Genomic DNA, 72089 nt, shown 5'->3' on the forward strand with positions numbered 1-72089 from the left:
CCCGACCGATCCCACCCCTAATTCAGATACAAAATTTGTAATTTTAGAAAAAAAAAATGGTTCTCAAACACCAAACGAACCGGCCCTAAGGCTGAAATTTGGCTAAATAGAAAGTCAAAAAACCTATGTTCACAAACTGACAAAATATGAGATAAATTGATGGAAATAATGCAAAAGTGTAATAAAAAAAATCATAAGGGTAATGGGTATGAAATATACAATTGAAGGGGGAAATGCAATTAAAGCCACGAAAATATATATAAACAGTTGCTGTCTAAATTAGCATCACCTCGTCCACGGAGACTTATTATTGTTCCGCTTTCCATCTCAATGTGTAAATTTCCTCCATATATATAATATATCCATCCTCCCAGATCCCAATTTTCTGCGATAAATATTGAAAAGTTATTCTACCATAACCTCCATTAATATTGATCCATGGAATTTTAGTTTTGAAACCGTACGTGATCTTCCCATCAAATTTATCTCCAACGTCGAGCATTTGAACCCGACATGCTAGAGCGGTTCCTTAGCCAACGCCGAGCTCGGCAGCTCAATCGGATTTTGCGCAACTGTAAGGTCACGTTCATGTGTCTGTTTCTTACCGTGATGGTCCTACGCGCAAGTCTTGGTGCGGGGAAATTCGGGACGCCGGAAAAAGACCTTGACAAGATCCGGGAAACCTTAACTTACGTCCCACGTGTCTTGGAAGCGGCTTCGCATGGCCGGCGGGTTAAATCCATCTCAAGTGGCAGCCATTATTATGCCAACTTTGATGCAAGGAGAATTTTCAAAGATGATGATGATGAGGATGAGTATAAACGTGATCCATCGAAACCATACGTCTTAGGTCCAAAGATTGATAATTGGGATCGAATGAGAGGGCTATGGTTGAGACGTAATCCAAATTTTCCGAATCACGTGGCCAAAAGAAAGCCAAGGGTTTTACTGGTCACCGGTTCATCTCCCAAGCCGTGCGAGAACCCGGTCGGCGATCATTACTTGCTGAAATCGGTCAAGAACAAGATTGATTACTGTAAGCTACATGGGATTGACATTTTTTACAACATGGCCTTGCTAGATGCAGAAATGGCGGGGTTTTGGGCGAAATTACCGCTGATTCGTAAACTTCTGTTATCGCATCCAGAAGTGGAGTTACTGTGGTGGATGGATAGCGATGCAATGTTCACAGATATGGTGTTTGAGTTGCCTTGGGAGAGGTACAGGGGTTATAACATCGTACTTCACGGTTGGGATCACGAGGTTTATGAAAATAACAACTGGATCGGATTGAATACTGGTAGTTTCTTGTTAAGGAACTGCCAGTGGTCTTTAGATCTTTTGGACGCGCTGGCGCCGATGGGGCCGAAAGGGAAGGTGAGAGAGGAGGCCGGAGAACTTTTAACCAGAGAGCTTAAAGATAGGCCGATTTTTGAAGCGGATGATCAGTCTGCTTTGGTGTATATATTAGCCACACAGAGGGATAAGTGGGGGGAGAAGGTTTACTTAGAGAGTACATATTTCTTGCATGGCTACTGGGGATTTTTGGTGGATAGGTACGAGGAAATGATGGACAGTTATCACCCTGGTTTCGGTGATTACCGGTGGCCGTTGGTGACACATTTCGTGGGTTGCAAGCCTTGTGGGAAGTTCGGTACTGACTATCCTGTAGAAAGGTGCTTGAAACAGATGGATCGCGCATTTAATTTCGGGGACAATCAGATCCTGCAGATGTATGGTTTTACGCATAAAACGCTTGCCAGTAGGAAAGTGAGTCGAATTCGAAACCAAACGAGTAAGCCACTTGAGACGAGGGATGATCTTGGCTTGCTTCATCCTCCATACAAATCTGTGAGATTGTCAACTTATTGAATTATATATAGCTCAAAATGCCTGTTGAGATCAAGAATTCCTTGTCTACGTTTTACACAACAATTAATTTTTTTGGCTCCTTATATATATATATATATATATAGTTCTTGGGGTTTTGCATGTGTCCCATTATACTGGTTGTAGTTACTGTTTCATTCATTCTCATCGGTTTAATTGAATGAAAAATTTGAATATTTTTGCTGACAAGTTTTCTGGTGAAAATTAGATAGATACATGGCACACTATCATGCATGGTGTAATATATTTAATCAGATCACTCTAGCTGCAGCAAAGTGCCATATTCGAATTTCCGCCTTCCAACTTCTTTGTTGCGTATGTCTTATTTTTGGGATATCACACTTTATAGATTATTAATTTCACCCCAATTATAAATTTATAACAAGAACGTATAATAAATAAGTTAATGAGAAATAATTTTTTATTTTTCTATCTTTTGTTGCTTTAATTAATAATTCTTACTCCCTCCGTCTCATATCATTAGGTAAGTATATATTTTCACACAAATTAAGAAATTTTTTGAGAATATAAATTTAGAAAGGAATTTTTCGTTTTACCTTTATTTAATGAAGATTTGAATTGAATGAAATAATTGTATAATTAATTGATGATATTAATTTAATAGGGGTAAATTGGTAAACGAATATGAGATATAACATTAAATACAAAAACTAGATTATATATTTGAGACCGATGAAAAATGAAATGTATCCTAAATGAGTGTTGATTATGGAAAGAGTTTACTGTTTGATTGGTTAATTCGACTATCTCTCGAACCAAAGTCCAATAACTCAATCCAATTGTGTGATGTCTCTGACCGAACATTTCAAATAATAAATAAAATATATTTATAAAATTCTTTTATATATGTAGTGAAACAATTTTTTAGATTTTCTAATTTTAATTTTTGGCTAAATTTTGCTTCTCGTCCTGTACTTCCAGTAAGACTTTTTAAATAAAATTTACATGTAAAAAAACTCATTATTTTTATTCACTTGTCTTATTTTTAAAATAATGATTTATCATAATTGTCAAATTAATGTGGAATGGTAGTGTATAAAATTTGTAACGAATTTTGGAAGTTCATTTTATTTATCATTTCTCCTTTTTAATTGAAAGATTTTATATTGTCAGTCATGGGATGAGTAGAAACTCCATTCTTTTATATCAATTTCTATAGTTTTATTTTTTATTTACAGGAAAATATATTAAGTACTTGTGTGAATATATATATATATATATATATATATATATATATATATATATATATTTATTGTCTGATTTATTTCAAAGAGAAAATAAGTTTTTTAGTCCATTAACTTGTCCATGTTTTGGTTTTTGGTCTATTAACTTTTTTGATGTGAGTTTTGGTACACTAACTTTTCATTTTCAGTGTTTTTTGGTCCAAATGCATACGTGTCAATTTTTGATTGGTCCAAAATGATAACGTGGACCAATCAGAAGCTGACACATATGTAGTTGGACCAAAAAAACACTGAAAATGCAAAGTTAGTGTACCAAAACCCATATTAGAAAAGTTAATGAACCAAAACCCAAAGGGATTAAAGTTACTGGACCAAAAAACTTATTTTTCCTATTTCAAAATATCTTTTTTTTGACAAATTATCTGAGTGATCCTTCCCAAATTTCATGCTAATCAGAAACTATTAAGCATGAAATTAACTTAAAAACATAAAACTAAACTTAATTGAAATATTGGAAGTAAATTTATACAGCCCAGTCGAATAAAGTACAAGTTAATCAAATAAGCTTAAACTAAATCACTATAATCTCAGCTCCCAGGCCTTGGTCACCGGCGAACACTGATCAATCTCCTAGTCAACCTACAAACTGTCCAGTCAAATGGGTGTCCATGATAAAAAAAAAAAAAAAAAAAACAGGGGCGTGAGGGCTAACATCTAATACGTAAAATATAAGTATACATGTCTATGCAATGCATGCAACATGAAACAATAATGATATGCTAAATATAGGGATCAAACTCTAGAGTATCATGCTCAGAACGAAGGCGCTACTAATACGTGCACGCTGCTCTGAAGATACAATAGGCCAGTGTCAAAAATTCTGACTCTGATCTTGGACTTTCACCATCCTGTGTAACCGCACAAACTTTCCCGTCGATACTGTCGGTGTCACACGGCACCTAGTCGTGTAAGGCTAACTAGGGTTGAGAAACCCTAGACATCTAGCTATCTACAAATGATATCATGCTCAATATTCTATGCAAATGTCGCATACAAAATTATGAAAATATAAACATACATCATATGATAATTATTAATGCAACAGATAATAATGCAGCACATAAAAATGTATATTCAGCTGGTTATCTCAACATGTACTTACATACCTCAACTCACTAGTCTAGTAGTACAATATTCAAAAGTTCAAGTCTACAAGTCAAGTGAATACCACATCAATATACTTATCTAAAAGCCTTCACTAATCAAAGATGTTGGGATCGGTTCAGAGGGTAGAGGGGGGTGAATACACTCTGAAACTTTTCTTCTTCTTCTTTAAAATGATCAAGTGAGGTTTAGTTCACTTAATCAGTTTTCTCAACTTCTAAAACGTTTTGAACAACTTTAAATAGTGCGGAAATAGTTCAGAGGTTTTAGTGATGCAAAGTTTATAATGCAATGTATGAGCAGGATGTAAGATAAATGGCAGTAAATGCTAAAGCACGATTTTATGGAAGTTCGAAGGCTTAATCCTTCTACGTCTCCCCTTCTTCCACTTAGGAAGGAATTCACTAGAAGACTTTGGTTATTACAACGTCTTGTAATACACCCACTTCAGACTTAGGACTTATCCAATGCCTAATCCGAAACTCCTAGATTTACACAGATAAGATTCTCAGTTCTTATCAGACTGGTGGAAGCTTTCAGAGCAGCTTCAAGTCTCTTCAACACTGAGTATAGTTGAGTTGAGCTTCTCAGACTGCAGAGCGGTTGAGAGGCTTGAAAACCCTAGGATGATCCTTGACGATCAGATATGTGAACTGTAGGCGAGGGTTTATTTGAGCAGCAGATGAATGATCTTGTAAGTGTGCTCAGGTATATCAGATGAGGACTTCTGATATTATTCAAGTGATTGAAATTTTTCTGAGTTGCTTGTCTCTCTTCGTTGTCTCGTATCACTTGTTGTTCACGTTGTATATCTTTTCTTTTTGAGCAATCTTCCCTTTATATAGGTCAATCATCAACGTCTTTATTTTGAACGTTCTGATGCTGCATTGAATGCACATTTAATGCTCATAAATGCATTGATGATTCTGCATGAGGATCGTACACTGCAGACAACTTCCAGGGTCCAAAACTGGAATAAACGGTCGAATGCTTTATCTGCAGTCATTCTGTGTTTTTGCCATTTTGGTACAACCTGTTGTCTTGATTTGCAGGAGTCAACAAATCTTCTGAAACGCCGCTTCTGCTTTTAATAAAAGATCCTGCAAAGAACATCTTGTCACAGGTACTTGTCTCGAGATATCTAGATAGGCAGTTGGCATTCTACCGGTAGAGATATTTGTCCTCTGCTGGTTTGAATAACCAGTCGATAAGCTTGTGACTTCAACCGGTCGAGAGATAAAGGCGGTTGACAAGCTTCCGGTAGATAGATTTATCCTCTGCTGGTTTTGATAGCCAGTCGATAGGCTTGTGACTTCAGCCGGTCGAGAGCAAAGGCGGTTGACAAGCTTCCGGTAGAAGTTGTAGTAGATTCCTGAAATACAATGGTTGGCAGCACATTCCTATACAATGAGTTGTTGTTTGTTATCACCAAAATATCGGATTCAACAATTTCCCCCTTTTTGGTGATGACAAAACTTAAGTGCTCCAAGAACAATATGAAAGCATTAAAATGAACTTCATTGAGAGAATGAATTTCATTAAGTACAATAAGCATTTTTATTACACCTACAGAAAGAAAAAAAAAATGAGATGCGGCTGCGATAAGTAAAGAGGAGATAAGTTGTTCATCTTTTGAACCAACTGGCTCCTCCTGACCTATCGCCTTCTCTTCTTCTTCTGTCGGCTTCTTCTTTTCTTCTGGACTCTTCTTCACGTCTTCTTGCCTCTGCTGCTCTACGTTGCTCTTCTTCCCCCTTTTTGGCATCACCTTGGTTGAGCCGAAGGATGACCTCAGTGAGTTGAGTGCCAAGGCAGGCTTGCATAGTGTCTATTTTTGCATCGATTTGAGCAAGTAGAGTGGCTTGCATAGTGTCCATCCGATCATTCAACTGCTTATGAAGGCGATTTTCGGATCGGATAACTTGTTCGGAGACGGTAGAGAGCGTGTTGATTTGAGTGCGATGATGATTAGTGATCTCTGTGGACAGACGAGCAAGGTCTCGAGACACGGTCTCGAAATGCCGAATCATCGTCTGGCGTGAATTATCGACCGATAAGGATGAGTTTGTTATGTCTTGAGAGAAGGACCTAACCGTTTGCATGAGCTCATGAAGCCGATTTATCAAGGTATGATCTAGAGCTGCGGCCATGGCTTCAATTAAAGAATCATCAGTCTGAAGCATTTGCCCTTCTGGGTCATTTCTTGGTGAAACCGGGCTAGACTCACGATGATGTGGTGCGGGTGAATTTGCTGGAGAGCTACCCGATGGACCTTCCAATAATGGTACAGTTGGAGATGTAATAGTTTCGACTGCAGCCAATATGGTTGGTGGAGTACCAGGATCAGCACTTGGTTCATCCATAATGAGATCTTCCATAAACTTTTCAGTAGATGGAGACGGTTGAAGTGCTGGATCAGCATCAGTCACTTGCTGTTCTGGAGATGCAGGTGATACAATAGTGCTTGATATCTCCGTTGGGGGCACTGTTGCTTCACTACTGCAAGGAGCCTCTGTCACAGAGGTGACAGGTATCTCTTGTGCAACCACTTCTAAAACATCTTGTGAATGACCGGGAGAAGTGTGAGCGGTCGTCACGGGAGAGGAGTGAGCAATCACAACTGCTTCCGGTTGAGTAACTGCTTGGACTGCGGTTGAGGAGGGGTCGACCGATGAAGATGCTGCTACACTCGATCTTAGAGCATATGATTGAAAGAGGTCAGCAGTGATGAGATCGGTCAGAATCCCATCTGAAGAAGGGAGAGCATAGACGTCTTCTTCACCCTGATCTTGAGTGAGAAAGGTTTTCATCATCACTTGTGCTTCCAGCACATAAGCTTGTAAACAGGCTGCTGAAGCTGGTGTTTTGACATTGTTGAGAGCTTGGAAGTGCTGAAGTAGTTGAGTGATTTGACGTAGACTATCCTGTAGTCCAGTCAAAATCACAAAGTCATCGGCAGCGGTAGGACTCTTGGATTTGAAATTCTTGACACGCTCATTAATTAGCAGTGATAGCAGGCTTCCTCGAAGCTTCAAGTCTATGAGATGTCTTCTTCCCAGAGCCTCCACGATGTCTTCAGTATCAGCAAATAGAAGCATCTTCTGCTCAATGACGTTTAGAGATTTCCATTTAGGAAATATTTGAGCGAGTGTCAAGTGAGTGCGGGAGTGATGCCATCTGTCAAAACGTTGTAGATGACGCTTGACAGTACGGAGCACGTGAGAGATGATCATATTGAGTTCTATCGTAGCTGCTGGTTGAGCCTTGGGTGTGTAGATCATCACACCTTTCCCTTTGTCTTTGGGATCAGCTAGAGTGACCTCAGGAGCTGATGAGGCACCTTCCCGGATTATCACACCTTTTGTAGGACGAGGAGCAGTAGAAGCAACAACGGTAGTAGTCTCGACCGTTGGCAGGGTAGGAGCAAGTCCAGAAAGAGACTTTAGCTTCTTGTGCTGCCTCTTCTTCTCGCCTGCAGGCGTGGATGACACAGCTGCTTTGGAGACCGAAGGGGATGACTTGCTGAAGGCTTGAATCAGTGGAACATTCTCACGTGATTCATCTTCAGAGTCAGATTCGATGATCAGTTGACGCTTGGCAGACTTTTTGGTATGGACTGGTTTGGCCACGACCGGAACCGTTGAAAGCGGTTGAGGGATAGCAATAACCTTTGCGGTTGAGGGCAAGGTGTCGACCGCAGTCTCTTTCTTGTTCAGGAATTTGAGAATCGTAGACTTGTTGAGCCATTTGGTGGGATGCAGAGGCTCAGTCTTGGAAAAGTCCACTCCAAGGACGCCCAAGATGTGGCAGATTTGCAAAGCAAATCCCTCGGATTGCCCTTTGCCCCTGATCATTTCACATAGAATATTGAACAGAATGTCTGACCAGTTTATGTTGATCTTGGAGGCAATACAAGCCATGTATTGAAATTTCTCCAGCGTCACCTTGTCGTAAGATCCAGCCTTGGCCAGAAGATTCTTGGCCACGATATTAGTCAGTAGCCTGAATGGAGCTTTGAGAGATGTCTTCTGGGCCGGCAGTTTGATCGGAGCATCAGTAGTTGAGAACTCCTTCAACCAATAAGAGCAGTTACCATCTGGAAGATCCGTGCATTTTGTCAAACCCCTGGAGGGCAGATCAAATGTGCTGGCGAAGAACTTCTGATTGAAGGAGTAGACCTCTGTCTTGATCAAGCATTTGATAGTCCCATGCTCGATTTGAGCGGTTGCGAAGAACTCCTTCAAAACAGGCAAATCGCAGATGGCGCTGCATTCCAGAAATTTCTTCAGTCCAGAGGCTTCAAGCATGGTGAAGACCTCAGTTATTCCTGCGTTGTTTGCCTTAACAACGGAATCAAAGTTGATGGCGAGGCAAGTCTTCTGGATCGACATGATATCTGTAGATAAGAACTCGAGCAAAGAGTAAGCAAAAGCTTGAGAGTAATTTGATGGAGCGTTTAATACAATATGAAAGTTTTTAGCAAAGGTGAAAGATTGATATACGAGTGTAAAGAAGTATATATAGGAACCTATGGGCCATAGGGTGATGTCATGAAAAGTATTTTTGAAATTCAAAAAGTTTTGAAGAGCATAATCACGGCGCCCAATTAATGTCATTTGGTTCAAAGCACCAAGCTGCTAGTACGAAGCCTGTCAGAGACTAGTTAAAGGCGGATGATATGCCAATATTAATGGCAACGTAACAGCTAATCTATTAATGTCATATTGACAATCATTCCCCCTAAACACATGCATACTAACTTAAATCTACTAAGCCAAGAATAGTTCGAAAATATGAAAACTTAGCGTCCGGTAGAGGCTTGGTGAATATGTCTGCTGCTTGCTGATCGGTAGAGATGTATTCCAGCCTGATTTCCTTCTTTAAGACATGATCTCGGATAAAGTGATGCCTGACATCAATGTGCTTTGTCCGAGAGTGCATCACTGGATTGTGAGTGATGGCTATGGCACTTGTATTGTCACAGTAGATTGGAGCTTCACTCGACCGAATCCCATAATCATTAAGCTGCTGTTGAATCCAGAGTATTTGAGCACAACAGCTGCCAGCAGCAAGGTATTCTGCTTCGGCGGTCGAGGTAGCAATTGATGTCTGCTTCTTACTTGACCACGAAATTAGTCTATCTCCAAGGAATTGACATGTGCCACTTGTACTTTTGCGATCAATTCTACAACCTGCATAATCTGCATCTGAATAGCCAATAAGATTAAGATTTGAATCTTTGGGATACCAAAGACCCACATTAGTAGTTCCTTTAATATATTTAAGTATTCGTTTGGTAGCAATGAAATGAGATTGCTTAGGTGCGGCTTGAAATCTAGCACATAAACAAACTGAATACATGATATCCGGTCGACTGGCAGTCAAATAGAGCAGTGAACCAATAAGGCCTCGATACATGGTTACCTCGACCGGAATTCCCCCTTCATCTTTATCAAGCTTAATTGATGTACTCATGGGGGTAGATACAGTTGAGCATTGTTCCATTCCAAACTTCTTTACCAATTCCTTGGCATACTTGGACTGATTGATGAATATTCCAGTTTCAAGTTGCTTTACTTGAAGTCCAAGAAAGAAGTTTAGCTCGCCCATCATGCTCATTTCAAACTTCTCCTTCATCAGTTTAGAGAACTTTGAGCACAACTTGGGTTAGTTGACCCAAATATAATGTCATCAACATAAATTTGTACTAGTAACACATGATCACCTTTTACAAATTTAAACAGGGTCTTATCGACCGTTCCAATTTGGAAATCATGTTCCAGTAAAAATTTTAGCAAAGTGTCATACCAAGCACGCGGTGCTTGTTTTAATCCATAGAGAGCTTTGTCAAGTTTATAGATATATTGAGGATGAGTAGGATTGACAAAACCTGGTGGTTGTTCAACGTACACCTCTTCTTGAAGTAGACCATTGAGGAATGCAGACTTCACATCCATTTGATAAACTTTAAAATTCTTGAAGGCTGCATAAGCAAGAAAGATGCGGATTGCTTCTAGTCTTGCAACTGGCGCGAAGGATTCCTCAAAGTCTATGCCTTCTTCTTGTCTGAATCCTTGAGCAACAAGTCGAGCTTTGTTACGCACAACAGTGCCATGTTCATCGAGCTTGTTACGAAACACCCATCTAGTTCCAATCACATTTTGATTTTTCGGTCGAGGAACTAGATGCCAAACATTGTTGCGGGTGAATTGATTCAACTCTTCTTGCATAGCTTCAATCCAGCTGGCATCTGATAGAGCTTCATCTATTTTCTTGGGCTCTACCTGAGATATGAAAGCGGCATGCAAGAATTCATTAATCATTTGACCACGTGTTTTTCGAGGAGCAGAAGGGTCACCTATGACCAACCCAGGTGGATGATCTTTGTTCCACCTAAAATAATTCCCTAAAGGGTTGTCATCAATTGGTTGATGAACGTCCTCGTTTACTGGATCATCATTGGCTGGAGGATTGTTATCAACCGGTGGATCCACTTCTGGCCTTGTTTGATCACACCCGGTAGAGGGAACTGGATCATCCTTCTTTGGAGGATATAGATCACTGTCACTCTCTTCCTGTAGATTTGTGTTTTCCAGTCTGTGACTCAGATCATTTATGCTCCCTTGAGTTTGTTCTGTACATAGAGTAGATTCATCAAAAACAACATGAATGGTTTCCTCGACCGTTAGTGATCTTTGATTGAACACTCGATAAGCTCTGCTAACGGCTGAGTAACCAATAAAAGTTTCTTCGTCTGCTTTGGCATCGAAGGCTGTCAAATGGTTTTTGCCATTGTTGTGGATAAAGCATTTGCACCCAAAAATTTTGAAATAAGAAATATCAGGTTTTGTGCCATTCCAGATCTCATATGGAGTTTTGTTAAATCGTTTATTAATCATAGATCTGTTTTGAGTATAGCAAGCTGTGTTAACTGCTTCTGCCCAAAGTCTTTGAGAAACATTTGAATCAGCAATCATAGTTCTGGCTGCTTCTTTTAAAGTACGGTTCCTTCTTTCAGCCACCCCATTTTGCTGTGGGGATCTAGCAGCTGACAACTCATGCTTGATTCCCTGATCATCTAGATAAGTCATAAGAGTGGTGTTTAAAAATTCAGTCCCTCTATCACTCCTGATTCTATCTATCACAGTAGATTGTTCATTTTGCAAGCGTTTAAAAAGCTTAATCAGGTGAGGTGCAGTTTGATCTTTTGAAGAGAGAAAGATGACCCAAGTAAATCGAGAAAAGTCATCTATAACAACAAGAGCATATCTCATTCCCCCTATGCTTCTTACTGGTATAGGACCAAATAGGTCCATGTGAAGTAAGTCTAAACATTTGGAAGAAGACATACACCCTTTATTTTTAAAAGTTGCTCTCACCTGCTTTCCTAGTTGACAAGCAGGACAAACTTTGTCTTTTATAAAATCTCCTTCGGGCAGACCAGAAACCAAATCATGCTTCCTCAGGTTAAAAATGGACTTAAAATTTAGATGATTTAATCGCTTATGCCACAACCAATGTTTATCATGATGAGCAGTAAGACAAGTAGGTGAAGAAATATGTGAGCAAGACCAGTTTACCTTGTAGGTGTTTAGGTCTCGTACACCGGTCATAAGAGTCTCACCTTTGTCATTTTTTATGAGGCAAGTGTGTTTGTGAAACTCGACCGAATGATCATTGTCACATAGTTGACTAATACTTATCAAATTATAGCATAGTTTGTCAACAAGTAACACATCTTTAATAATGATGTTACCATGGATGATCTTACCCTTACCCACGGTTTTACCTTTGGAGTTGTCTCCAAAGCTGATCTTTGGTCCTTTGCACAACACCACTTCTGTTAGAAGTTCTGGATTCCCTGTCATGTGTCGTGAGCAACCGCTATCTAAATACCAGGTAGTGTCCTTGATAGAAGTGGTTTTCTCGCCCGTTTGGACTTTTAGTACCTGCAAAGAGTGAAGAACTTTTGGTACCCATATCTAGTAGGGTCCAGGTCGGATTAGCCCTTTCGGGACCCACACCTGGAACACCCTTACAGGTTTGCCCGTGTGTGTGTCCAGAAATCTGTGCGGTCGATAGGCAGTAAATGTGTGTGCTTGTGAGGTTGCTGTGTGCTGCTTGCCTTTTTTATTTTCATCAGTTAGCCTGTACCTCTTTTGAACTGGCCTGCAATTAAAGTACTGGTAAGGCTTCTCCTTTGACCATCTTTTCTTAGAGTAGTTAGACTCATTCCATGGCCTTTTGAAATTAGATTGGTTTCCCTTTCTTCTTTCATTAGGTTTTGGTTTGATCCAAGTTCCTCTTTGATTAGAGGTCTGGGGATCCACATATCCCAGCCCTCTATGCTTAGAGCTTCGTTCGTTCGATACTTTCTGATTTTTGTCAAAGCTGCACTTATCGTGTTCATATATCGTGCTGGACCTGACAAATCTTATTTTGTTAAGATTGCCTTTGTCCAGGCTTGACTGAATACAGGATTCCATAGACTGTTCATTTGTTCCAAACCCTAGACCGGTTTTATCATGTACCGGTCTTTGGATTTCTTGAATCTTGTCAATGGTTACCGAAGATTTATTCCAAGCCTTAATGGTTTCAAGTAGTTTTTTATTCTCAATCAAGGTAGCTTGGAATACTCTTTTCAAGGTGTCGTTCTCAGTAGCCAGCAGACTTAGCTTGACCTTAAGACCATCAAGCTCTTTTTGCTGCATGCAGCTTGATTTGCTTGACTTATCTTTTAGGTCAGCTCTTTCTGCCTTTACTTCCTCGAACTCCTTGGATAATGCTTTGTATTCATTAGCCATTTCGTGTAAAGCAGTAACTAAATCACTGTGAGTAAATTCAGGTGAGCCAAAGTCAAATACCTCCTCAGCTTCTTCTTCGATGTCGGCCATAAGGCATTCCACTTTTTCATCATCGCTGTCATCTGAAGAGCTTCCGGTATTGGAGTTGTCAGAGTCAGACTCAGCCCACTTGTTTTTGCTTTCGTCTGCTACTAGAACCCTTTGGTCTCTTCTTTTTCTAAACGTCCTTTTATCCTCCTTACCCCTTCTTCTTTCGGAGAATTGCTTCTGATCATTGTTCTTAGGCTTGGTGCAGTCTGCAATGAAGTGGCCTGGCTTTCCACAGTTAAAACAAGTAGGACCATCGTTTGTATGGTCCGATTTATGATAATTTTTAAATTTAGAATTGTTTTTACGCATAAATTTACCAAATTTCTTGACAAAGAGTGTCATGGCTTCATTGCTGATTTGCTCAGCTGATCTCTTTGGAGCTTCCTCGACCGTTGGACATATCACGGTTGAGGTTAAGGCCTTGGTTGGTTGAGAAGTAGATGGTTCATCTTCTGTTCTCATGTTGAGCTCGAACTCATAGGCTTTGAGATCTGCAAAGAGATCATGCAGTTCAACCTTGCTCAAGTCTTTTGACTCTCTCATGGCCACTGTCTTGATCTCCCATTCTTTGGGCAGAGCTCTCATAACCTTCACAGCAATTTCACGGTTAGTATAAGTTTTACCTAAAGCAATAAGATCACAGATGATACTACTGAACCGTTCATCAAATTCAGCCATGGTTTCCCCTGGCTTCATTTTGGCGTTGTCATATTTTTGAATGGCCAGAGTGAGCTTGTTTTCCTTTGTCTGGTCATTCCCTTCACACAGCTGAGTGAGCTTCTCCCAAATCTCCTTTGCTGTGGAACATGACTTGATTTTGCTGAACATATTCTTGTCCAGTGTTTTGTATAGGATGTCCCGGGCCACATTGTCAAGATTGGCCTTCTTTTTGTCCTCAGTGGTCCACTCAGCTCTTGGTTTCTCAATCATTTGTCCTGCACCATCGGCTAGAGCTGGGTTGACCTTCATAATTTTGATAGGACCGTCTGTTATGACATATAGCATGTCATCATCCTGTGCTGCAAGATGTGCCTGCATGCGAATTTTCCAATCATCATACTCTTCTTTAGAGAACATAGGAATTCTGTTGAAAGAAGTCATGATTTGAAAACTTCAGATCAGCAGTTGAGAAAGGAACCCGCTCTGATACCACTTGTTGGGATCGGTTCAGAGGGTAGAGGGGGGTGAATACACTCTGAAACTTTTCTTCTTCTTCTTTAAAATGATCAAGTGAGGTTTAGTTCACTTAATCAGTTTTCTCAACTTCTAAAACGTTTTGAACAACTTTAAATAGTGCGGAAATAGTTCAGAGGTTTTAGTGATGCAAAGTTTATAATGCAATGTATGAGCAGGATGTAAGATAAATGGCAGTAAATGCTAAAGCACGATTTTATGGAAGTTCGAAGGCTTAATCCTTCTACGTCTCCCCTTCTTCCACTTAGGAAGGAATTCACTAGAAGACTTTGGTTATTACAACGTCTTGTAATACACCCACTTCAGACTTAGGACTTATCCAATGCCTAATCCGAAACTCCTAGATTTACACAGATAAGATTCTCAGTTCTTATCAGACTGGTGGAAGCTTTCAGAGCAGCTTCAAGTCTCTTCAACACTGAGTATAGTTGAGTTGAGCTTCTCAGACTGCAGAGCGGTCGAGAGGCTTGAAAACCCTAGGATGATCCTTGACGATCAGATATGTGAACTGTAGGCGAGGGTTTATTTGAGCAGCAGATGAATGATCTTGTAAGTGTGCTCAGGTATATCAGATGAGGACTTCTGATATTATTCAAGTGATTGAAATTTTTCTGAGTTGCTTGTCTCTCTTCGTTGTCTCGTATCACTTGTTGTTCACGTTGTATATCTTTTCTTTTTGAGCAATCTTCCCTTTATATAGGTCAATCATCAACGTCTTTATTTTGAACGTTCTGATGCTGCATTGAATGCACATTTAATGCTCATAAATGCATTGATGATTCTGCATGAGGATCGTACACTGCAGACAACTTCCAGGGTCCAAAACTGGAATAAACGGTCGAATGCTTTATCTGCAGTCATTCTGTGTTTTTGCCATTTTGGTACAACCTGTTGTCTTTGTTGGAAAACTGGCGAGTTCCCAGACCAATTACGATTGATACCCGGTGCAGCGGAAGTTTAAAAATTTTCATGGAACGTTTCCATGGTATGGGTATCAACCGTTCATCGATTGAATTACGTGTGTGTAAAATTTAAATAACAATTAAATAAATTTTACCTCAAATCTCGCAACGAGATTAATGGACACCAACAGAACAATTCTGCTCTTGTTGTCTCTCCCTGGAACCGATGAACGCCTTCAATCAGGTCCACGAACAGAGGTTTAATCCCTCTGATAGATTGCACTAGAAAATCTATCAGAAGTTTTCTGCGAAGAGAATACACGAATTTGATTCGTTATTCCTTACTGCGATTCAAAATCACAGACCGGAATTTTCTCGGGCAGAGGGGGAGGGTTCGGCCGATTTGTTGAGAGAGAGGCTAGGGTTCGATTTTTGCTCTGTCTCAAAAATTATGACCTGTTGTGTGTAATTTCTGTACTGAAATAACTTATTTATAATGCAGGCCACTAACACCTTAGGGCCCATTAGTCATAAGCTGGGGCCCGACAAGCAAAGCCCGCTCGTTCAGAAATTAATATAAAATTCATCGTGACTCCGATTGATGAAACGATTTCACCAATGTGCACAGAAACCATTTCTGCACGTTTTAAAGTCAAAATAAATTTTCCTGAATCCGAATTCAGTGGTTTCCAAAAATGTCCATCCCTATGTCATTTTAGGAAATCCTACTCCCTTACTCTTATTTAAGAAGTCCAACTCCTTAGTTCATTAAATTTAACTCTTTAAATTTAACTATCTCAACGGGGATTAAAACTCCATTACACTGTGTGACCCTCAATGGTTTAGGGATACAGCTAGCCGTGGGCTCACAACTCCTTGTGACTCGGAACAACACTTTCCGACTTGCCCAACGAATCATGGTAAAGCGCCTAGCAACATCGCCCCATGATTCCCTAGGTATCACTGATAGTGCCTACAAGAACCAGTAGATTTTGGTTAGCGTACAGTACGGTCCCTTCATCCAAATATCCCGATCGAATCAACAACCATTGGTATATCGAGAGTCGCTCAAGATTCGATAACTATGCAATACATCTTGAAGATCAAATTAGTGACATCGCATGTGCTACTAAGAAACCATTTCTTAAATCACATCAAGTACTCTGGCCAGAGATTTGTCACACTAATATCTCCTCAGATCGCATAGGATATCCACACTCGCAAGTATGTGGTGAATCCTTGACAACAATGCATTGACTCCTATATGTGTCGTAACTGTACCCAATCTCGACACCTGATGACCCCCTCAGAGTCGGTAAACGAGTCAAAGCACAGTACTAGCATATAGAGTCTCCATGATGTTTCAAGTCGTAAGGACTAATGGTGTACAACCAAAACCGCGGACTTTATCCACTCGATAAGTGATAACCACTTGGAAAGTCCGGATAGGGTAGTTCGACTATTCATCCTATGAATATCCATTTGCATGCTTCGAACATCTCCATGTTCCCTACCAATGAAACGTGGTACTCCGCATCGCAAATGCTAGTCTCAAACTCGAGCGATCCTTATCCTTATTATCGGACGGCTCAATCGACTAGGAACGGTTTTAGAATATACAGTGACTATAAGATGTATTTCATGATAGACATCTCCATGTTCTACCACATCTTACATACACTATAGTATATTCAAGGTCTTTATCAAAACAACAATAGTATATAACAATATGAAGTAATATAAAGTCATTGCCATAAAAGTGTAAATAATATTAAACAAAAGATTGTTTATACAAAGAGTCAACAAAGCCCATAGCCACACAGTTGGCTCACTGGGCACCCACTCTTACAATCTCCCACTTGCCCTATAGCCAACTAGTCATACTACGTAGACCCATTGCTTCGCGATGTTTGTCAAACAATGGTCCTGGCAAAGGCTTAGTAAGTGGATCAGCGATATTGTCTGCAGAGGCCACTCGTTCGACACTGATGTCTCCTCTTTCCACAATCTCCCGGATTATGTGGTATTTCCTCAGTACGTGTTTGGATCTTTGATGAGACCTTGGTTCCTTTGCTTGAGCAACGGCACCCGTGTTGTCGCAGTACACCGGGACTGGACCAACAAATTCAGGAATGACGCCCAACTCTTGGACGAAATTCCTCATCCAAACGGCCTCTTTAGCAGCAGCTGATGCTGCAATGTATTCAGCCTCAGTGGTGGAATCCGTTGTGGTGTCCTGCTTGGAACTCTTCCAAGAGACAGCACCACCATTGAGCATGAACACAAATCCAGAGGTTGACTTCGAGTCATCCACATCACTTTGGAAGCTAGAGTCGGTATAGCCTTCCAGTTTGAGTTCTCGTCCTCCATAAACCATGAACATATTCTTAGTCCTTCGCAAGTACTTAAGAATGTCCTTCACGGCTTTCCAATGCATTTGACCAGGATTAGACTGATATCTGCTCGTGACACTCAGAGCAAATGCTACATCCGGTCTGGTAGATATCATCCCATACATGATACTACCTATAGCTGACGCATATGGTACATGTGTCATATTCTCTATCTCTGCATCAGTCTTGGGACACATAGACTTGGATAGAGAAACTCCATGACACATGGGTAGATGTCCTCTCTTGGACCCATCCATTGAAAACCGTTTCAATATGGTATCGATGTAGGTTGATTGAGTGAGTCCTATCATTCTCTTAGACCTATCTCTATAGATCTGTATCCCAAGAATGTAGGATGCCTCTCCCAAATCCTTCATCGAAAATCTACCTGATAACCATATCTTTGTTGACTGCAACATCCCTACATCATTCCCAATGAGTAGGATGTCATCAACATAAAGTACTAAGAATGTCACCGCATCCTTAACTACTTTCTTGTACACGCAAGGTTCCTCCGGGTTCTTGATGAAACCAAAATCTTTTATTGTTTCATCAAATTTCTGGTTCCAACTTCTTGATGCTTGTTTTAGACCATAAATTGATCTCTGAAGCTTGCATACCTTATGCTCGCTTCCCATGGATGTGAACCCCTCAGGCTGCTTCATATAGATTTCTTCCTTAATGTCTCCATTAAGAAAAGCAGTCTTCACATCCATCTGCCATATCTCATAGTCATACCATGCAGCTATGGCAATTAGGATTCTTATGGACTTGAACATTGCGACTGGTGAAAAAGTTTCATCATAGTCAACTCCTTGCCTTTGAGTATAACCTTTCGCCACCAATCGCGCCTTGTAAGTCAATATCTTACCATCAGGCCCAAGCTTTCTTTTGTAGATCCATTTACACCCTATTGGAACAATTCCATCGGGAGGATCCACTAAAGACCAGACTTGGTTAGTATGCATCGAATCCAATTCTGACTTCATAGCTTCAAGCCATAAATTCGAATCCGCATCAGAAATTGCTTCCTTGAAGCTTCTTGGATCACATCCAATGTCGGGTTCATCTTGACCCTCTTCAAGAAGAAGACCATATCGAACTGGAGGTCTAGAAGTCCTCTTGGATCTTCTAGGTGCAGGCGTGTCCAGCAATGGTTCCTGAGGTGTGGGATCGTTATTTTGTATTTCGGGTTCTTCTCGAACTTCTTCGAGTTCCATCATCTCGCCTTTCTTATCCAATAAGAACTCCTTCTCCAAGAAGGTGGCATTCCGTGAAACAAACACCTTTGTTTCAGCAGGATAATAGAAATAATATCCGATTGAATTCTTCGGATACCCCACAAAATAACACAAGCTGGATCGACTATCCAACTTATCTCCCACTGTCCGCTTCACGTAAGCAGGACATCCCCAAATCCTCAAGTATGAATACTTAGGAGCTTTGCCATTCCATAACTCGTATGGTGTTTTGTCCACTGCTTTAGTGTGGACGTTATTCAACAACAATACCGCCGTTTCAAGCGCATAGCCCCAAAACGAAGGTGGAAGCTCAGTGAAGCTCATCATGGATCGAACCATGTCCAACAAAGTTCGATTACGACGCTCCGATACACCATTAAGCTGTGGTGTCATAGGAGGAGTCCACTGAGAGAGAATCCCATTCTCTTTTAGATAGTCCAAAAACTCGGTACTCAAGTATTCTCCACCTCGATCCGATCGAAGTGCTTTAATACTTTTACCTAGCTTGTTTTCTACTTCAGCCTTGAATTCTTTGAACTTTTCAAATGCTTCAGACTTATATTTCATTAAATATAAATACCCATACCTAGAATAATCATCAGTAAAGGTAATGAAGTAGGTGTGGCCATGTTGAGTCCCTACTCTAAATGGACCACAAACATCTGTATGGATCAAATCCAACAGATTTTGACTACGTTCAGGCTTCCCCTTAAAAGGAGATTTAGTCATTTTCCCTTTTAGGCAGGATTCACAAGTAGGTAGAGAGTTAATATCAGACATATCAAACATGCCCTCTCCCACTAGCTTGTTCATCCTCCTAGAGGAAATATGACCTAGTCTAGCGTGCCAAAGGTTTGCCGGGTTTTGACTATCGATTTTCCTTTTGTTTGTTGTCGCCGGTTTGTCAATACAATTTACTGGAACGTCTTTTAGTTTTAAATTGTATAGATCGTTTTCAAGTTGTCCATTTCCAATTAAACATTCATTCTTGTAAATATTGCAAATCCCATTCACAAAATTACAAGAATAACCATCTCTATCAAGCATAGAAATAGAAATAATGTTTTTAATTAAATCTGGCACAAATAAAACATCTCTCAACAATAATTTAAAACCATTCTGCAAAATCAAACAAACATCTCCAATGGCCGTAGCTTCAACTCTGGAACCATTCCCGAGCCTCAGCTGGGTCTCACCCATTCTAAGCCTGCGACTTCTTGTCATCACCTGCAAATCATTGCAAATGTGAGATCCACATCCGGTATCCAATACCCAAGAAGTTGTATTAAGTGACATGTTTATTTCGATATAGAACATACCCTTTGCAGTTCCCAACTGCTCAAGATACTCCTTGCAGTTGCGCTTCCAATGACCCGGCTTCTTGCAGTAATGGCAAACATCCTTGGATTTTCCATCGTTTGAAGCCTTTGTCTTTTGCTTCTTCTCGGGTTCCACTTTCTTGGGTGGGGCAGAACGTTTCTTGCCCTTCATACTTGGCCCCTTCTTAGCAGAAGATGAGGAGCCCACCAAGAAAGCTGGCTTATCCTTCTTAAGTGTGGATTCATATGTAACGAGCATATTGACCATCTCTTCAAGGGTGGCCTCTATCTTGTTCATATTAAAATTTATCACGAATCCATCAAATGAAGAAGGAAGAGATAGAAGCAGCAAGTCCACATTGAGTTCATGCTCCAACACCAAATCAAGGGTCGCTAACTTCTGTATGAGCCAAATCACTCGTACCCCATGATCACGGACCGAAGTCCCTTCACGCATGCGGCACGTCATCAACTCCTTAACAGTAGAGAACCTTTCAGCCCTCGACTGAGCCCCAAAAAGTTTCTTGAGTTGCGTGTGAATGTCAGCAGCATTCACCGTGTCCTCAAATCGCCTCTGGAGTTCATCAGACATCGAGGCTTGCATATAGCATTTGGTCTTGATGTCATGGTCACACCATGCATCAAGTTTGGCCAATTCCTCCGGACTTATGTCAGCTGGTGCTTCCTTCGGAGGTGCTTTCTCTAACACGTAGAGCATTTTCTCCGAAGTTAAGACAATCTTCAACTTCCGGAACCATTCCGTATAGTTGGCGCCAGTCAGCTTGTTTTGTTCGAGGATCGAGAATAAAGGATTTCGCGAATTCATTGTATGAAATACTGAAAAGGAAAAACAGACATATATCAATGATTGTTTAACAATTTACTAAGACATAAAATAGGCGAATTTAATTTTATGAATCTCACTCCCACTATTTTAACGATTTCACCACCCTCTAGTGAAAACGGGAAACTTTTTCCTTAGTGAGAACATGGAGTCCAATTGACAAACTTATGGTCCCGAATAATATCAGCCAACCATAATTCTCAAAAGGTAGAGCCCAATTGCTTCCAAAGCAACCCCCATGTATTTACCTCATGTCCAATAAGGGCCCAATAATATGACGCCGTTTAAAGTGACATGTCAAGATGACCCATCAATATTAAGTTGTGATGGACGGTCGCCATGTGGATCCCCCAATAATATGAGCCGATCCCATGGGAGTTCCACCCAACTTACAACATTTGTCGATCCAATGTACAGCTTTCCGACGGACGGGCCCCCCCAATAATATGAGCCGGACCGTATCCGCGGGTAGCATCACATACATTGACCGTTGATGGAAGGTAGGAACATTTAAACAATATTTAAATTTCCTTTATTTATCTTGATATAAATTTTAAATCATATTTAAAATGAGGGATTTTATTTATAAAAATATTTGTCTCATCATATTTAATTTATTGCATGCATTGCCGGATTCACGCAATTTATGTCTAAACATGCATACAATCATAATATCACATATTATATAGGATGATCGATTCCATTTCTAATTGACCCGTGGTTGCCAATCACGGGTCTTAGTCCAATCCTAGGTAATATGCAGTATGCAAATGCAATCCTATTACATATGCTTCCAATTTACATTTCTTCAGTCTTCATTGTCTGCTGGGCCCACCATCTTCAAATCTTGATCTCCCACTAAATCTAATGTATTTACAATAAATAACAATGACAAGTAGGGGATAAATTTTTAGGGGGTGGGAACGGGCTATAAACCAAGCCCACTTTTATTACATATGACATTCATATCGGGCCATAAACCAGGCCCATTAATAAAACCAACAACAATAAAGACAAAATGTAAATTCCTAACATACACCTACAAAATTGGTCATGGCAATCGATCATCCTTATCCAATAACATTTAATTCAAAATTAATTTATTGGATAACATGCTGTGGCAATTCAAATTTAAACAAGATAAAATCATATTTTATATATAAAATCACATTTCACATATAAAATCATATTTTATCTCCATATCAAATAAAATCATATTTTATCTATAAAATCCAATTTTACAAATAAAATCATATTTTATCTAATATATCATAAGATCATATCTTATCATCAATTGTACCAAAATAATTGATTTCAAAATTCAATTTACGGATAAAATATTAAAATTTTCCAAAAATTCAAATTTATCCAAAATCAATTTTAAAATTTACGGACTCGAACAATTCGATCCGAAATCTCGTGAACCAATCAAAAACAATTTTTGACCGGACCAAAAATAAAATTTTAACATATTAAAATTAATTTTTAATAAAATATTAATTTTTCCCGCGGGCCACCCGGCTGCCCCCTTAGGGCAGCAACGCTTGCTGCCAGGGCGGCGCCTGGCGCCGCCGCTGGGCGGCGCTGTGCGCCGCCCTGGGCGGCGCCGAGCGCTGCCCTGCGCAGCGCCCAGCGCTGCGCTGGGCAGCGCACAGCGCTGCCCAAGGCAGCGCCGTGCGCCGCCCTGGGCGGCGCCGTGCGCCCCCTTTGGGCGGCGCCGTGCGCCGCCCCTGGGGGCAGCGACCATCGCTGCCCCTTCCGGGCAGCGATCCAATCGCTGCCCGGGTTTCGCCCCCGAAAAAAAAATTTTTTTTTTTTTATTAAAAATATTTATTTTGTTTCAAAAACCGAGACTCAAAAATTTTGTACAATTGATTAATTCAATCGATTGATCTGAGCAACCTGTGCTCTGATACCACTGTTCGAAAACTGGCGAGTTCCCAGACCAATTACGATTGATACTCGGTGCAGCGGAAGTTTAAAAATTTTCATGGAACGTTTCCATGGTATGGGTATCAACCGTTCATCGATTGAATTACGTGTGTGTAAAATTTAAATAACAATTAAATAAATTTTACCTCAAATCTCGCAACGAGATTAATGGACACCAACAGAACAATTCTGCTCTTGTTGTCTCTCCCTGGAACCGATGAACGCCTTCAATCAGGTCCACGAACAGAGGTTTAATCCCTCTGATAGATTGCACTAGAAAATCTATCAGAAGTTTTCTGCGAAGAGAATACACGAATTTGATTCGTTATTCCTTACTGCGATTCAAAATCACAGACCGGAATTTTCTCGGGCAGAGGGGGAGGGTTCGGCCGATTTGTTGAGAGAGAGGCTAGGGTTCGATTTTTGCTCTGTCTCAAAAATTATGACCTGTTGTGTGTAATTTCTGTACTGAAATAACTTATTTATAATGCAGGCCACTAACACCTTAGGGCCCATTAGTCATAAGCTGGGGCCCGACAAGCAAAGCCCGCTCGTTCAGAAATTAATATAAAATTCATCGTGACTCCGATTGATGAAACGATTTCACCAATGTGCACAGAAACCATTTCTGCACGTTTTAAAGTCAAAATAAATTTTCCTGAATCCGAATTCAGTGGTTTCCAAAAATGTCCATCCCTATGTCATTTTAGGAAATCCTACTCCCTTACTCTTATTTAAGAAGTCCAACTCCTTAGTTCATTAAATTTAACTCTTTAAATTTAACTATCTCAACGGGGATTAAAACTCCATTACACTGTGTGACCCTCAATGGTTCAGGGATACAGCTAGCCGTGGGCTCACAACTCCTTGTGACTCGGAACAACACTTTCCGACTTGCCCAACGAATCATGGTAAAGCGCCTAGCAACATCGCCCCATGATTCCCTAGGTATCACTGATAGTGCCTACAAGAACCAGTAGATTTTGGTTAGCGTACAGTACGGTCCCTTCATCCAAATATCCCGATCGAATCAACAACCATTGGTATATCGAGAGTCGCTCAAGATTCGATAACTATGCAATACATCTTGAAGATCAAATTAGTGACATCGCATGTGCTACTAAGAAACCATTTCTTAAATCACATCAAGTACTCTGGCCAGAGATTTGTCACACTAATATCTCCTCAGATCGCATAGGATATCCACACTCGCAAGTATGTGGTGAATCCTTGACAACAATGCATTGACTCCTATATGTGTCGTAACTGTACCCAATCTCGACACCTGATGACCCCCTCAGAGTCGGTAAACGAGTCAAAGCACAGTACTAGCATATAGAGTCTCCATGATGTTTCAAGTCGTAAGGACTAATGGTGTACAACCAAAACCGCGGACTTTATCCACTCGATAAGTGATAACCACTTGGAAAGTCCGGATAGGGTAGTTCGACTATTCATCCTATGAATATCCATTTGCATGCTTCGAACATCTCCATGTTCCCTACCAATGAAACGTGGTACTCCGCATCGCAAATGCTAGTCTCAAACTCGAGCGATCCTTATCCTTATTATCGGACGGCTCAATCGACTAGGAACGGTTTTAGAATATACAGTGACTATAAGATGTATTTCATGATAGACATCTCCATGTTCTACCACATCTTACATACACTATAGTATATTCAAGGTCTTTATCAAAACAACAATAGTATATAACAATATGAAGTAATATAAAGTCATTGCCATAAAAGTGTAAATAATATTAAACAAAAGATTGTTTATACAAAGAGTCAACAAAGCCCATAGCCACACAGTTGGCTCACTGGGCACCCACTCTTACAGTCTTGATTTGCAGGAGTCAACAAATCTTCTGAAACGCCGGTTCTGCTTTTAATAAAAGATCCTGCAAAGAACATCTTGTCACAGGTACTTGTCTCGAGATATCTAGATAGGCAGTTGGCATTCTACCGGTAGAGATATTTGTCCTCTGCTGGTTTGAATAACCAGTCGATAAGCTTGTGACTTCAACCGGTCGAGAGATAAAGGCGGTTGACAAGCTTCCGGTAGATAGATTTATCCTCTGCTGGTTTTGATAGCCAGTCGATAGGCTTGTGACTTCAGCCGGTCGAGAGCAAAGGCGGTTGACAAGCTTCCGGTAGAAGTTGTAGTAGATTCCTGAAATACAATGGTTGGCAGCACATTCCTATACAATGAGTTGTTGTTTGTTATCACCAAAATATCGGATTCAACAAAAGACTACTGCTAATAAATACTAACAATCCAAGTTTATACATGCGTCCGTCGCTAGCCATTTTCTGTCGAAGGCTACAACTCCCGCACAACTTACCCACAAACCTACTAGCACCACGCTAATGTCGGACCCTCCTCAATAATATGGCTAGAACCATTCAATATAAAAATTGGACTTATCACACCTAAAACACGCACCTAGTGAGAAATCCAAGCCATATTTATAGACCACGATCGGACTATCCGCTCCCAGTTCTGATCCTCTGAACTACTGTATGCATCGACATGTTGACAACGTCTTGACACCTAAGTGAACGGCCGTGTTCGGATGGTCCGAACTTGATCGGTATATCCGACCCCCCACGTATTCGTGCATTTTTGACACCTCATAATCTGCGTAGCCTAATTTTACTTCTGATGTTCCGACCTACGTTTTGACGATACGATCTTGTTTGGTACTTCCGAAGTCAATTCGGTGGATCCGAACCTTTCAGAGGTTTCAAACTCAAATCCTTTGATTTGAAAGTTTTTAATTACTTGATTTACTTGACTAGTGACCATTTAATATTTTTAATTTCTTTAATCATATAAAATGGTACTTGGGTCACTAAATTATCCCCTATCAAGAGATTTTGGGCTAATTGCATTCACACCCCCTGTAAAAAGTCTAAAAGGCATAAAACACCCTGTGTAAAATTAATAGCATGTTAGACCCTATGTTTTAAAAAAATTAGCATAAAAACCCCTATGAGAGGGTATAAATGTGCCCGAATTTGTATAACATAGGGGTGAAATGTGCTACATTTTAAAAAACTGAGGGATGCATTAGCCTATTAATATTTCTTAGGGGGTTTTATATCTTTTAGACTTTTCACAGGAGATGTGAATGCAATTAGCCCAGAGATTTCATCCTCAAAATGAGTACTAGGATAAACAATTTAAATGATACTCACGCAATCCAAGAGTCAAAATAGTTGAACTCTAACTAGCTAATCTCAAACTGTGAAATCATTAAACAGAATTAACCAATCAAACAGTAAACTCTTTCCATCATCAACACTCATTTAGGATACATTTAATTTTTCATCGGTCTCAAATATAGTCTAGTTTTTGTAGTTAATGTTATATCTCATATTCGTTTACCAATTTATCCCTATTAAATTAATATCATCAATTAATTATAAATTTATTTTATTCAATTCAATTCAAATCTTCATTAAATAAAGCTAAAATGAAAAATTCCTTTCTAAATTGATATTCTCAAAAAAATTCTTAATTTGTGTGAAAATATATACTTACCTAATGATATGAGACGGAGGGAGTAAGACTTATTAATTAAAGCAACAAAAGATAGAAAATTTAAAAATTATTTCTCATTAACTTATTTATTATACGTTCTTATTATAAATTTATAATTGGGGTGAAATTAATAATCTATAAAGTGTGATATCCCAAAATTAAGACATACGCAACAAAGAAGTTGGAATGCGGAAATTCGAATATGGAACTTTGCTGCAGCTAGAGTGATCTTATTAAAATATATTACACCGTGCATGATAGTGTGCCATGTATCTATCTAATTTTCACCAGAAAACTTGAATTTTCAAATTTTTCATTCAATTAAACCGATGAGAATGAATGAAACAGTAACTACAACCAATATAATGGGACACATGCAAAACCCCAAGAACTATATATATATATATATATATATATATATATATGATCAAAGGAGCCAAAAAAATTAATTGTTGTGTAAAACGTAGACAAGGAATTCTTGATCTCAACAGGAATTTTGAGCTATATATAATTCAATAAGTTGACAATCTCACAGATTTTTATGGAGGATGAAGCAAGCCAAGATCATCCCTCGTCTCAAGTGGCTTACTCGTCTGGTTTCGAATTCGGCTCACTTTCTTACTGGCAAGCGTGTTATGCGTAAAACCATAAATCTGCAGGATCTGATTGTCCCCGAAATTAAATGCGCGATCCATCTGTTTCAAGCACCTTTCGATAGGATAGTTAGTACCGAACATCCCACAAGGCTTGCAACCCACAAAATGCGTCACCAACGGCCACCGTTAATCGCCGAAACCAGGGTGATAACTGTCCATCATTTCCTCGTACCTATCCACCAAAAATCCCCAGTAGCCATGCAAGAAATATGTACTCTCCAAGTAAACCTTGTCCCCCCACTTATCCCTCTGTGTGGCTAATATATACACCATAGCAGACTGATCATCCGCTTCGAAAATCGGCCTATCTTTACGATCTCTGGTAAAAGTTCTCCGGCCTCCTCTCTCACCATCCCTTTTGGCCCCATCGGCGCCAGCGCGTCCAGAAGATCTAAAAACCACTGGCAGTTCCTTAACAAGAAACTACAAGTATTCAATCCGATCCAGTTGTTATTTTCATAAACCTCGTGATCCCAACCGTGAAGTACGATGTTATAACCCCTGTACCTCTCCCAAGGCAACTCAAACACCATATCTGTGAACATTGCATCACTATCCATCCACCACAGTAACTCCACTTCCGGATGCGAAAACAGAAGTTTACGAATCAGCGGTAGTTTCGCCCAAAACCCCGCCATTTCTGCATCTAGCAAGGCCATGTTGTAAAAAATGTCAATCCCATGTAGCTTACAGTAATCAATCTTGTTCTTGATCGATTTCAGCAAGTAATGATCGCCGACCGGGTTCTCGCCCGGCTTGGGAGATGAACCGGTGACCAGTAAAACCCTGGGCTTTCTTCTGGCCACGTGATTCGGAAAATTCAGATTACGTCTCAACCATAGCCCTCTCATTCGATCCCAATTATCAATCTTTGGACCTAAGACGTATGGTTTCGATGGATCATGTTTATAATCATCGTCATCATCATCATCTTTGAAAATTCTCCTTGCATCAAAGTTGGCATAATAATTGCTGCCACTTGAGATGGATTTAACCCGCCGGCCATGCGAAGCCGCTTCCAAGACACGTGGGATGTAAGTTAAGGTTTCCCGGATCTTGTCAAGGTCTTTTTCCGGCGTCCCGAATTTCCCCGCACCAAGACTTGCGCGCAGGACCATCACGGTAAGAAACAGACACAGGAACGTGACCTTACAGTTGCACAAAATCTGATTGAGCTGCCGAGCTCGGCGTTGGCTAAGGAACCGCTCTAGCATGTTCAAATGCTTGACGTTGGAGATAAATTTGATGGGAAGATCACGTACGGTTTCAAAACTAAAATTCCATGGATCAATATTAATGGAAGTTATGGTAGAATAACTTTTCAAGATTTATCGCAGAAAAATGGGATCTGGGAGGATGGATATATTATACATATGGAGGAAATTTACACATTGAGATGGAAAGCGGAACTGTAATAAGTCTTCGTGGACGAGGTGATGCTAATTCAGACAGCAACTGTTTATATACATTTTCGTGGCTTTAATTGCATTTCCCCCTTCAATTGTATATTTCATACCCATTACCCCTATGATTTTTTTATTACACTTTTGCATTATTTCCATAAATTTATCTCATCTTTTGTCAGTTTGTGAAAATATGTTTTTTGACTCTCTATTTAGCCAAATTTCAGCCTTATGGCCGGTTCGTTTGAGGTTTGAAAACCGTTTTTTTTTTTGGGAAAAAAATGATGTTTTTGAAATATGTATGGTTTGTTTACAAAATTTGATTAAAGAAAGCATTTGAATTTTTTTTCAGAAGATAGAATTTCCAGCTTTTGAATTTTGATTTTGGTTCAATTTAATAAAAAATATTTTTTAACGTTTATCCAAATACTAAAATAGCTTATGTTTCTGAAAAAATAAATAGCTTATGTTTTTTGATAAGAATACTTAAAAAATCTAAACTTATTTAAACATACGTTTTTTTTTCTAAAATTACAAATTTTGTATCTGAATTACGGGTGGAATCGGTCGGGACTTATTCCGTGACCCTCCTACTTAATTCCATTCCCAAACTTAATTCAGAGGTTTTTTCTATCGATCTCATACCCAACATATTTCGAAACCTGAATATTCGAGATCCCATTGGGTAGGGACATGATATTTGACATATTTTATGTTTTGTTCAAAAAACCAAAAAAAAATATTTTATATTATTTTTTTAAAAAAATACTAATTAAAAACTTGTATTTCAAAAGAAGAAAAGAAATCTTCAACTTAAAGTATATTATAGTGACCCTACCAAATACTAACTTAAATTTTTTAGGTGTGCAATAAACTAAATAAAAATAAATCAAAGAAATAAAGCAGTAGAAAATTAAATCAGATGAACAACACAAACCGATGGAATACAACCAGCACTCAAATCCAAAACAATAAAATTATATAAACATATCGAAAATACTGTATCCAAAATCAACTAAAATAGAACGACGACACCTCCCTCGGATCATTGGTCCTGCACATAACCCTTCCTCGAACCTCCCGCGTCGTCCAACCTGAGGTCTACCCCGTCGAATGATTTTTCCAAGATATAAAAAAACCAAGTAGTTTTTCTAGATCTTTGAAACAAGTAACTATTGTGATATTCACGCTTATACTATGAAGCTTAGAAACAACTAAACATGAGATAAACAATTGAATTGAAGAGAACATTCAAATGAACTAGTCTTTGATAATCCACTATGAAAATCAATCGACAAACGACACATATTTAAAAACACTGATAAGTTTTATTTTGAAGAACAAAGCCAAAGCTTCAACAAAATTATAGAGGAAATATTTGATAAAATTGAAAACAATCAATAATCTGATGTTTTTTCTACGTTTTTACAAGTTTATAATGCTAAAGATAACAATAAAAAGTTTTCTAGTAGAATAGGCCGAGTCCAAAAGTTAAAAACGCGTCACACACAAACGCACCGAATTGTGTGTATGCACGGACCCCCTGTAAGGTTCCGTACATAGGTCCGTGCATCATTGGCAATCAAAATTCAATGCAAAGACATGGTACGGTGTTCGTGCATGGTTACGTTTCTAGGTCCGTGTAGTATCCCATATTTGAATTAAGTTAATCAAGCGCCTAATTATGCTTAATGGGTTAAAAACATGATTAAGGGACCCTCAAATGATTCTAAGGAGTATAAAAATGGATTCAAAAAGATTGAGAATGGTCCGGTAAGAGCTTTGAGCTTCGAGGAGATCGAAAGCTCCAAACAGGATTCCGAAGCTCAGTAGAGATCGGAAGCTCCGATCGTCACCATTGCCAACTGTCGGAAATAATTCATAAGCAGTGACATCAAGGGATCGAAAGCTCCGATCTACTGTTGGCAGGCAGCCTCTAAAAGTTGAACACGTGGTTGGCGGAGAGAGTTCGGAAGCATGGGATCAGAAGCTCTGATCGGATCGGAAGCTCCGAACGTGCGATCAGAGGTTCATATCGCTATCTATATATAGGGGTCCGATCTCATTTCAAATCGCACCATTTTTCTTCCTCTCTCCATTATAGCTATTCTTTTGGGGTTTTGGAGTTTTTAGGCGTCCTACTGGAGGGCCGAGAGTGGCGGAGCACTACGCAGGCTGTAGCAGAGCTATGCCTAATTTTTGAGGTAGTCGCCATAAGTGTGCAGACGACGGACGCAGGTATAAATATAGACTCCGATTAATTTGTGTGAGTAGCTATTAGTCTAGTTAAGGCTTTTAGAGCACTATAACTGATATAGTGTCTATGTGATTATAGTCTTGGACTAGATAGTAGGATTTGCTAGGTTGCTCTTATTGCTGAGATTAAGGTACGGACGTATTATCTGAGATACCAGGTTGAATATACATGTATTATATTTGCATGTTTTTTGTGGCATTATTTATTGTGCATTGATATTTGCGGCATGCATGGACACATTGAGCTTTATGCCTTGATTTGCATAGCCTGTAGTAGGGGTCGCTCAGCCCCGTATTTTAGTGGATGGATTTCTATGGACTTGGATCTAATTATATACACATCATTATGGTATGTGAGCCACCTCCTGATGCGACGGCCCAACAAGCTACATACCATGACGCCTTGACTGAGCAGTCTTTTGGATAGTGTAAGGCCCTGAAATTAATTATTTTGTGATTAGCGGAATTTAGTAATTATTAAAATTATATTGATGGAAATTATTTGAGCCGGGATTGAATCGATTGAGTTTGGAGTTCAAGGGACCGGATTGCAATATGTCGGTTGACTAGTCCATTGGGAGTGTTATATTAATATTATCTATCCTATCACCATATCTCTCCTACCTATCCTTTTCCTCCCCCCACCCACACGCTAGCCGAGAGAGAGAGAAGCCATGGCTAACTTTTCAAGCTTCTTCTTCCTTGATTCGCAAGATCCGACCGTCAGATTTCCGATTCGAGTTGAGATTCATGATCACCGCAACGAGGGCGTCGTTTTGCCGTAAGTTTTGCTACGATCTTTTGAACTTCGATTTTGTTGGGTTGTCAGAATTTGATGATTTTCGAGTATGTTGTTCTTGAGCTAGCATAGACCATGTATTTGAATTCGGTTCGGAAAAAGAATGAAGTTTGGATTTTATATGATTTTTGGAGCATAAATTCGAAAATGGGTTTTGTGATTTTGGTTGGATTTGGTTGTTTTTAATGGATTGGAAGATGGTTTGGGTTATGTTAATGATGATTATTGATTTGAGATTTTTGGTTTGATCGTTTATAGCCGTTATGCCGTCGAAATCGGGTTTGGATTGTCGGTTATATTATTTCGGTTTGATTTCCGGGTTTGTTCGAGTTGATAATTTGATATCGAATCCGTATTTCATATTTTCAGAGTTTGGTTGAAAGAATTTGGGTTTGGAACGAACTTGGGATCTTGAACCGGTTGTAGTCGACGAACGGTATAATATTGAACTTCTTGAGATGGCTCAACTTATTTTGATTCGATATTGATTGAGTTCATTGTTATTTTCAGATTTGAATCACCGACGAACTTGAAAAGGTAAAAGACGACATTGAATTGAATGGGGTTGAATACTCGAGTTCGATTGATTCTCGAGTCCCAAAAATCACATACTACTTGTTAAGTTGTTGGTGTGAACTTGATTGATTTACTTTGTTTACACTTGCATTCATATTGAGCCGAATATTTGATTCATTTTGAAATTAGACGATTTAGGGAGCTATATTGAAGTGGCCTTGGATTTCGAGTTTTTCCAAGTGCTAGAATACTTCTTATAGTTGCTCTGAAGTCTAGGGGTTTGAGTTGTGCGACATCCACCCCGAATGAGAGTGTAGGTTGGTTGTTCATAACGACTTGACCCAGGGATCCCAACCGAGTACTGATTGATATTTCGATTATCTGACTTGATAATCCCGAGTTTTGAAGTCATGCATACATCCACTATCATTTTGAATTATTGATGATTGTTACATTTCAATATGAGATGTTTAATTGTTATTGTATTCCTGTCTCTTTTACTTGGAAATTATATTTCTAACCTGGTTATCCGGCTGTTATTTTTGTTTGTATGTGTACTTGACAACAGGGGGATCAGGAGCCGGACCGAGTCGTCTGAGTTAGCACGGGGTGAGAATGGTTGAAGTGAGACACCGTGTCGTAGGGTTGTGTCTTTTGAACTTGTATATTTTTATTAGTCGATCGAATCCTATCGTCGAACTTGATATGTTGTATTTTGGGCAGAACATAGAATATTGTATGTTTAAATGTTGATTTGTATTTATGCATGGGTTTTAGTTGATTGGAGATTGTGTTGTTTGGCTTTTCCAGAAATCCTGCATTTTCTGTCTAGTTGGCTTGCGCGCGAGGAGCTTGAGGAGCTCGGGTTATTTTGCTCGCGCGCGCGCGAGACCAGCACCTCGCGCGGGCGCGAGCCTTTCCTGAGGGTTTTGTTTTGGAACCTTGCCCGCGCGCGAGGAGAGCATCTCGCGCGAGCACGGGGTCTTCCTCTAGGCACTGATGAGCAAGACTGCACGCGCGCGCGAGATGAAGATCTCGCGCGAGCGCGTGGTCATTTAAAAAAAAAATTATTCGAGTTCTCTGCTCTCAGTGTTCGATTGTGTTAATTTTTTTTGAGGTTAGACGATTAGAAAACGAGGTCTCACATTAAGTGGTATCAGAGCGATAAGATTCTTGGAAATGAACTAGAGTGAGTGGGGTAGATCGAGTCCGCATGAATTGATTTCTCGCATGTGATTGATTTATTTAAATGATTATTTTAAATACGTGCGAGCATGCTTTATTGATTCTTGAATTAATTGAATTACATGATGACCGAACACTATCCTGGCCTTGCACATCACTTTCTTGAGCACCCTAAGCCCCGACCCGACCCGAGCCAAGCACTAACACATTCCCGAGCCCAAGCTCCAAGCCCGAGCTCTAGCTCAATGCCCGAACTCTTGCTCAATGTCCGAGCTATTGTTGAACAACCATGACCGACCCAAGCTACTCATGAACGACCCAAGCTACTCATGTCATGTGTTCTTGATCTTAACTTGTGCTCTTGTTAATAAAATATAATTAACCAATTAATCTTGTAAATTGGAACTGGGCTACTACAGCTTTAGTAGTAGGGTGCTCACCTTATGAGTAGTGGATGGTTGGACACGTAAGTCTTGTGTCAGGTCACCGTTATGGTTGGACACTTGCGCTATTATTAGGTCACCATTATCCACTAGGTATAGGAGCCACCTCTTGATGCAACGACGCAGCGTGCTATATATCATGGGCCCGGTCTATGAGCTTGTTTCTTGACCAGAGTGTTTTGGTATCCAGTACACTTGCATACATGCACATATAATATTGTATACTCAGACTCTCGTACTGAGAATTTTATGCTCACATCCTCGTACTGTTTTTTCATGACACCCTATTCCATGGGGCAGGGTTGCATTTGGATGAGGCGGGTGGTTCCAGGAGGGCTTAGGCTACAGGTTTCCAGCAGGGATGTCTGTCTAAGTTTTCAGTATTGATGTATTTGGGTTTATACACTTGATTCGATATGGTTGTATAACAGTATTGTCAGTATTTCCTTGGGATTGTAACTGATTATTTTATTTCCGCTGTTTTATTTTGATTATTGTTTATTTAAGTTAATTTCATGCTTAAGTTTTAATTAGTAGGTGATCACAGTGCGGGTCACTACATTTATGGTATCAAAACATGCATAGAATTTTTGGGACTTAGAAAATATTTTTGGGAATTATTCTTTTGATCTTCAGGTAAATGGAGGGAGTCGGAGACGAGAGTAGCCATGACAGCATAGGTGGACGCTGGGGTGATCAGGTCAATCATGAGCACCTCCGAGGTCATCACCATATCCATGATAATTGTAGGAGCTTCTGTATGCATCGGTTTATGCAGATAAGCCCTAAGCCAATGGTTGGAGGTGAATCTTCAGAAGATGCAGAGGATTGGCTGGAGCATATGGAGAACTGCTTCCGAGAATTTTTGATAGAGGGGCATGCTTGGAATTGGTGGCGGTCTATGTCTGCACCTTTCATTGCAGCACGAGGCATGACTACTTAGGCAGAATTCCATACAGCTTTTCATAAGCTAAATTTTCCTCTTATACTCCGACAGGCGAAAGCAAGTGACGAGTTGTTGAAGCAGGGCTCGATGTCCATTGACGAGTACCAGCAAAATTTCTTCGAGTTGTTGCCTTATTGCCCCTATATTTCTGACAGCACCGAGGCGAAGTACAATCTGTTTCTCCAGGGCCTTAATCCGAAGATCCATGACCGAGTAGCTGTGGGCGAGGACATGAACTATGAAGGATTGGTTAGTCGATTTCACCAAGCAGAGGACATCATTCACCGTAACAGATCTTTCTTCTCATCTAGACCCGTGAGTTCTTTGGGTCCCCGTGTTCAGTCTTTCAAGAAAGCTGGTTCTACTTCTTTTTCCTTAGGATCCAAGGGAGTGATGCTCTTTGGGAAGAAAGGTCAGGGTCCTTGTAACCATTGTGGTGGGATTCATCCTACTAACAGACATCGTAGAGCTTCAATAGCATGTTTTCATTGCAGGGAGATTGGCCACCTGAAGAAGGATTGTCCACAGGCCAGGGGAGCTGGTTCTAGTTTGGGTTCTAGATCTCAGACCACAGGGACAGTCGATAGGAGATTCTAATCTAAGACCTCGTGCTTCAAGTCAGGTGTTTTCCTGGAGGCATGATCAAGCAGACGAGAATGAGAGGGTCATAGCGGGTACGTTTATATTATGCAGAATACCTACTTTTGTACTCATTGACACTGATGCATCTCATTCTTTTATTTCTTTACGTTTTGTTAAGAGACATAAGTTACCATACATTTCTCTAGCCACAGTGGTTGTTGTTTCTACACCGATGGGTCAATCAGCATCAGCTAAGCGTCTAGTAATGGGTTGTCCATTAGAGTTTGAGGGAAATGTTTTGACGGCGAATCTTATGATATTAGCAATGGAGGATTTTGATTGCATTCTGGGAATTGATATGTTGACTGCTTACCAAGATTTAGTGGATTGTACCAGAGATTGGTAAGGTTCACCCGGTTGGTGGCGATAGCTAATTTTTCTATGGTGAGGGTGGTAGCGCTAAGTCGCATCATGCCCAAATTACCCAACTCAATAGATAAACAAGAATATGTAGTAGTGTGAGTAGGGATCGTTCCCACGAGAAAAGGGAAATTTAATGAGTTCTAAATAAAACAAAGGAGGGTTTTTGAGTTTTTCAATTAACTACTAAAAACTTAAGCAATTAAAAAGTAATATTATCACTATCATGCAAGATTGAGAATTAAACTAGAGTAATCAATAAGAGACAAACCTTGGTATCGGTCGACTACACCCTTGATATTTATTCATTCAATCATCGATTCCCTAAAAAATAATTAATCATATCAAATATTCATCATTGAAAATCTAATTCATGTTTCACCTTAATTTTAGTTAATTAGAAACCAGCGTTCTAAATTAACTCTTACCAATAAATTAACCCGGATTCCAGCAATCTAGATTTAAATTTAAAGTAGCATTCAAACGAGTAAAACTGATGAACCTAGAAAACGCATGCACCAGCGGATGTATTTAGCCTAGTCAAGAGTTGTTCCTACGAATTAATAAATTCAACAGCAGAAAATATCAAACGTAGTTGCTTCGCAAATTAGTTAATTCAAACAATTACGGATTTGAATTCTAATTTAGCTTTAGTTTTCTTATCAAAATCCTAAGATGGCCAATCTAAAAATTTCGCATACAAACATGAAATAAAACATATCAACTATTGATACTCAATAAGAATTAAACACTGAAAATCAAATCTCATGAATAAATTATATCAAGGTTTCGTCTCCCTCAACCAAGTATAAAATTTTAGCTACAACGATTCATCAAAAACTCAAGAAAAAATTCAAAAGAAAAGAAGAAAACTTGAGAGATAGTTGTAATACAAAACCTAGCCGCCAAAGAGATTCTAAAAGTCTGATAATTATTTTCCAAAAACGGAATAAAAACCTAATAAAAACTAGAGTCCAAAATAAAAGAGTTTCTAAAAATAAGAACTCCTTCCCGAACAGCGACGCTTGCTCGATCGGTTAAAGTCTACCGATCGAGCGAGCAAAAATATGGTACCCTTCTGTTTTGCAAAATACACACGCCACTCGATCGGCCAAAAATATCCGAGCCTACTGTCTACACAATTACATGCTCCGCTCGATCGGTTGAAAGCTGTAGATCGATCGAGCACATTTCTTCAGAAAAATTTCAGCATTTCCATGGCTCCAAAGTTCCGTCCAAGTATCCGCCAAAATACACGACCTAACCACAAAATCGGAGAACACATCATGCAAACACAAAATATGAAATACGAACAAAATACATAATTTAAAAACGTAAACGAATGCAAAACAACAACAAAATGATATTAAAAATGCAACAAAAACACAACTATCAAATTCCCCCACACTTACTCCTTACTCGCCCTCGAGTAAGTCATGCAAAACAAAATGAAACAAAACAAACACATAACGCGATCATGCATAATATAGCCTCGGAAAATTCTTCTCACAAAAACAAGCGCACATGTACTCTTGATCATCAATGATACACCTTCAGTCGAATGCGAACGTGTGTGTGACATGTTACCCCAGTTACATGCAACTTCAAAAGACAAAGTGTCAAGACTATTCGCCGACCTAGAAACAATTCAGTGCAAGTCTCACAATCAAGAACTCTCCTCTCAACAATACTTCAACACAACACAACTCTCTTGAGATAAAATTATGCACCAATTATTTTAATTCTTTTACAGTCCCAATAATTACCCGCATACTAAGCTATGAAATCATGAATAGGATTTCATTCACATTCCAAGCCCGGATGGAACTGATGTCTTACTAATAAATTTTTTTCCAAGGCTTAACCCCATTTTATCCGCAAACTTAGCCACAAACAAGATGAATAGGATTTCAAACATCTCGCTCGCAACCCAGATGGAGTCGATTACTCATAAACATGTTATAAAAATTTGTTTTTTTTATTCTAGAAGTACCCAAGAGAGTAAATGTTATATCAACAAGATCATCAAGACTCAAGAACTATCAAGTTCCACAAACACCTATTGTCATGCAATGGTCCAACAGACATCCACAGTATCTAATACATCACTACACTTCACTGGTTAAAAAAGCGTGCTTGGAATATTCAACAAACAACCTACGGTTTCTCAAATCAATCAAGAGCCAAAAGTTTTCAAAAATTTTCAATTCAACATAACGTCATCATCATAGGCTAACAATCTCATCCTCAACTCATGCATACGACAAAAAAACATACAAAAAAAAAAACGCACACAACTTAAAGGCAAAAACGAAACACAAACAAACAACACTCATGCATGCAAATGTAATGTAATGCACCCCCCCACACTTAAATGAAGCATTGCCCTCAATGCATCAAACACAAGACACAACAAAGAACTAAACCAAATGCAATGGAAAAAAATCAAAACAGAACTCCCCTGGTCTAGCGGTCGGCGTCGTCCTCCTCGTCAAGCTCAGGAGGTGGAACAGGAGCGGCATACTGAAATGGAAAGGTCGGTGGATAGGGTAGCATAGCAGGAACGGCTGAAGTCTCGATGCCCTGATGTGTAGAAATACCTCGGATTAAAGAGTCCATAGCGTGAGAGTTGTGAGCTGCCACAGTGTTATATGCGTCTTGTTGATGAGCGAAGGTGGTAAGCGCATGGATAGCATCGGCTTGGGAATGACGAGGAGGCTGAGGTGGTCTTTGGGGTATCGGAGGATGATAAAACTAGTCGTCGCGCACAAAGTGCTTAATGCGATACGCCCTCTTAGCCTCAATAGCAGTGGAGTCTATTTGGCGCTTAGGCTGCAACCATTCTTCATCGTTACGAACAGAAACCCCGGCGCGGATGCACAAAGCAGTGATGATAATGGGAAAGTAGAGACCCATGGCGGGAGAATTAATCGACCGGTGAATCTCACTATGGACTACGCGCCCCACGTTAACGGGCCACCACAAATAAAGAGCGTAAAGGAGGAGAGCACGCTCAAGACTGACTTCGCTAGAATGTAATATCGGAATCAGACGCCGAGTCAGAAAAGCATACCATGTAGCAGGAAGCACATGCAAATAGCGCTCTTTGAAATTCAATGAAGACACTGGGTCAACCCATGCAGCTCAAGGATAGGCCAGTTGGACTAGCAAATCATCCAAATCCGGGTCGATTTTGATGCTTTGATATAGAGAATCGCCGACCTCCGATATTTCAAACAAGGAATTCAACTCATGGGGCAGAAAAGAAATCAATTTCCCCCTGAAAAATGCCTTACTATCCGTCCTCTCCGCTGCATTAGCATAAAATTGACGGACAATCGATACGACAGCGGAAGGAGGTTGCGCGCAAAATTTTGTCCAACCAAGTTCTTGAATAAACCCAAAAACGTCGCTATCACCAAATTCTAATTCGAATCTACGCTCGGGAATGGGAGAGCAGGTTACTTTAGCGAGCACATAGCGATCACGATCCGCTTCATTGACAAAGAGCCCGACAAAGTTGGCATGAGAACGAGCCGCGGCTTCGCCTTGAGAAGATGACTCACCTGTAACTCGGGTTCATTTAGGCCCCATGTATAAGAACAAAGAAGACACAAAGAATAGTAGAGGCAATTCGGCGAACACTTGGCGTGCAACAGAATTCTGGTGGAATCTCCAAGCTATGTGAGATGAATTAGCAAATATAAGGTCTGGTGGAGATGCACGACTGAGGGTGATGGTCGGAACCGGAGAGAAGACAGCAAAACGACCGGTGGTGCTTAGCGGCGTTGGTGCGGCGGTGACAGGGCTGATGAGAGAGTGGCGGTGTGAGCAATTCGCGGAGAAGAGGATGACCAGAGATATAAGTGCGACCGCTGGGTAATTCCCTGCGAGAGAGGATGAAGATTATGAGGGAAATATAGAAGAAGATTTTGGGGATTTAGGGATTTAGAGAGAAAGAAGGGAGTGATAAGATAGAATGAGAGAGGGGAGAAGGAAATCTGCGTTTAAATTTGCGTAAGAAGCTTCTCTCTTGATCAGTCAAATGTTGCCAATCGAGCGAGAGAAAAGTACCCAACTCTCTGTCCGCATTATAAGTGCTCTCGCTCGATCGGTAAGTTGTGACCGATCGAGCGGGCCCAAAGTAACCAACATTCTGCCTGCACAAAAACAACACTCGCTCGATCGGTAAGATGAGACTGATCGAGCGAGAGAAAAATTTCAAATTATTTTTGGATTTTCTATTTTCTGAAAGAACAAAAAAAAATCAAGGGGCAACAAAAATGCTAAAATAAAATAAGGGAGCGGAAAAATAAAGACACTGGGTTGCCTCCCAGCTAGCGCTAAATTTATAGTCAGTCTATAGCTCGACTGCATGCCGCAATTTACTCGACAATTGGCGGAGCATCTAGAGTGAGATCATGCTCGTCCCATCCAAAATTTGCTTGGATCCCTTCATAATAGTGTTAAAGTCCGTGGCCATTCACCTTGAATGTTTTGGGTGTGTCCAAGCTTTGAATTTCGACTGCGCCATGGGGAAAGACATTAGTGACAACAAACGGACCATTCCAATGTAAATGTAACTTACCTGGAAATAACCGAAGTCGGGAGTGATAGAGCAAAACTTTCTGGCCAACTTCGAATTCCCGTCTAGAAATCATCTTTTCGTGGAAGGCCTTTGTCTTTTCCTTGTAAATCTTTGAGCTGGCGTAAGAATCATTGCGGATCTCTTCTAATTCTTGCAACTGCAGCTTCCGGTGCTCGCCACTCTCATCCATCTGCATGTTAAAGTTTTTGATAGCCCAATAGGCTCTATGCTCCAATTCCACTGGCAGATGGCATGGTTTTCCAAAAATCAGCCGATATGGAGAAATTCCAATCGGCGTCTTGAACGCGGTTCGATAAGCCCACAGGTCATCATCAAAGCGCAAGCTCCAGTCTTTCCTTGTAGGATTCACGGTCTTTTCTAGGATGGACTTGATCTCTCTGGTTGAAACTTCATCCTGACCATTGGATTTTGGATGGTATGCAGTGGAGATCATGTGCGTGACATGGTACTTTTTTAGCAGACTGACCACAGTTCGATTGCAGAAGTGCGTTCCTCTATCAATGATGATTGCTCGTGGAATACCAAACCTAAAGAAAAGATTGTGCTTGATAAACTCTACAACAACTTTAGAATCATCAGTACGGGTGACCTTTGCTTCCACCCATTTTGAGACATAGTCAACAGCAAGTAATATATATATAAATTTATCCATACGTACTTGGAAAAGGTCCCATGAAGTCGATGCCCCAAACATCAAAGATTTCACAAACTAAAATAGGTTGTTGGGGCATCTCTTTACGTTTGGATATATTACCCGTCTTCTGGCATTGAGTGAACGACTTAAAGAAAACGTAAGCGTCTCAAAATAAGGATGACCAAAAAAATTCGCAATCCAACACCTTCCTTGCTGTTTTTTTTGCTCCAAAATGGCCACCACATGCATAAAAATGACAAAATGTGAGAATAGGGATTACCTCGCTTGTCGGTACACATCGTCGTATGACTTGATCAGCGCAGTGTTTCCACAAGTATGGATCATCCCACACATAATACTTGGCATCGCTTTGCACGTTGTCCTTTTGCGCCTTAGAAAATTCATGAAGGAAACCCTTTAGTCACTAAATTATTGACAATATTTGCGTACCAGGGTAATTCGGCGCTTGCTGTAAACAGTTGTTCATCAGGAAATTCTTCACGCAAGCTCAGCTCCTCATCGATATGAACGAGATGGCTTAAGTGGTCTGCGACTCGATTCTCGGTTCCTCTCTTGTCTTTGATTTCCACATCGAATTCGCTCAAAAGCAGTATCCACCTTATTAGCCTTGGTTTTGCCTCCTTCTTTGCCATCATAAAGTGAAAAGCTGCATGGCCAGAATAAACAATGACTTTAGCACCAAGTAAATAAGTGCGAAATTTTTCTAATGCAAAAACAACAGTCAAGATCTCCTTTTCAGTGGTGGAGTAGTTCTGTTGGGAATCGTTCAGGATACGCGAAGCGTAGTAGGTAGCATGCGATGCTTTCCCAACTTTTTGGACTAAAACCGCACCCACAGCATAGTCGCTAGCATCACACATGATCTCAAATGGCTTGCTCTAGTCCGATGGTTGGATTATTGGTGCAGATGTCAAGGAGTCTTTAAGTTTGTCAAAGGACGTTTTGCATAGTTCATCAAACTCAAACGGGACATCTTTTTGCAACAGTTTGCACATGGGGGATGCGATCTTGGCGAAGTCCTGAATGTATCTCCTGTAGAAACCTGCGTGGCCACGAAAAGAACGCACTTCCCGCACACATGTGGGATAAGGGAGAGATTGAATAACATCAATTTTATCTTTGTCTACCTCTATTCCCTTAGATGAAACGACATGGCCCAACACAACACCTTGCCCAACCATAAAATGACACTTTTCAGAATTTAGGACTAGGTTGGTTTCGACACGCCTCTTAAGGACAAGAGCAAGGTTAGATACACAGTTTTCAAATGAATCACCATAGACAGTGAAATCATCCATAAAAATTTCTAAGATATGCTCAATGAAATCAGAAAAGATACTAACTATACACCGTTGGAAAGTGGCCGGTGCATTGAAAAGTCCAAAGGGCATCCGTCGATATGCAAAGGTGCCAAACGAGCAAGTAAATGTCGTCTTCTCCTGATCTTCCGGCGCAATAGCAATCTGAAAATAACCATAATAGCCATCAAGAAAAAAAATAAGGATGACATGCCAAACTTTCAATCATTTGGTCAATAAAGGGTAGAGGAAAGTGGTCCTTACGGGTTTCAGCATTTAACTTCCTATAATCTATACAAACCCTCCACCCATTTTGAATTCGCGTGGGAACCAATTCATTATCTTTGTTCTTCACCACACTTATCCTGGTTTTCTTGGGCATCACTTGGAGTGGACTGACCCACTGGCTGTCAGAAATCGGGTAGATGACTCCAACTTCAAGGAGTTTCAGAATTTCAGCCTTCACCACCTCCATCATCGGTGGGTTCAACTTTATGCGGCTGACGTGAGGGATTCACTCCTTCCTCCATCAAAATTTTGTGCATTCATGTAGAAGGGCTAATTCCCTTGATGGCTGATATGGTCCACCCAATAGCAGTCTTGTGCTCTTGCAGTACTTTGACTAATTGTTCCTCTTGGTCGGCTTCCAAACTATTGGATATGATGACTGGTAATGTTTCTCCTTCTCCAAGGAAAACATACTTAAGATGTTTGGGAAGCGTCTTTAGTTCAACCACTGGCACCTACAAAACAGATGGAAGACGCCGAGTATTAGAGATTGGTAATGATATATAAGAGACATTACCTGACTGAGGAAGCTCGGGAGAATTGTTCAGAATTTTCTCCATCTCTTTCACTTCTTCGCTGAATCCAATTCCATCATCCTACTGAATGGGTGCAACAATAGCCACCTCAAGCTCATCTTTTCCTGCATGCTCATAATAATCTTGTGCCAAGTAATCCACAATATCAACAGAAAATACACAATCATCACCGTCAGGAAATTTCATGGCATCATAAATATTGAATTTCACAACTTCTCCATCAAATTCCATAGTGAGTGTGCCACTGTGAACATCAATTTTAGTCATGGAAGTTTTCAAGAATGGTATTCCTAACAAAATAGGACTATTGTGATCACCATTTTCCATATCGAGCACATAAAAATCTGCAGGAAATACCAAGTCATTTATTTGCACTAACACATCTTCTACTATTCCCCTAGGGTATGTATTAGACCTATCAGCTAATTGAATAACAATTCCAGCTTTATTCAATGGACCAAGTTTCAAGGATGCATAGATAGAATATGGCATAACGTTGATTGATACTCCTAGATCTAACATGGTCTTCTCAAGTCTAACATTCCCTATAGTGCATGGGATAGAAAACATACCTGGATCCTTACATATTGCGGGTAATTTTCTTTGGATCACAACAGATACGTTCTCACCAAGCTCCACTTTTTGACAACCCTTCAGTGTTTGTTTCCTCTTTGTTGTGCATAATTCCTTCAAAAACTTAATAGCATCTAGCAACGGAATATTTACCTCACATCTACGAAAAGTTTCATAAAGTTCCTTTACCCCTTCATTTTTTCTAGACTCCTTAAGTGCTAAGGGAAAAGGGAAAACATGCTTATATTCAGAAAGTGGAGGAAACTTACCTCTTGGCGCTTCTTCTTTGGATGCTTCTCCATCAATCGCCTTCGGTTCTTCTTGTGGCTTTTCCTTTGATAAAGCCTCAACTTATTTATCCTTAATCTTCAACTCCTTTCCATTCCTTAGATTAATAGCACTTGCGTTCTCTCTTGGATTTGGAATTTTTTGAGATGGTAAAGCATTGGAATGCTGTGCTTCCAACTTATTAATTGCAGTGGCAAGCTGTCCCATCTGAGTATTCAAGTTTTGGATACTTGCTCTTGTTTCCTGTAGGAAAGTTACAGTATTAGTAGCAAGATCCTTAACAATATTTTCAAGAAACTCACCTAGATTTGGAATCTGAGGACGCTGCTGTTGTTGAGGATACGGTTGCCTATAAGATTGATTGTGCGGTGGTGCTTGAGGCCCAGATTGATTTTCCTGAGGGTTCTCATATCTCAGATTTTGATGATCCTTCCAACCAGGATTGTATGTGTTGGAATAGGGATCATATTTCCGCTGTGGTGGTCCAGAAAATCCTCCAGTATCATTGACTTGTTCAACTGATTCATCTTGAAGTGTGGGACACATATCAGTAGCATGTCCCACTGCAGCACAAATCCCACTTGCCTTTGCAGTTTGTCCTTTCCCTACAGCCATCTGACGCACAAGAGACGTCAATTCAATTAATTTTTGCTCAAGGGAAGAGACATTTACCTCACTGTTCTTCTTTGGTGCAAGGACATTCCTGATGGTGCCAAATTGTTGAAAATTTGCAGCCATGTTCTCCATCAGATTCCTCGCTTGTACCGGAGTTTTGTCCACAAAAACTCCTCCACTGGCTGCGTCTAGCATACTCCTGTCATGAGGTAACAAACCTTCATAGCAAAATTGTATCAATTGATTTTCATTTATCTGGTGCTGCGGACAGCTAGCACAAAGCTTCTTGAACCGTACCCAGTATTCATGTAGTGATTCCCCTGAGTATTGCTTGATTGCATATATCTCCTTCTGGATGTTCTCAACTCTAGAGGCTGGGAAATATTTGTCCAGAAAGATTATTTTCGTATTCGTCCAAGTTGTGATAGAACCAGAGGGCAAGTAATATAACCAATCCTTAGCAGCACTCTTTAAAGAGAAAGGAAAAGCTCTCAGCTGAATCTGCTCCTCTGTCAAACCATGGGGTTTCATACTCGTGCAAACCACGTGGAATTCCATCAAGTGTTTATTCGGGTCCTCACCTGCAAGACCATGAAAGGAGGGTAATAAGTGAATCAATCCAGATTTAAGTTCAAAAGTGGCATTATTTTCTAATGTAGGAAAATTAATGCATAAGGGTTGCTGGTTGGGATCAGGAGTGCCCCATTGTCTAAGACTCAGATTAGCATTAGCCGTCATTTCTTCTTCTGGAAATGCAGTTCGAGCAGCTTCATCTTGTTGTTGCCTACGAATTTCTCTCCTTCGCCTGTGCAAAGTCCTTTCAATTTCTGGGTCGTAGAGAAAGTCTTCTTCAGCAAAATAACCTAAAAGCATGAACAAGAGAACTAGAAACAAAGAGAAGAGAGGGGAGTGAGATTAAACAAAATAAAACAAAACTAAAAGAAAAAGAACACAATAAATTATAAACCGCTCCCCGGCAACGGCGTAAAAATTTGGTAGCGCTAAGTCGCGTCACGCCCAAATTATCCAACTCAATAGAAAAACAAGAATATGTAGTAGTGTGAGTAGGGATCGTTCTCACGAGAAAAGTGAAATTTAATGTGTTCTAAATAAAAAAAAGGGGGTTTTTGAGTTTTTTAATTAACTACTAAAAACTTAAGCAATTAAAAAGTAATATTATCACTATCATGCAAGATTGAGAATTTAACTAGAGTAATCAATAAGAGACAAGCCTTAGTATCGGTCGACTACACCCTTGATATTTATTCATTCAATCATCAATTCCCTAAAAAAATAATTAATCCTATCAAATATTCATCATTGAAAATCTAATTCCTGTTTCACCATAATTTTAGTTAATTAGAAACCAGCGTTCTGAATTAACCCTTACCAATAAATTAACCCGGATTCCAGCAATCTAGATTTAAATTTAAAGTAGCGTTCAAACGAGTAAAACTGATGAACCTAGACAACACATGCACCAGCGGATGTATTTAGTCTAGTCAAGAGTTGTTCCTAATAATTAATAAATTCAACAGCAGAAAATATCAAACGTAGTTGCTTCGCAAATTATTTAATTCAAACAATTACGGATTTGAATTCTAATTTAGTTGTAGTTTGCTTAACAAAATCCTAAGATGACCAATCTGAAAATTTTGCATACAAACATGAAATAAAACAGATCAACTATTGATACTCAATAAAAATTAAATACTGAAAATCGAATCTAATGAATAAATTATATCAAGGTTTCGTCTCCCTCAACCAAGTATAAAAGTTTAGCTGCAACGATTCATCAAAAACTCAAGACAAAATTCAAAAGAAAATAAGAAAACTTGAGAGAGAGTTGTAATACAAAACCTAGCCGCCAAAGAGATTCTAAAAGTCTGATAATTATCTCCCAAAAAAGGAATAAAAACCTAATAAAAACTAGAGTCCAAAATAAAAGAGTTTCTAAGAATAATAACTCCTTCCCGGACAGCGACGCTCGCTCGATCGGTTAAAGTCTAACGATCGAGCGAGCAAAAATATGGCACCCTTCTATTTTGCAAAATACGCACGCCGCTCGATCGGCAAGATCTTGCAGATCGATCGACCAAAAATATCCGAGCCTATTGTCTTCACAATTACATGCTCCGCTCGATTGGTTGAAAGCTGCAGATCGATCGAGCACATTTCTTCCGAAAAATTCCAGCATTTCCATGGCTCCAAAGTTTCGTCCAAGTATCCACCAAAATACACGACCTAACCAGAAAACCGTAGAACACATCATGCAAACACAGAATATGAAATACAAACAAAATACATAATTAAAACACGTAAACGAATGCAAAACAACAACAAAATGACATTAACTAATGCAACAAAAACACAACTATCAGAGGGAGCGCGACACCCGATGCCTCTAGTATCAGCTTTGAGAGCATGTAGAGCTTTGGATTCTGGCGGGGAAGGCTACCTCATCTATGCAGTTGACACATTCTGTAGTAGCCCGAACCCTAATTGAGTAATTAAGGATTAATGCTAATTAAATAAATTGGGGATTGGACGGATCGAAAGCTCCGAAGGGACGATCGGAAGCTCCGATCGGGATCGGAAGCTCCGATGAGGATCGGAGGCACCGATGATATTACGTCATCCATGACGTGTGGCTGGATCGGAAGCTCCGATCAGGATCGGACGTTCCGATCACCCCTATCCGGAGTCATCAAGTGATATTTTGACACGTGACAGATCAGGATCTTCGGAAGCTCCGATGGCAGGATCGGACGTTCCGATCGAGGTTCGGACGTTCCGATCAAGGATCGGAAGTTCCGATCGTTGTCTATAAATAGAAGGCCGAGACTTCATTTCTCCTTGCCAATTTCGGATTTCCTCTCTATTTCTAGTTCTTTTGGAGCTGTTCTAGTCTTCTTTGGCTTGGTCCGGAGGTCGGAGAGGCGTTCGGTAGTCATAGCGGAGTTGTGCCCAAGTTCTGGGGGCATCGACATCAAAGGGCTAACGACGGACGAAGGTATAGCTTTTGCTTCCTATAAATATTTAGGAGTATGCAATAGCTTAGTTAAGGCTTTTAGGGCACTATTATGATAGTAGTATCATTTGGCAGTGTAGAGCAGACTATAGGCGTGGACCTAGAGTTGGTAGAGCTTGCACTGTATTGAGGTACGAAAGTACTGTTCGAGATATCCTGACTGAGTATGCATGTATTATATGACTGCATGATTTATATGCCATGATATTATGCTGCATTCATTTGCATCTTGCTGTATCTCCTTTGAGATGTCTGTAGTAGGGTTGTACCCTATCCTGTTAGTGGATGGACTTCCATCGATTTGGGTCCGGCGTATCCACGGTTATCTCGGTATGGGAGCCACCTCCTGAAGCGACGGCACAACGTGCTACATACCAGGGCCCGGTCTGTCTCTGTTATCTGATCCTTGACCTCGAGTCTATAGGGAGTTCACTTTGCATGCATGTATACTCATACTCTCGCACTGAGCATTTTATGCTCACGTCTCGTACTCTGTATTTTCTGGACACCCTATTTCATGGGGCAGGTTTGCGATTGGACGAGGAGGGTGGATCCAGGAGGGGCTAGTCAGTGGTTGGACAGCTGGAGCTTCGTCTAGGTTTTATTACTTATGGTTGGGTTTTATACAGCTATTCGATTTGGTTGTATATTATTGGATAATTACAGATTCCTTTACTTGGGATTGTATAATGTTATTGGATTCCGCAGTTTTATTCTGATATCTGTTTAATTAAGTTAATTGCATGCCTAAGTTCTGTTTAGTAGGTGATCCGTGTAAGGGTCACTACATTTATGGTATCAGAGCATGCAAAAGATTTCTTGGGATTTAATCTCATCTTGAGGTATTTTTGTAGATGTCAAATCGTGACGACCAGAGTTCTCATGGCAGTGTTGGTGGGCGTTGGGGTGATGCCGACCGGGAGCCTCGTCGAGAACGACGTCATCGTCATCATGACGACGAGCGTTTCACTGTGTGTCGATTCTTAGCTATGGGTCCTAAGCCCTTAGTTGGAGGTGAGTTTCCGGAGGATGCGGAAAACTGGTTAGACCGCATGGAGACGACTTTTCAGACTTTCCAATGCACCGATGAGCAGAAGGTGGAAACCCTTGGCTATCTTCTGGATGGGCGTGCGCGCAGGTGGTGGAGATTTACTTCTGCACCTTTTGTTGCGGCGAGAGGAGTGGCCACCTGGGCCGAGTTCCGCACAGCTTTCCAAAAGCGGTATTTTCCTCCTGCACTCCGACAGTCGAAGGCAGGCGAGCTACTGAGTCTGCGACAGGGAGCTATGTCTATCGATGAGTATCAGCAGAGGTTCTTTGATCTGCTATCCTATTGCCCCGAGATTGCTGATAGCTCAGAGATGAAGTATAATCTGTTTCTTCAGGGCCTTAACCCTGAGATCCATGACCGTGTGGCGGTTGGCGACGACATGTCCTACGAGGGTTTGGTGAGCCGTTGTCATCAGGCACAGGACAGCATTCGGCGAAATAGGTCTTTCTCTCAGTCGAGACCTGCTAGTTCTTTGGGTCCCCGTGCCCAAACTTTCAAGAAGTCTGGATCTTCTTCTTCCTCTGGTTCTGGGGGTGTTGTCCGTTTCGGTAAGAAGGACAAGTGTGATCACTGTGGGAAGAACCATCCATCCGACAAGTGCCGCATGGCTTCTGGAGCTTGTTTCCGTTGTGGAGAGACTGGTCATGTCCGGAGGGATTGTCCACAGTCTGGGGGAGGCGGTTCTGGTTCTGGTTCAGGATCGGGTTCTCAGACTACCGTACAGCAGAGGTCGCAGGGACAGTCTGCTGGGAGTTCTCATTTGAGGCCACGAGCTTCTGGCCAGGTGTTTGCCCTGAGACATGATCAGGCTGTGGAGGAGAATGAGAAAGTCATCGCAGGTACATTTATGCTTTATGGTATACCTGCTCTTGTACTTATTGACACTGGTGCATCTTATTCCTTCATTTCTGCACGTTTTGTTAAGAGGCATAAGTTACCATGCATTGCGCTAAACGTAGTGATGTCTGTTTCTACTCCGACGGGCCAATCTGCTTTGGCTAAGCGTCTAGTGATGGGTTGCCCTATAGAGTTCGAAGGGAACGTTCTGTTGGCGAATCTCATGGTCCTGGCGATGGACGACTTTGATTGCATTCTGGGAATAGATGTGCTGACTACCTATCGAGCTTCAGTGGACTGCTATCAGAGATTAGTACGCTTTCATCTGGAAGGGAGTGAGAGTAGGTTTTTCTATGGTGAGGGAGCGCGACCCCCGATGCCTTTGGTACCAGCTTTGAGAGCCTGTCGAGCTCTGGAGTCTGGCGGGGAAGGCTACCTTATCTATGCAGTTGATTTGTCCGCTGAGAGTATTTGGATAGAGAACATTCCTGTTGTGGATGAATTTCCAGATGTGTTTCCTGATGAGATTCCGGGTTTTCCTCCTGCTAGGGAAGTCGAGTTTGGCATAGAATTGATGCCGGGTACTTCGCCTATTTCTAGAGCACCGTATCGTCTGGCTCCGTCAGAGATGCGTGAGTTGAAGAATCAGCTACAGGATCTTTTGGACAAGGGGTACATTCGTCCTAGTGTATCTCCTTGGGGAGCTCCTGTTCTCTTCGTGAAGAAGAAGGATGGGTCGATGCGGCTGTGCATTGACTATCGGTAGCTGAATCGAGTGACTGTGAAGAACAAGTATCCGTTGCCACGTGTTGATAACTTGTTTGACCAGTTGCAGGGCGCGTCAGTTTACTCCAAGATTGACTTGAGATCTGGGTATCATCAGTTGAGAGTTCGTGATCAGGACGTAGCCAAGACTGCATTCCGTACTCGCTATGGGCATTACGAGTTCCTAGTGATGCCATTTGGTTTGACTAATGCGCCGGCTATATTCATGGATCTGATGAACCGTGTCTTCAGGGAGTATTTGGACAAGTTTGTCGTGGTCTTCATTGACGACATCCTGGTTTATTCGCGTAATATGGAAGAGCATGTTTCTCACTTGCGGTTGGTACTACAGACTCTTCGAGATGAGCAATTGTACGCCAAGCTGAGCAAGTGTGAGTTCTGGATGGATAGAGTGGTTTTTCTTGGCCATATCATATCCAGGGAGGGGATTTCTGTTGATCCAAGCAAGATTGAAGCGGTACTTAATTGGTCGCGTCCGACGACAGTTGCTGAGATCCGTAGTTTTCTGGGTCTAGCAGGGTATTATCGCCGCTTCATTCTGAACTTCTCTCAGTTAGCTCGACCGTTGACGCAGCTTACCCGCAAGGGTGTGGATTTCGAGTGGTCCTCCGAGTGTGAGGAGAATTTCCGTGAGCTTCGACGGCGGTTGACTTCTGCGCCGGTGTTGGCTTTACCGTCAGGATCTGGAGGGTATGTAGTTTACACGGATGCTTCTCTTCAGGGGTTAGGTTGTGTCCTGACTCAGAATGGGCATGTGATCGCATACGCTTCTAGATAGCTGAAGCTTCACGAGGACAACTACCCAGTCCATGATTTGGAATTGGCAGCCATTGTGTTCGCTTTGAAGATCTGGCGTCATTATCTTTATGGCGAGAAATTTGAGATCTTCACCGACCATAAGAGTCTCAAGTATTTGTTCACTCAGGCAGAATTGAACATGAGACAGAGACGTTGGATGGACTTGCTTAAGGACTATGATTGCGAGATTAAGTACCATCCGGGAGCTGCTAATCTCACCGTTGATGCTTTGAGTCGCAAGGTGCGACTATCCGCACTTCAGACTTGTTCGATGTCTAGTGCGATCAGTGACTGTTGTACTTCAGGTTATACCTTCAAGCATAAGAAAGGTATGCAGAGTATCCAGATGTTTGCAATATTATCTGAGCCAGCCTTGTATTCGCGGATCCGAGATGCTCAGATGTCTGATTCAAAGACCCAGCGTTTAGCTCGTCTAGCTAACGAGGGTAGCTCGTCTGGATTTCATTATCAGTCAGATGGCTTTTTGTGTTTGTCTGGTAGGCTTGTGATTCCGCAGGATGAAGAGTTGCGAGAGGAGATTTTATCTCAGGCACATCGCACTAAGTTGAGTATTCATCCTGGGAGCAACAAGATGTACAAGGATCTACGTACTCGTTTCTGGTGGAAGGGAATGAAACGCAGTGTCTATCAGTTTGTTTCAAGATGTTTGGTGTGTCAACAGGTCAAGGCAGAGCACCGACGACCTGGAGGATTGCTTCACAGTCTGCCTATTCCTGAATGGAAATGGGAGTTTATCACTATGGACTTTGTGACCCATTTGCCGGTATCCCCGAGGAACTGTGATGCTATCTGGGTTGTGGTGGACCGACTCACCAAGTCAGCGCATTTCATTGCCTATAGCCGAGAGTACTCTGTGGATCGCATGGCACGGATGTACATTCAGGAGATCGTTCGACTTCATGGAGTGCCTGTGAGCATTGTCAGCGATCGGGACCCCAGGTATACTTTTAGATTCTGGGGGAGTGTTCAGCGTGCGATGGGTACTACTCTCAGTTTGAGTACAGCCTATCATCCGGAGACTGATGGCCAGTCAGAGCGCACTATCCGTACCCTTGAGGATATGCTTAGAGCGTGCGTCATGGATTTTGGTTCAGCCTGGCAGGATCATTTGCCGTTGATCGAGTTCGCTTACAACAACAACTATCATACTAGTATTGGGATGACACCTTTTGAGGCGTTGTATGGGCGACGTTGTCGTACTCCACTCTTTTGGGAAGAAGTGGGGGAGAGACAGGCTGAGGGACCGGAATTTATCCAGCAGGCGATAGACATTGTTGATCAGATCAAGAAACGGATTAAGACTGCACAGGATCGTCAGGCCAGCTATGCTGATATCAAGCGTAGGCCTTTGCAGTTCGAGGTCGGGGAGAAAGTGTTTCTGAGAGTGTCACCTTTCCGCAAGATTCTCAGATTTGGCCTTAAGGGCAAGTTGTCTCCCAGATTTATCGGTCCGTTTGAGATCTTGGAGAGTATTGGCGATTTGGCTTATCGACTAGCTTTGCCACCGCATCTATCCAGCATTCACGACGTGTTCCACGTATCTCTGTTGCGACGGTATGTGGCGGATGAATCTCATATTCTGCAGCGATCTGAGGTTCAGGTAGACAAGGATTTGACTTATGTTGAGAAACCTCTTCGCATCCTTGATTATAAGGATAAGGTTTTACGGAACAAAGTCATTCCTTTGGTTTTAGTTCAGTGGCAGCGCCGAGGCACTGAGGAAGCTACTTGGGAGCTTGAGGACAGGATGCGTAAAGACCATCCTGAGTTGTTTTGATTTCATTCTTTAAGATGTATTCAGTTGCAAACTCTGTAAACGTTTGATTTGAATAAAGAATGTTTCTGATTTCTGTATTTGCATTCGGTACTTAAGATCTGTTTTCGAGGACGAAATATCTTAAGTGGGGGAGAATGTAGTAGCCCGAACCCTAATTGAGTAATTAAGGATTAATGCTAATTAAATAAATTGGGGATTGGACGGATCGGAAGCTCCGAAGGGACGATCGGAAGCTCCAATCGGGATCGGAAGCTCCGATGAGGATCGGAGGCACCGATGATATTACGTCATCCATGACGTGTGGCTGGATCGGAAGCTCCAATCAAGATCGGACGTTCCGATCACCCCTATCCGGAGTCATCAAGTGATATTTTGACACGTGGCAGATCAGGATCTTCGGAAGCTCCGATGGCAGGATCGGACGTTCCGATCGAGGTTCGGACGTTCCGATCAAGGATCGGAAGTTTCGATCGTTGTCTATAAATAGAAGGCCGAGACTTCATTTCTCCTTGCCAATTCCGGATTTCCTCTCTATTTCTAGTTCTTTTGGAGCTGTTCTAGTCTTCTTTGGCTTGGTCCGGAGGTCGGAGAGGCGTTCGGTAGTCGTAGCGGAGTTGTGCCCAAGTTCTGGGGGCATCGACATCAAAGGGCTAACGACGGACGAAGGTATAGCTTTTGCTTCCTATAAATATTTAGGAGTATGCAATAGCTTAGTTAAGGCTTTTAGGGCACTATGATAGTAGTATCATTTGGCAGTGTAGAGCAGACTATAGGCGTGGACCTAGAGTTGGTAGAGCTTGCACTGTATTGAGGTACGAAAGTACTGTTCGAGATATCCTGACTGAGTATGCATGTATTATATGACTGCATGATTTATATGCCATGATATTATGCTGCATTCATTTGCATCTTGCTGTATCTCCTTCGAGATGTCTGTAGTAGGGTTGTACCCTATCCTGTTAGTGGATGGACTTCCATCGATTTGGGTCCGGCGTATCCACGGTTATCTCGGTATGGGAGCCACCTCCTGAAGCGACGGCACAGTGTGCTACATACCAGGGCCCGGTCTGTCTCTGTTATCTGATCCTTGACCTCGAGTCTATAGGGAGTTCACTTTGCATGCATGTATACTCATACTCTCGCACTGAGCGTTTTATGCTCACGTCTCGTACTCTGTATTTTCTGGACACCCTATTTCATGGGGCAGGTTTGCGATTGGACGAGGAGGGTGGATCCAGGAGGGGCTAGTCAGTGGTTGGCCAGCTGGAGCTTCGTCTAGGTTTTATTACTGTTGGTTGGGTTTTATACAGCTATTCGATTTGGTTGTATATTATTGGATAATTACAGATTCCTTTACTTGGGATTGTATAATGTTATTGGATTCCGCAGTTTTATTCTGATATTTGTTTAATTAAGTTAATTGCATGTCTAAGTTCTGTTTAGTAGGTGATCCGTGTAAGGGTCACTACACATTCGCTGGAAGCATTGGTATAGGGGATCTGCCAGTTGTGAATGAATTTCAAGATATGTTTCCAGATGAGATTCCGATTTTTCCTCTAGTGCACGAAGTTGAGTTTGACATAGAGTTGATTCCAGGAACTTCTCCTATTTCACGAGCACCGTATCGTTTGGCTCCGACAGAGATGCGGGAATTTAAGCAGAAACTTCAGGATCTTTTGGACAAAGGTTACATTCGTCCAAGTGTGTCTTCGTGGGGAGCACCAGTTCTCTTTGTGAAGAAAAAGGATGAGTCTATGCGACTGTGCATTGATTATCGATAGTTGAATCACATGACCATCAAGAATAAGTATCTATTGTCTTGTATTGATGACTTGTTTGATCAGTTTCAGGGTATTTCAGTTTATTCCAAGATTGACTTAAGATATAGATATCACCATATGTGTAACGCCCCGTTTTTATCTTAAATGAGTTTATTTGAGTTAATCGGAGATTGCAGAGTTCACGAGCCGACTTGATTTTGATCAGGGTCCTTTTTGCAAATTTTGGAAATTTCAGGGACTAAAGTGCAAATATGGAATTTTATATATTATCTACAACTTGATTGGATTGAGATTGGTCTTCTTCTCCTCCTCCTTTCCTTCTCCACGCCTCCAACCTCCATTAGAGAGCCAAACGTGAGTTTGGAGCTTTCAAAATCCAGTCCGAGCTCGATCCGTCCGTTAGAAATTAATTCTGAAGGCAGATTATCGATCACTGCAGTGAGAGCTCTGTTATATTGTAAGTATTTCTCCGATCGGATATGTTTTGTTTTTCGGAGGTTGTTAGAATCGATTTAGATTCTAGTATGTTGTTCTAGACAGAGTTCTGATCGTTTATTATCTGTCGGTTTTGAATTTGAGCGACGTCCGGATTTGTTATGATTTTTGGAAGCCATTTTCGAAAATGTGGATTTTGAGATTGATGGGTTTGCTTTGTTATTGTTGTTTTGGGCATTGAATTGAGTTGTTATCAGTATTGAACTGCTGTCTACATTGCCGGTTTGTTCAGTTTATAGCCGTTATGCCGTCGGTTTGAGTTTTGGTTTTTCGAATCGTTTTTGTATTGATTGAAGTCTTGGTGTGTGAGTGATCGTGGTTTTTGATCATCTCTTGTATCTGAACAGATTCGTTTGGAGTTGTCAAGCCCTGAGTTAGCAGCTGATTGATCGTTTCAGAGTTGGACGAAGATCGGTAATGAGATTTACCTTGATCCATAGTTGTTGTTTAGATTGTATAGTTGTTGATACAATCTTTTGTTGTAGCTTTCCTGGAGTTGGAACTACTGCATTGAAAGGTAAAAGCAGTCATCGTAGCGGGATAGCATACTCGGGACTGTTGGTTCTCGAGTTTCCCTTTTTAAATCACATATTGCATTGATACTTGTTCTAGCACGTGGAACTTGTAATTGTTGATTGATTGAGTTTTTGTTATGTGGCTTATGTTTATGTTTCTGTTATGCATTCATCTTGAGCCTACTTTGATTTCAGCGGGCAGAACCGCCCTTTTTGTTAGACGTTTGGGAACTATGATTGAGTGGCCTAGGTCGTAGTATTTCGCCTAGTGCTAGCATACTCATTATGGTTGCTCAAAGTCTAGAGGAGTGGGATACGTGGCACCACCTCGATTGGGAGAGTCGGTGAGTCATTACGTGATCTCATCCTCGGGATCCCAAAAGCAGAGCAATACTCCGTGTTTATCAGAATCGATATCCTGGTTTTAAAGACATGCATATCATTAACTTCGACTTGAATATGTGGTTTGATAGCATGTTGTATATTCATTACTTGATATGTTGCTTTTACTGGGATTATCATTCTCACCGGTTATCCGGCTGTTGCTTTGTTTTGTATGTGTACTTGGCAACAGGTGGGGCAGGAACAAGTCAGAAGAGGCATGGTTAGCTTCGAGGGCAAGTAGTAGAAGTGAGACTCGGTTTAGAAGTCGAATTAGCATGTTTATCTAGTTTAAGATTGAAGCATGTTAGAACTCGAACTTGATATGTTTTGTTATTCGAATTAGTTTGTATTCGGATTGTAATCTAAAATCGAAGTATGTTGTTGTTGTATCGATTTAGACTTCTGGTTGTTTTTATGCCTTCTGAAAGCATGACTTGTTATGGCATGTTTCCCTACACCCTGTTATTGTAATTGTATTTGAAGGCATGTCGGACCAAGCGCGGAATCCCTTTTCTTTTTCTGCAGCCTGAGCATTTCTGCCCAGGCCTTCCGCGCGCGGGCGAGGCGTTCCTCGCGCGCGCGCGAGGCCTCCGTTGGGCCTCTGAATGGTTTGCCCGCGCGCGCGCGAGCTTGGTACCTCGCGCGGGCGCGAGCCTTTGGTTGGTCTCGGGATCGTTTGCCCGCGCGCGCGCGAGCTTGGTACCTCGCGCGGGCGCGGGCCTTTTAAAAAAAAAAAAAAAAAAAAACTTTTGAATTGTTTTACTCTTGGATTCTTGTTCGCTTACTTGTTGTTTAATCCGAGATTAGTGGTTTAGAATCGAGGTCTCACATTAAGTGGTATCAGAGCGTTAAGATTCTTGGTCGAACTAGAGTGAGCGGGGTAGATCGAGTCTGTGTGTAATGACTCCTCGCATGTGTTTGAATTATTTAATTGTGTACTTAATTCCATGCGAGCATGCTTTATTGTTTGAGAATTATTTGAATTACATGGTTGTGTGATTTAAATTAATAAAGCATGATCTACTTGAGATATAACTGTTTCTGTTCTCGAATGGTATTCGGTATTCCAAGCGGTTGTAAGGGCACTGATGGTAGCGATTGAGATATCTCGTGTGCTAACCATTGATTATCAGATGGGTCCTCGTCGAGTGATAAACAGAAACACACCACCAGTTATCCCTGCGACTGAACAAGCTAGCACTGAGGTTGATCAGTTGGATGCTTCAGCAACTCCTATGGAAACCTTGCTGAAGAGGTTTCAGTCGTTCAATCCGCCATTGTTGATGGGTTCAGAAAATCCAGTTGACTGTGAGAGTTGGTTGGATGATATGGATCAGTTGTTTGATTCCATTGACTACACAGATGACCGCCGAATCAGGTTAGTAATTCATCAGCTGCGTGGTGGTGCTAAGAGCTGGTGGATCATGACAAAGAAAGCATTTGAGAGTAGAGGTACAGAGGTTACTTGGACTCTTTTTAAATCTGAGTTTTATAAACGGTTTTTCCCTATCTCGTATCGTAAGGATAAGGTGTTGGAAAACTGGCGAGTTCCCAGACCAATTACGATTGATACCCGGTGCAGCGGAAGTTTAAAAATTTTTCATGGAACGTTTCCATGGTATGGGTATCAACCGTTCATCGATTGAATTACGTGTGTGTGTAAAATTCAAATAATAATTATTAAATTTTACCTCAAATCTCGCAACGAGATTAATGGACACCAACAGAACAATTCTGCTCTTGTTGTCTCTCCCTGGAACCGATGAACGCCTTCAATCAGGTCCACGAACAGAGGTTTAATCCCTCTGATAGATTGCACTAGAAAATCTATCAGAAGTTTTCTGCGAAGAGAATAAACGAATCTGATTCGCTATTCCTTACTGCGATTCAAAATCACAGACCGGAATTTCTCGGGCAGAGGGGGAGGGTTCGGCCGATTTGTTGAGAGAGAGGCTAGGGTTCGATTTTTGCTCTGTCTCAAAAATTATGACCTGTTGTGTGTAATTTCTGTACTGAAATAACTTATTTATAATGCAGGCCACTAACACCTTAGGGCCCATTAGTCATAAGCTGGGGCCCGGCAAGCAAAGCCTGCTCGTTCAGAAATTAATATAAAATTCATCGTGACTCCGATTGATGAAACGATTTCACCAATGTGCACAGAAACCATTTCTGCACGTTTTAAAGTCAAAATAAATTTTCCTGAATCCGAATTCAGTGGTTTCCAAAAATGTCCATCCCTATGTCATTTTAGGAAATCCTACTCCCTTACTCTTATTTAAGAAGTCCAACTCCTTAGTTCATTAAATTTAACTCTTTAAATTTAACTATCTCAACGGGGATTAAAACTCCATTACACTGTGTGACCCTCAATGGTTCAGGGATACAGCTAGCCGTGGGCTCACAACTCCTTGTGACTCGGAACAACACTTTCCGACTTGCCCAACGAATCATGGTAAAGCGCCTAGCAACATCGCCCCATGATTCCCTAGGTATCACTGATAGTGCCTACAAGAACCAGTAGATTTTGGTTAACGTACAGTACGGTCCCTTCATCCATATATCCCGATCGAATCAACAACCATTGGTATATCGAGAGTCGCTCAAGATTCGATAACTATGCAATACATCTTGAAGATCAAATTAGTGACATCGCATGTGCTACTAAGAAACCATTTCTTAAATCACATCAAGTACTCTGGCCAGAGATTTGTCACACTAATATCTCCTCAGATCGCATAGGATATCCACACTCGCAAGTATGTGGTGAATCCTTGACAACAATGCATTGACTCCTATATGTGTCGTAACTGTACCCAATCTCGACACCTGATGACCCCCTCAGAGTCGGTAAACGAGTCAAAGCACAGTACTAGCATATAGAGTCTCCATGATGTTTCAAGTCGTAAGGACTAATGGTGTACAACCAAAACCGCGGACTTTATCCACTCGATAAGTGATAACCACTTGGAAAGTCCGGATAGGGTAGTTCGACTATTCATCCTATGAATATCCATTTGCATGCTTCGAACATCTCCATGTTCCCTACCAATGAAACGTGGTACTCCGCATCGCAAATGCTAGTCTCAAACTCGAGCGATCCTTATCCTTATTATCGGACGGCTCAATCGACTAGGAACGGTTTTAGAATATACAGTGACTATAAGATGTATTTCATGATAGACATCTCCATGTTCTACCACATCTTACATACACTATAGTATATTCAAGGTCTTTATCAAAACAACAATAGTATATCACAATATAACAATATGAAGTAATATAAAGTCATTGCCATAAAAGTGTAAATAATATTAAACAAAAGATTGTTTATACAAAGAGTCAACAAAGCCCATAGCCACACAGTTGGCTCACTGGGCACCCACTCTTACAATCTCCCACTTGCCCTATAGCCAACTAGTCATACTACGTAGACCCATTGCTTCGCGATGTTTGTCAAACAATGGTCCTGGCAAAGGCTTAGTAAGTGGATCAGCGATATTGTCTGCAGAGGCCACTCGTTCGACACTGATGTCTCCTCTTTCCACAATCTCCCGGATTATGTGGTATTTCCTCAGTACGTGTTTGGATCTTTGATGAGACCTTGGTTCCTTTGCTTGAGCAACGGCACCCGTGTTGTCGCAGTACACCGGGACTGGACCAACAAATTCAGGAATGACGCCCAACTCTTGGACGAAATTCCTCATCCAAACGGCCTCTTTAGCAGCAGCTGATGCTGCATTGTATTCAGCCTCAGTGGTGGAATCCGCTGTGGTGTCCTGCTTGGAACTCTTCCAAGAGACAGCACCACCATTGAGCATGAACACAAATCCAGAGGTTGACTTCGAGTCATCCACATCACTTTGGAAGCTAGAGTCGGTATAGCCTTCCAGTTTGAGTTCTCGTCCTCCATAAACCATGAACATATTCTTAGTCCTTCGCAAGTACTTAAGAATGTCCTTCACGGCTTTCCAATGCATCTGACCAGGATTAGACTGATATCTGCTCGTGACACTCAGAGCAAATGCTACATCCGGTCTGGTAGATATCATCCCATACATGATACTACCTATAGCTGACGCATATGGTACATGTGTCATATTCTCTATCTCTGCATCAGTCTTGGGACACATAGACTTGGATAGAGAAACTCCATGACACATGGGTAGATGTCCTCTCTTGGACCCATCCATTGAAAACCGTTTCAATATGGTATCGATGTAGGTTGATTGAGTGAGTCCTATCATTCTCTTAGATCTATCCCTATAGATCTGTATCCCAAGAATGTAGGATGCCTCACCCAAATCCTTCATCGAAAATCTACCTGATAACCATATCTTTGTTGACTGCAACATCCCTACATCATTCCCAATGAGTAGGATGTCATCAACATAAAGTACTAAGAATGTCACCGCATCCTTAACTACTTTCTTGTACACGCAAGGTTCCTCCGGGTTCTTGATGAAACCAAAATCTTTTATTGTTTCATCAAATTTCTGGTTCCAACTTCTTGATGCTTGTTTTAGACCATAAATTGATCTCTGAAGCTTGCATACCTTATGCTCGCTTCCCATGGATGTGAACCCCTCAGGCTGCTTCATATAGATTTCCTCCTTAATGTCTCCATTAAGAAAAGCAGTCTTCACATCCATTTGCCATATCTCATAGTCATACCATGCAACTATGGCAATTAGGATTCTTATGGACTTGAACATTGCGACTGGTGAAAAGGTTTCATCATAGTCAACTCCTTGCCTTTGAGTATAACCTTTCGCCACCAATCGCGCCTTGTAAGTCAATATCTTACCATCAGGCCCAAGCTTTCTTTTGTAGATCCATTTACACCCTATTGGAACAATTCCATCGGGAGGATCCACTAAAGACCAGACTTGGTTAGTATGCATCGAATCCAATTCTGATTGCATAGCTTCAAGCCATAAATTCGAATCCGCATCAGAAATTGCTTCCTTGAAGCTTCTTGGATCACATCCAATGTCGGGTTCATCTTGACCCTCTTCAAGAAGAAGACCATATCGAACTGGAGGTCTAGAAGTCCTCTCGGATCTTCTAGGTGCAGGCGTGTCCAGCAATGGTTCCTGAGGTGTGGGATCGTTATTTTGTATTTCGGGTTCTTCTCGAACTTCTTCGAGTTCCATCATCTCGCCTTTCTTATCCAATAAGAACTCCTTCTCCAAGAAGGTGGCATTCCGTGAAACAAACACCTTTGTTTCAGCAGGATAATAGAAATAATATCCGATTGAATTCTTCGGATACCCCACAAAATAACACAAGCTGGATCGACTATCCAACTTATCTCCCACTGTCCGCTTCACGTAAGCAGGACATCCCCAAATCCTCAAGTATGAATACTTAGGAGCTTTGCCATTCCATAACTCGTATGGTGTTTTGTCCACTGCTTTAGTGTGGACGTTATTCAACAACAATACCGCCGTCTCAAGCGCATAGCCCCAAAACGAAGGTGGAAGCTCAGTGAAGCTCATCATAGATCGAACCATGTCCAACAAAGTTCGATTACGACGCTCCGATACACCATTAAGCTGTGGTGTCATAGGAGGAGTCCACTGAGAGAGAATCCCATTCTCTTTCAGATAGTCCAAAAACTCGGTACTCAAGTATTCTCCACCTCGATCCGATCGAAGTGCCTTAATACTTTTACCTAGCTTGTTTTCTACTTCAGCCTTGAATTCTTTGAACTTTTCAAATGCTTCAGACTTATATTTCATTAAATATAAATACCCATACCTTGAATAATCATCAGTAAAGGTAATGAAGTAGGTGTGGCCATGTTGAGTCCCTACTCTAAATGGACCACAAACATCTGTATGGATCAAATCCAACAGATTCTGACTACGCTCAGGTTTCCCCTTAAAAGGAGATTTAGTCATTTTTCCTTTTAGGCAGGATTCACAAGTAGGTAGAGAGTTAATATCAGACATATCAAACATGCCCTCTCCCACTAGCTTGTTCATCCTCTTTGAGGAAATATGACCTAGCCTAGCGTGCCAAAGGTTTGCCGGGTTTTGACTATCGATTTTCCTTTTGTTTGTTGTAGCCGGTTTATCAAAATAATTAATTGGAACGTCTTTTAGTTTTAAATTGTATAGATCGTTTTCAAGTTGTCCATTTCCAATTAAACATTCATTCTTGTAAATATTGCAAATCCCATTCACAAAATTACAAGAATAACCATCTCTATCAAGCATAGAAATAGAAATAATGTTTTTAATTAAATCTGGCACAAATAAAACATCTCTCAACAATAATTTAAAACCATTCTGCAAAATCAAACAAACATCTCCAATGGCCGTAGCTTCAACTCTGGAACCATTCCCGAGCCTCAGCTGGGTCTCACCCATTCTAAGCCTGCGACTTCTTGTCATCACCTGCAAATCATTGCAAATGTGAGATCCACATCCGGTATCCAATACCCAAGAAGTTGTATTAAGTGACATGTTTATTTCGATATAGAACATACCCTTTGCAGTTCCCAACTGCTCAAGATACTCCTTGCAGTTGCGCTTCCAATGACCCGGCTTCTTGCAGTGATGGCAAACTTGTTTAGACTTGTCCAATTTTTCATGTAACATTTGGCCTTGAGATCATGGTCCAACCATTTCTCTAATTCGGCCAACCTTTCGGCAGTTACATTAGCCGGGGCTGTTTTCGGAGAAGCCTTTTCTAACACTTAGAAAATCTTTTTCCGAACTTAGGACAATCTTAACTTATGGAATCATTCTGTATTGTTTGCGTCAATAAGTTTGTTTTGTTGGAGAACAGAAGCATGTGGATTACTGAGATAAAACAGACAATTATCGATGATTGTTTAAATAATTTACTAAGACATAAAATTGGCGAATTTTATTTTATGAATCTCACTCCCACTATTTTAACGATTTCACCACCCTCTAGTGAAAACGGGAAACTTTTTCCTTAGTGAGAACATGGAGTCCAATTGACAAACTTATGGTCCCGAATAATATCAGCCAACCATAATTCTCAAAAGGTAGAGCCCAATTGCTTCCAAAGCAACCCCCATGTATTTACCTCATGTCCAATAAGGGCCCAATAATATGACGCCGTTTAAAGTGACATGTCAAGATGACCCATCAATATTAAGTTGTGATGGACGGTCGCCATGTGGATCCCCAATAATATGAGCCGATCCCATGGGAGTTCCACCCAACTTACAACATTTGTCGATCCAATGTACAGCTTTCCGACGGACGGGCCCCCCCCAATAATATGAGCCGGACCGTATCCGCGGGTAGCATCACATACATTGACCGTTGATGGAAGGTAGGAACATTTAAACAATATTTAAATTTCCTTTATTTATCTTGATATAAATTTTAAATCATATTTAAAATGAGGGATTTTATTTATAAAATATTTGTCTCATCATATTTAATTTATTGCATGCATTGCCGGATTCACGCAATTTATGTCTAAACATGCATACAATCATAATATCACATATTATATAGGATGATCGATTCCATTTCTAATTGACCCGTGGTTGCCAATCACGGGTCTTAGTCCAATCCTAGGTAATATGCAGTATGCAAATGCAATCCTATTACATATGCTTCCAATTTACATTTCTTCAGTCTTCATTGTCTGCTGGGCCCACCATCTTCAAATCTTGATCTCCCACTAAATCTAATGTATTTACAATAAATAACAATGACAAGTAGGGGATACATTTTTAGGGGTGGGAACGGGCTATAAACCAAGCCCACTTTTATTACATATGACATTCATATCGGGCCATAAACCAGGCCCATTAATAAAACCAACAACAATAAAGACAAAATGTAAATTCCTAACATACACCTACAAAATTGGTCATGGCAATCGATCATCCTTATCCAATAACATTTAATTCAAAATTAATTTATTGGATAACATGCTGTGGCAATTCAAATTTAAACAAGATAAAATCATATTTTATATATAAAATCACATTTCACATATAAAATCATATTTTATCTCCATATCAAATAAAATCATATTTTATCTATAAAATCCAATTTTACAAATAAAATCATATTTTACTCAATATATCATAAGATCATATCTTATCATCAATTGTACCAAAATAATTGATTTCAAAATTCAATTTACGGATAAAATATTAAAATTTTCCAAAAATTCAAATTTATCCAAAATCAATTTTAAAATTTACGGACTCGAACAATTCGATCCGAAATCTCGTGAACCAATCAAAAACAATTTTTGACCGGACCAAAAATAAAATTTTAACATATTAAAATTAATTTTTAATAAAATATTAATTTTTCCCGCGGGCCACCCGGGACACTCCCGGGTTGGCCCGCACCCGGGGCGCGGGCCGGGGCAGCCCGGCTGCCCCCTTAGGGCAGCAACGCTTGCTGCCCTGGGCGGCGCCGTGCGCCCCCTTTGGGCGGCGCCGTGCGCCGCCCTGGGCGGCGACGGTCGCCGCCCTGGGCGGCGCCGTGCGCCCCCTTTGGGCGGCGCCGTGCGCCGCCCCTGGGGGCAGCGACCATCGCTGCCCCTTCCGGGCAGCGATCCAATCGCTGCCCGGGTTTCGCCCCCGGAAAAAAAATTTTTATTAAAAATATTTATTTTGTTTCAAAAACCGAGACTCAAAAATTTTGTACAATTGATTAATTCAATCGATTGATCTGAGCAACCTGGCTCTGATACCACTGTTGGAAAACTGGCGAGTTCCCAGACCAATTACGATTGATACCCGGTGCAGCGGAAGTTTAAAAATTTTTCATGGAACGTTTCCATGGTATGGGTATCAACCGTTCATCGATTGAATTACGTGTGTGTGTAAAATTCAAATAATAATTATTAAATTTTACCTCAAATCTCGCAACGAGATTAATGGACACCAACAGAACAATTCTGCTCTTGTTGTCTCTCCCTGGAACCGATGAACGCCTTCAATCAGGTCCACGAACAGAGGTTTAATCCCTCTGATAGATTGCACTAGAAAATCTATCAGAAGTTTTCTGCGAAGAGAATAAACGAATCTGATTCGCTATTCCTTACTGCGATTCAAAATCACAGACCGGAATTTCTCGGGCAGAGGGGGAGGGTTCGGCCGATTTGTTGAGAGAGAGGCTAGGGTTCGATTTTTGCTCTGTCTCAAAAATTATGACCTGTTGTGTGTAATTTCTGTACTGAAATAACTTATTTATAATGCAGGCCACTAACACCTTAGGGCCCATTAGTCATAAGCTGGGGCCCGGCAAGCAAAGCCCGCTCGTTCAGAAATTAATATAAAATTCATCGTGACTCCGATTGATGAAACGATTTCACCAATGTGCACAGAAACCATTTCTGCACGTTTTAAAGTCAAAATAAATTTTCCTGAATCCGAATTCAGTGGTTTCCAAAAATGTCCATCCCTATGTCATTTTAGGAAATCCTACTCCCTTACTCTTATTTAAGAAGTCCAACTCCTTAGTTCATTAAATTTAACTCTTTAAATTTAACTATCTCAACGGGGATTAAAACTCCATTACACTGTGTGACCCTCAATGGTTCAGGGATACAGCTAGCCGTGGGCTCACAACTCCTTGTGACTCGGAACAACACTTTCCGACTTGCCCAACGAATCATGGTAAAGCGCCTAGCAACATCGCCCCATGATTCCCTAGGTATCACTGATAGTGCCTACAAGAACCAGTAGATTTTGGTTAACGTACAGTACGGTCCCTTCATCCATATATCCCGATCGAATCAACAACCATTGGTATATCGAGAGTCGCTCAAGATTCGATAACTATGCAATACATCTTGAAGATCAAATTAGTGACATCGCATGTGCTACTAAGAAACCATTTCTTAAATCACATCAAGTACTCTGGCCAGAGATTTGTCACACTAATATCTCCTCAGATCGCATAGGATATCCACACTCGCAAGTATGTGGTGAATCCTTGACAACAATGCATTGACTCCTATATGTGTCGTAACTGTACCCAATCTCGACACCTGATGACCCCCTCAGAGTCGGTAAACGAGTCAAAGCACAGTACTAGCATATAGAGTCTCCATGATGTTTCAAGTCGTAAGGACTAATGGTGTACAACCAAAACCGCGGACTTTATCCACTCGATAAGTGATAACCACTTGGAAAGTCCGGATAGGGTAGTTCGACTATTCATCCTATGAATATCCATTTGCATGCTTCGAACATCTCCATGTTCCCTACCAATGAAACGTGGTACTCCGCATCGCAAATGCTAGTCTCAAACTCGAGCGATCCTTATCCTTATTATCGGACGGCTCAATCGACTAGGAACGGTTTTAGAATATACAGTGACTATAAGATGTATTTCATGATAGACATCTCCATGTTCTACCACATCTTACATACACTATAGTATATTCAAGGTCTTTATCAAAACAACAATAGTATATCACAATATAACAATATGAAGTAATATAAAGTCATTGCCATAAAAGTGTAAATAATATTAAACAAAAGATTGTTTATACAAAGAGTCAACAAAGCCCATAGCCACACAGTTGGCTCACTGGGCACCCACTCTTACATAAGGGAGCAGAGTTTGCAAATCTGAGGCAAGGGAATCTGAACATTGAAGAGTACGTGGCTAAGTTCGATAGTCTATTGCGTTTTGCACCGCTAATTGCCGGAGATGAAGAAGCTAAGGCAGATCAGTTCATCAGCGGGTTGAACCCCGATGTCTTCACGTTGGTTAACACCAACAGGCCTAGCAACTTTGCGGATGCCATGAATTACGCAAAGGGAGCAGAAGCAGGCTTGTGGAGGCAAAGAGGTAATCAGGGGGCACCTCAGCAGCAGAGGCAGTATCAGAACCAACCATCTCAGTACCAGAATCAGCCACCTCAACATCAGAACCAGCAGCAGAGGTATGAAGGTGGAAACAGTGGGGGAAACAGAAAGGATCAGTACAAGGCAAGAGGTAAACAGTTCAAGAGACAGGGGAACAGTTCGTCCAGTTCCAGTGGTTCGAAGCAATTCGGTTCAGGACCGAGTTCTGGGTCATCATCCTTGTACTGCAGCAAGTGTGGAGGAAGACACTCACCGGATCAGTGTGTGGGAGTCTTCGGCAATTGTAACACATGTCAGCAACCGGGACACTTCTCTAAAGTGTGCCCTCAACGTAATAGAGATAGAGCTCAGAGTGGGAGTTCGTCTAGACCTGCAACTCAGCCGGAGAGGCAGTCGTCTGCAGTGCAGTCTTTCCAACCCCAGCAACAGCAGAATAGACAGGGAGGTAGCTCTAGTGCAAATCAGCCTCCGAGACAGCAAGCACGAGTCTTTGCATTGACAGAGGATCAGGCTCAGGCAGCACCTGACGATGTCATAGCAGGTAACTGTTCGATTTTCGGTCATTCTGCTCATGTCTTGATAGATACAGGTGCTTCCCATTCCTTTATCTCTGAGAAATATGTGTTATTGCATGCTTTGCCAACTGAATTGTTGCCTACAGTAGTAGCTGTTACTTCACCTTTGGGTGGAGGAATTGTTTCTGTCCGACTAGTCAGGAACTGTGAATTTTGTTTCGAGGGGAATTTGTTAGAATTCGACTGTATTGTGCTTGGGTTGTCAGATTTTGATTGTATTGTCGGGATAGATGCTTTAACCAAGTATAGGGCGACAGTTGATTGTTTTCTGAAGGTTGTCAGGTTCAGACCTGAAATGGCAGTCGAGTGGAAATTCTTTGGTAGGGGTTCTCGATCTAGAATTTCTTTGATTTCAGTGTTATCTATGACTCGTTTGTTACAGAGAGGTGCAGAAGGATTTTTGGTTTATGCGGTTGATGTACTGAAATCTAGCCCAGCTTTGGTTGACTTACCAGTGGTTAGAGATTTTGCTGATGTGTTTCCGGAAGATGTTCCTGGATTGCCACCCATTCGAGAGGTTGAATTCAGCATTGACTTAGTGCCAGGTACTCAACCTATTTCAAAAGCTCCTTATCGTATGGCACTTGTTGAATTGAGAGAGTTGAAGGAGCAGCTTGAGGATTTGATTGCCAAGGGATATATCAGACCTAGTGTATCGCCTTGGGGTGCTCCTGTTCTATTCGTTCGGAAGAAGGATGGTTCTATGCGGCTCTGTATCGACTACCGTCAATTGAATCAGGCTACAGTTAAGAACAGGTATCCTTTACCCCGAATAGATGACTTGTTCGATCAACTGCAGGGTTCTTCTGTCTACTCTAAGATTGATCTGAGGTCAGGCTACCATCAGCTGAGAGTGCGAGAGGAAGATGTTCCTAAGACCGCATTCAGAACGAGGTATGGTCACTTTGAGTTTATAGTCATGCCGTTCGGTTTGACTAACGCTCCAGCTGTTTTTATGGGTTTGATGAACCGTATCTTTCAGCGTTATTTAGATGAGTTCGTCATTATTTTCATCGATGATATTCTTATCTACTCGAAGAACCGTACTGACCATGCAGAGCACTTGAGAATCGTCTTGCAGATTTTACGAGTTGAGCAGTTGTTTGCCAAGCTATCGAAATGCGAATTCTGGTTAGATCGAGTTGTTTTTCTCGGTCATATTATTTCTGAAGATGGGATTTCTGTCGATCCCAGCAAAATCGAAGCGGTTATGAATTGGCCTAGACCAACATCAGTACCTGAGATCCGAAGCTTCATGGGTTTAGCTGGTTATTACCGTCGTTTCATCGAGGGTTTCTCGTCTATTGCCAAGCCTATTACCCAGCTGACTCAGAAGAATGCGCCTTTTGTCTGGACTTCAGATTGTGAGGCTAGCTTTGTTGATCTGAAGAGGAGACTGACCAGTGCTCCAATTCTTTCTATTCCGAAGGGTACTGGAGGTTTCACAGTGTATTGTGATGCTTCTAACCGAGGTTTGGGTTGTGTTCTTATGCAGCATAAGCATGTGGTGGCGTATGCATCAAGGCAGCTGAAACCGCATGAGACTCGTTATCCTGTTCATGATCTTGAACTTGCAGCGATTGTATTTGCTTTGAAGATCTGGCGTCACTATCTTTATGGTGAGTCTTTCGAGATCTTTTATGATCATAAGAGTCTTAAGTACTTGTTTTCACAGGCAGAGCTGAATATGAGACAGAGAAGATGGTTAGATCTGTTGAAGGATTTCGACTGTAAGATCAAGTATTATCCAGGGAAGTCGAATGCAGTTGCAGATGCCTTGAGCCGAAAGCTTTGTTCGTTATCTCTTTCAACTATCGGTGTTTCTCAGTTGGTCGATGATTGTTGCACTTCTGGTTTAGAGTTTGAAACAGATAGGGAGACTATCAGAGTGTTTGCTATTCAAGCCGAGCCGGAGTTGTTTGTTGCAATCAGAGAAGCACAGAAGTCTGAGCCGAGCATTCAGGTTTCGGTAGAGAAAGTCAGAACTGGGCATCAGTCAGAATTCCAGGTTAGAGATGACGTTTTGTTTGTGAATAACCGTATTGTTGTGCCTGATATTTTGGAGTTGAGTCAGCGTATTCTCCGAGAGGCTCATTGCAGTCGGTTTAGCGTTCATCCTGGAGGTCGTAAGATGTACAACGATCTGAAGAGTCAGTTCTGGTGGAAGAGAATGAAGGACGATGTTGCGAGATTTGTATCTCGGTGTTTGAATTGTCAGCAAGTGAAAGCAGAGCGGAAGCGACCAGGTGGTCTTTTGCACAGCCTATCTGTTCCTGAATGGAAATGGGATCACATTTCTATGGATTTTGTCACGAAGCTACCGCGATCCGTTCGAGGATGCGATGCTATTTGGGTAGTGATCGACCGATTGACGAAGTCCGCGTGTTTTATTCCGTACAGGATGACGTATCGCCATGATCAGATGGCTGAGTTGTATGTTAGCAATGTTGTGAGATTGCATGGTGTGCCGAAGTCGATCGTTTCAGACAGAGATCCTAGATTCACTTCTCACTTCTGGCACAGTCTTCAGGGGGCACTTGGTACTCGATTGCATCTGAGTACAACTTATCATCCTCAGACAGATGGACAGTCAGAGCGGACTATCCAGACGTTGGAGGATATGCTGCGAGGGGTAGTGCTAGACTTTGGCACTAGTTGGCAAGATTCTTTGCCTCTTGTCGAGTTTTCTTACAACAACAGCTTCCAAGCGAGTATCGGTATGGCGCCTTTTGAGGCTTTGTATGGTAGAAAGTGCCGATCTCCGTTGTTTTGGGATGAATTGTCCGAGTCACCAGATTTGGGACCGGAGATGCTTAGAGATATGGCAGAGCAGGTTAAGATCATTCAGACCAGAATGAAGTCAGCTCAAGATAGACAGGCGAAGTATGCGAATGTCAGACGTCGACCTCTGAGTTTTGAGCAGGGAGACCGTGTATTCCTTAAGATTTCTCCGTTCAGAGGAACCGTCAGATTCGGTAAGAGAGGAAAGTTATCTCCGAGATTCATCGGTCCGTACGAGATTCTCGAGAAGATAGGCGATCTTGCCTACAGACTTGCACTTCCTCCGTCTTTATCTGGTATTCACGACGTTTTTCACGTCTTTATGCTGCGAAAGTACCAACCAGATATTTCTCATATCCTTCAGCCTGACGAAGCCGAGTTAGACGAGACCCTGAGCTATTTTGAGTGACCGATTCAGATCCTTGATCGGAAAGAAAAGCAACTCAGAACCAAGTTGATTCCATTGGTGAAAGTGCAGTGGAGCCGTCACGGAGTCGAGGAAGCGACTTGGGAGACAGAATCTGACATGAGACAATGTTTTCCAGAGTTGTTCGGATGACGTGAGTTCTTCTTACTGTCTTTAGTTCTTTATTCTATCTTGAGTTGTGGTTGTCGTTGATTTCGAGGACGAAAACTCTTCTTAGTGGGGGAGAATTGTAACGCCCCGTTTTTATCTTAAATGAGTTTATTTGAGTTAATCGGAGATTGCAGAGTTCACGAGCCGACTTGATTTTGATCAGGGTCCTTTTTGCAAATTTTGGAAATTTCAGGGACTGAAGTGCAAATATGAAATTTTATATATTATCTACAACTTGATTGGATTGAGATTGGTCTTCTTCTCCTCCTCCTTTCCTTCTCCACGCCTCCAACCTCCATTAGAGAGCCAAACGTGAGTTTGGAGCTTTCAAAATCCAGTCCGAGCTCGATCCGTCCGTTAGAAATTAATTCTGAAGGCAGATTATCGATCACTGCAGTGAGAGCTCTGTTATATTGTAAGTATTTCTCCGATCGGATATGTTTTGTTTTTTGGAGGTTGTTAGAATCGATTTAGATTCTAGTATGTTGTTCTAGACAGAGTTCTGATCGTTTATTATCTGTCGGTTTTGAATTAGAGCGACGTCCGGATTTGTTATGATTTTTGGAAGCCATTTTCGAAAATGTGGATTTTGAGATTGATGGGTTTGCTTTGTTATTGTTGTTTTGGGCATTGAATTGAGTTGTTATCAGTATTGAACTGCTGTCTGCGTTGCCGGTTTGTTCAGTTTATAGCCGTTATGCCGTCGGTTTGAGTTTTGGGTTTTCGAATCGTTTTTGTATTGATTGAAGTCTTGGTGTGTGAGTGATCGTGGTTGTTGATCATCTCTTGTATCTGAACAGATTCGTTTGGAGTTGTCAAGCCCTGAGTTAGCAGCTGATTGATCGTTTCAGAGTTGGACGAAGATCGGTAATGAGATTTACCTTGATCCGTAGTTGTTGTTTAGATTGTATAGTTGTTGATACAATCTTTTGTTGTAGCTTTCATGGAGTTGGAACTACTGCATTGAAAGGTAAAAGCAGTCATCGTAGCGGGATAGCATACTCGGGACTGTTGGTTCTCGAGTTTCCCTTTTTAAATCACATATTGCATTGATACTTGTTCTAGCACGTGGAACTTGTAATTGTTGATTGATTGAGTTTTTGTTATGTGGCTTATGTTTATGTTTCTGTTATGCATTCATCTTGAGCCTACTTTGATTTCAGCGGGCAGAACCGCCCTTTTTGTTAGACGTTTGGGAACTATGATTGAGTGGCCTAGGTCGTAGTATTTCGCCTAGTGCTAGCATACTCA

General features: G+C 41.2%; 1 protein-coding gene and 1 pseudogene across 1 annotated transcript; one reads left to right on the forward strand and one right to left on the reverse strand.

Moving 5' to 3' along the window:
• The first annotated feature begins 513 nt into the window (after positions 1 to 513).
• On the forward strand, positions 514 to 1872 carry LOC140866479 (xyloglucan 6-xylosyltransferase 2-like). Its single transcript, XM_073271476.1, has one exon. It carries the CDS (start codon positions 514 to 516, stop codon positions 1870 to 1872), a length of 1359 nt encoding a protein of 452 aa, XP_073127577.1.
• A 25167-nt stretch (positions 1873 to 27039) lies between these two features.
• LOC140866947 (xyloglucan 6-xylosyltransferase 2-like) lies at positions 27040 to 28397 on the reverse strand (annotated as a pseudogene).
• Between the last annotated feature and the right edge of the window lie 43692 nt (positions 28398 to 72089).

Source organism: Henckelia pumila, chromosome 4 (genome assembly GCF_033568475.1).
Source record: "Henckelia pumila isolate YLH828 chromosome 4, ASM3356847v2, whole genome shotgun sequence".
Classification (NCBI taxonomy): domain Eukaryota; kingdom Viridiplantae; phylum Streptophyta; class Magnoliopsida; order Lamiales; family Gesneriaceae; genus Henckelia; species Henckelia pumila.

Coding starts and splice junctions, on each gene's coding strand:
- LOC140866479 (XM_073271476.1), top strand. CDS start 514: ATGCTAGAGCGGTTCCTTAGCCAACGCCGAGCTCGGCAGCTCAATCGG.